Source organism: Sapajus apella, unplaced genomic scaffold (genome assembly GCF_009761245.1).
Source record: "Sapajus apella isolate SASKATOON/1434 unplaced genomic scaffold, GSC_monkey_1.0 scaffold14, whole genome shotgun sequence".
Lineage (NCBI taxonomy): Eukaryota > Metazoa > Chordata > Mammalia > Primates > Cebidae > Sapajus > Sapajus apella.
The window spans coordinates 18288406-18357807 of record NW_022436954.1 but is presented as its reverse complement, the minus strand read 5'-3'; the positions used below and the strand labels follow the sequence as shown (position 1 = coordinate 18357807).

Sequence of the window (69402 nt, the reverse complement as noted above, 5' to 3'; positions counted from 1 at the left end):
AGGAGGCGGAGGTTGAGTGAGCTATCATTCCACTGCACTTCAGCCTGGGTGACAAAGTGAGACTCCATCTCATAAAAAGAGAAGTCTTTGGAACAGCCAAGCAGAGGTTCCCAGTGGGCAGTTGGATGTATGGGGTGGAGCTGGAGGGGGGCGGTGCTGGAGATACACATGTGGGAAGCATTGCATGTGAGTGACCATCATGGTGGCAGCCGGGCCTGGCTGCCCCTTGTCAGATTCGGTGGGGGGTAACTGTGGGTGGCAGCTGGGGGCAGGGGATGTGCCCACCTGGCAGAGAGGGAGGGCGGTGCTGGCAACAGCCCACATGGTTGGAGGACTGATAGTCTGTGGTGCCAGGCTGGGGAGAGAGGCTCCTCGCCATGTGTCTCACCCGGTGGTGGCGGGAAAGCATCGTGGTGGGGAGATGATGACAGTGAGGTGATCTCCAGGTGTGTAGATGTAAGCTCAGGCTCCAGCCAACGGCCTGGCCCATAGGAGGGAGAACCCAGCTGCTCATGACAGCCCCCTTCCCTTTAGAACAGAGGAAAGGGTGGGAACTTGGAATCCGCCTTCTTCCCTTGGCTTCCCCTCCTCATATGTGATCTTGAGCTAGTTAGCCACTGCTCCTCACTCCCTTTTCTCATGGGTAAAAAGCAGGTAAGACCCCTCCTCCCTGAGGGGCTGTAATGAGGATCAAGTGAGAAAGAGCCCATGAGGCCCTAGCAAAGTTCTCAAGAGAATGGACACTTGCTCAGCTCGGGTGGTGTCGTCCCGTCCACGCCCCAACTCCCCAAGGATGTCTGTGTTCCTGGGAAGCTTCCCTTGGCCAACCTGGGCTGCTTGGTTGAGTCCAGGGGCCTGAAGGGTCATTGGTGCCAAAGCCTGATTGGGGAAGATGAAATGTCAAGGCCCAGGTGCCACGCAGCAGGGCTTGGCTTCCCTCTGCTGGACAAGGCCCCCAGCTTCTTGCCAACTTCCCCAGGTGAGGCATGTCAAAGTCAATTTCATGCTGCTTCTCTTGTCCCGTGTGTGTGTGTGTGTGTGTGTGTGTGTGTGTGTGTGTGACTGTCTTGCAATGACACCCAACTCCATGCTCAGACACTTTCCACCACTCAGGATGTGCTTAGAGAGCGGCACAGAGTTGCGGCCGGTACTCCTTGGTAATCCTAATGGGTTGAGATTGAGAGCTTGCTACCTGCCATTACTCTTCCTAGCGCCTTACCTGCATTACCTCATTTTATCCTCACAGCAGTCCCATGAGGTAATTAATCTTCCTGGCCCCACTGTATGGATGGGGCAACTGAGGCATAGAGAGAGGAAGTAAATAGCCCAAGGTCGCACAGCAAGCAAGTGGCAGGGCCGGCTGGAACCCCAGGCAGCCGGCCCCAGGGCCCACCTGTAACCATTGCCAGACCCCAGTCTCCTGGGCCATTGCTGCTTCCTGTCCCGGCAACCCCTGGAAAAGCTTCACAAGCCCAGGGGTGTGCTGGGGCTGCAGGAGGTGGGATGATGCGCCTGTGGCTGGCAGGCATGCGGAACACGGAGGGGATGATGGGAGGCCGGAGGCGGCCCCTCCCAGGGCTGATCCCAAAACCAAGCAACTCTGCAGCTCATCTCTCTTTCCTTCCCTGCAGAGCAGGTTAGCTTTTTTGTTGTTATAGTTCTGCATTTTAGGGTTCCGATGCTTCAAAATCACTTAACAAAAGATTTGAGACTCCAACATGGGTTTGCTGGCAGATCCAGGATGGCCCCTGGGCCTCATGGAGTGGATGTGCCAGCCCTGCAGGGAACCCCAGCCACACTGATGTCCTGACCTGGCCTGGGGTAGGGACCCCTGAGCCACCCTTAGGGCTCTGTCCCAGTCACACAGCCCTTAACTGGACTCCCAGTGCCACAGCAGAGACAAGGCTGGAATATTCAATGAAGACCTTTTCTCCTGGTTGGCATCTCTGGGCCTGAGGTCTTTCAAACCCTGGCCACAGCCTGGTCACTAGAAATTACCTTAGGCGTCGTCCCACAATGCTGATTCCTGGGCTCCAGGCCAGACTCACTGATCCAGTGTTGTGGAGCGAGGCCTTGGTATCTGCATTGCTGACCAGTTCTCAGCTTATTCCAAGCACACTCAGCCCTGAGAGGGTTGTGGACCCAGATCATTGTGCTGGTGGGGACTGTTTCCATCTGGGTATATCCTGTTTGCCCCATGGGGCTCCAGGACGGGCTTTTGGGGGCCTTCCCCGCTCAGCTTCTGGTCAACTTCCAGGCAGGTACTAGGATACCACCAGGCCACTCATCCCAGATCAGGCCCCGCAGTCCACCTGCCTGGGCACAGCCTCAGAGCAACTTTTGGCCAAAGGGACCAAGCTTCTGCGTGATGGACAACGGAAGTGAGCACCCAAGAATCCCTGGTCTCAACAAATAGCAACCGCCACCCAACAAGGGCTGGGCGTGATCAATCCACCCCCACCTGGGGACTTGTTCCCTTGCACGTTCCTATAAAGAAAGGAAAGTTCTCCCACTTTGAGAATATGTGTCATTCAAAGCAAGTACCACGCACCAGTGTCTGCGGTCAGCATAGGAGAGGGGAGAGTGATGAACATGAAGATGACAGAGCTGTGAGGTGCTCAGGGTCAGATGGGGCAGCAGCCATGGACTGGCAGCTCCTGGCTCGGCACTGGCTTGCTTTTTCTCCGTCTCCCCAGTCCCCACGCCACTCTGTTTATCTCGATCTCTGTCTCTGTCTCTGTCTCAGTTTATGTATCTTCAGGACTGCCTAAGAAAGCACTAAGAGAATGGGAATTAGGTCCAGGGCCTGTGGGCTGGGCTGGTCCCAGAAAGCTGCCCAAAGGAGGTAGCACACAAGCAGGGTTTTGAAGGCTGGGTTGTGTTTCCTTGGGGAAGTGGCTGAAAACTGGAACTCCTTCTGCAGCCAGGAACAGTAGAGGGGGTGGAGGTGGGACAACAGGGAATGAGGGTGTTAGACCCCCAGGGAGCACCTACTGCATCCAAAGGCAGCAGCTGCTGATATGCTGATGTGAAAAGGATGGTCCCCTTGCTGATTCTTCTGATTTCCCCAGAGCAGCAGGAAATCCAGATATTTATGGGAAATTTCCCAATCTTCCAATCACTGTAGTAGCGACATAAGGCAACCTACACCCTGGCAGGTCTCTGCCCCCCTTAGGGGCCGGGTGGCAAGGAGAGTCTTTGGTACAGTGCTGCCAAGTTGCTATTTCTGGGTCTCCTGCCCTGCACCCCCTCCCCACTGTTCGGTCCCAGCAGCCATGTGATAGGGTAAGAGCTCTGGGGCCACCTGCCAGGAACCCTATCCACATGCTGGACTCTGGCAGCAGGACTCTCCCCACTGGCCACAGCCTCACCTCCTGTCCCTCCCTCCCAGGGCTGTTATACGGTGATCCTCAACACCTTCGAAACGTACGTCTACCTGGCCGGAGCGCTTGCCATCGGGGTACTGGCCATCGAGGTAAGTAAAGGCACCACTTCTGCCGCTCCCCAGGACAAAGCCTGACGTGGAGCCCAGGCAGATCCCCATGGCCTGCGCCCCCAGCACCCACCTCTCCATTTCCTTCACCTGAGACCCAAGGGGTCCCCCCACTCCATGGGCACTATGGGGTGGTAAGCCCAGCTGTGTCTCTGCTGCCTGAGAGTCATTCTTGAACTCTGGAGATGAAACCTGGAGCCAGTGTCCCAGAAGTGGGGATGGGCAGGCCCTGAGGGTCATCCCCACTCCTTCCCACTCCCCACCCCTGACCCCACCTCCACCCCAGCTCCATGGTCCAGAGAAATTCCACGCTTGCAGAGGGATCTGCACAGCTGCCTTGAAGGACAGGCCGCAGCCTGCGGTTCAAGATCGGGCCTTTTCTCTGTGGGGTGTTCAGGGCCTATGGGGTTTTATTCATCCACAACGGTGGTCTTAGTCTCCTTTACCTGAGGGCGCCAGAGTCCCCTCGAAAGCTGAGCTCCTGCAGACCCTTTGCAACCACCACTAGGTGGCGCCTCAGCCAAAGAGAGGAGCAGCCGCCTCGGATCTCCAACCTCCGGGATCTCCTCCTTCGGGATCTCCGACCTGCGGCTCCAGGGGGCTGTAGAGAGCGCGTCCCAACCTGACCAACCCCAGGAAGAGGCACCCTGGGGCCTCAGCCAGCCCTCGGCCTGCGGGGGAAGGAAGTCAGGCAGTCCAATCCTCAGCTTCCCCCTCCAGCAGCCTGGGCACCTGGCATCATGAACTTGGCCTTGCCCACTTTCCCACTGTGCCTGCAGCCCCACCGACCGCAGCTTCGGAGAGGCTATTGGCAATGGCAGAGAGGGGGGTCATTTATTATTCATTCATGTATCAACAAGCATGCATGGAGCCCTACTCTGTGCCAGCACTGTCACAGGTGAACAAGTCCCCTCATGGGAGGCAACAATGAACGAGATAAATGTGCACCAAGCCCCAGGGAACTCTCAGGAATGTGTCCCACGCAGGAAGAGCACAGGCCCTAGAGTCCAGCTCCCAGCTCTGTGGCGGAATATCTGAGCCACAGTTTCTTCATCTGCAAAATGGGCTGGTCACCCTGCTCCCAGGGTGCAGAGGGATTACAGATGGCAGGGACAGCATACCGCTGGGGCTCGGGAAGCAGCATTCATATACTTGATCCACTGCCTCACTCACAGCCCAGCCCACGAGCCCAGCTGGCCAGCCCCATGGGAGGCAGAATCTGATTCAAGACAGAGACCTTTACGTGGTCCCATCCCGGCCGTCCCTCCTCACCCCAGTGAGCCTCCTGGTGATGTGGCCATGACCTCAGCTACTTGCAAAAAGAGCTCGGGCTGTGGGGGCATCCTTCTCACCAGCCCCTACCTGGCTTCCTTTATGTGGTGGAGTCATGGTCAGAGCAAATTTGGTCAGAGTCCCTGAGCTAAGGTCTCCCTTTCCCACCACTCCAGGACCCTCAGACAGGCGTTCAGGGATGAAGCACATAACTCCAGGAAGGGCTGCAGCTGCCTGCCTATTCATAGCAGCTCTGGTAACCTTTTACTGAGCATCTACTACATAACAGGCACGTTACGTCATTAAGCAATTGCATGACACTTAACTCTCACCACCTTCCTGTGAGCTGGAGGGGAGCCTGCAGGGGCTGTGAACACGGGCTCTGGGGTCAGATGCCTGGACTCAAACCCCAGCTCCCTTGCTGGTGTCTGTGTGACCTCAGGTAGATTATGTACCTCCCAAGAAACCACTTAAAACCGTGCCTGGGACATGGCCAACTCTGGATACATACTCGGGCCCAGAGAAGGGAAGTGCTTTTTCTAAGGTCACCCCTGTAAGCCAGGGAGCTGGATTTGAACTCAAGACTCAGTTTCTAAAGTCCTCCTGGTCCACGACTCCACCACATAAAGGAAGCCAGGTAGGGGCTGGTGAGAAGGACTGGCCCCAGGGGAATTCTTAGGGGAGTATGCTAAGAGTGACAGGCATTCACTCTGTCCCTGAGGCAGATGGCCCCCTTCCCCTGGAGTGGGCCTGGCCACCCACAAAGGGCCCAGCCTGATAAGCCAGTTCCTGCTTTTTTTTTTTTTTTTTTTTTGCAGCTTTTTGCCATGATCTTCGCCATGTGCCTCTTCCGGGGCATCCAGTAGAGGGTGTGGCCTGAAGCTTGAAGACTCACCCTGCCCACCACTGCCCAGCACCCGATGCCCTCCCCTGCCCCTCTCTGCTGTCTTCTTGGCCCCAGAGGAGAAGATGAGGCCATCATAGATGGTCAGGAGAAGGGGCCAGGGGAATAAAGCTATTTTTTTAACAAAACAAAATGAATACAAAAATATGGACTGAGGTATCCTCACCTGGAGTCGGGGCAGATGCTGTGGACTCTCCGCAGAGACCCCAGCGCCTGGCCCAGGATGGAGGCTGCTCTAGAGACCAAAGGAACACCAGGCCCCGTGCCCTCCTTGGTCCAGCCGGACCCTGGCCCCTCCCTCCTCACTGCTCCAGGACCTGATGCCAAGGAAGTGAGGATTTAGGCAACAAGGAAGGAGGCAAAAGCCAATCTCCGAGAGGTCATCAAAGCCCAGGGGGCCCCACGGAGACTCAGCTGCCATGGATTGTCCCCGCTTCAGGTCAAGGCCAAGAGTAAGCTGCTGACACAACATTCAAGAATGGCCCAGCTGGCAGGATGTCTGCTTTCCCCTCTGTTGGACTAAAAAATCTCAAAGGCCCAGAGAGGGGCAGTGACCCATCCACAGACACAGCACAGGCGTGTGACGGTTCTGAAAAGCAGCTGAGATGTCTCCAGGCTGCTGTCACGGCATCCAGGACTGTCAGTTCTGCTGTACACATGCATGCCTGGCCTCAGCATCCCGGTTCCCCCAGACAAGAGAGGGCAAGCTGGCCAGAACTGCCTCCTCCCTTCTCTACAGCTAAGAAAACTCCGCTCCTTGACGTCCCACTGCACCCTGCCTCCCACCTCCCCACAGCTCTAAATCCCCAGGAACACACACAAGGGTGCACATCACACCCCCTTGTCCACACTGCCCACCTCTCCCCACAGGGAAGGCCACCCCCTTCCCTGCCCTTCCCCAACTCCCCAGCTCCCAGAGTGGAAGAAATTCCCAAGGCCATCTGGGTCTCCCTCTCCCCATCCAGAAATGAGGCTTGGAGATCCTTCTTCAAGGTCCTGGCCAAGACTTCTTCACCCCCTCGCATACCTCTAGGACAGAGCTTCCTACCTCCCAAGGCAGCCTCCTGCCTTTGGACTACTCTGACTTGAGCATCAACTTAATATACAGAAGAGATTTCTGTTTTTGTGTGCTCCATCCACGGCATCCCACTTGCCTGCTCTCCTTCCTGGAGTGTTAAGGTCACACGTTGACTCCCCTGAGCCCTCTTCTCTCCAGGCTAAAGGCATCGAGGCCATTTCTGCTGCAACAGGCTTCCTGTCTCCTCACTGTCCACACAATTCTTAGTATTCCCTCCAGGCCTGGGCAGGGAGGCTCACAGATGCACACCCACAAGTATTCAGGCCTCAAATTCTAGACAAGTGTTGGCACCTGGATTGCAAGATGCCCCTATCCTGATAGATCAGGGGTGGCTGCTGGAGGCTGTCCTGGTATCCGAGGCTTGGTCTGGGCTCAGTGGGAGACCGTGGTACAATCCTGATGAGTGATATCTGCCAGGCACGGCAAGTTTGATTAGTGATGTCTGCCACGGGCAGGGATAGAAGGAGCAGTGTGAGGTCTGCTCTCTTCTCTCCCCTCTGTCCCTCTTCAGGAAGAGCTCATTCTGTCTCACAAGCCACCAGCACCCTGTACCAGTTTCCAGCCTCCCCTTGGGCTTTCCAGCCACCAGGGACACACGGAGCCACAGCCTAGAGTCCAGTGTTCCCCAGCCTGTACCACCTGGCCCCTTTTGAGATGCAGCCAGAAGCTCTGTGCCTGCTGCAGATTCAGGCGGACCGTCCTCCCATCTCCTCCTGCTATGCCCACCAGTGCCAGCCCACCCACCAGTGCCAGCCCGCCCACCAGTGCCAGCCCTCCCACAAGGTCTCTGAGCTCAGTCTTCCCAAATCGTCCCTTTAACAGCTTGCTCTGGCAACCCCATAAACAATACCTGAGCTCCATAGAAGCTAAGCTCCCAAGACCCAGGGGGACCTGCCAGTGGTACTGCGGGCCAACCTGGGAAGGGCCTGGCGCCTGCTTCTCCTGAACACCCACACGCTTAGCCCCAGCTTCCTGGAAAAGGCAAATGGCTGGTCTGAGAATGACAAACCAACCCAGGCTGGGCAGGACTGAGGCAAATGGCACAACTTTATGGCTCTAACCCAGGGGCACCCCAGGCTTCTGGGGCCCATACAAGCCAGAGGGAGGACCCAGGAGAACGGGCCAGTCACGGAGGGAAATCTGGCTAAGATGGGTTCATGGGCAGATACAAGACTGCTCCTCGACAGCTTCCCACGAATGTGCCAAGGAACCCTCCATCAGCCCGGATTCAGCTCCCAGCCAGCCGCTGGCCACCCTCAGCCTGGAAAGGGAAGACAGGCAGTTTCTGCTCCTGTTGGCATCGCTCGGACTGGTAGCTATTTGCAAGGCTGCCTGAGGCCGTTTCTTTGAGGCAAGGCAAAGAAAGCTCAGCGCAAATCAGGCTTGAGCCTCCCTCCAGAGCATGGGGAGGCAGAGGGTTCAGCTGGCTTGGTCCAGATACAACCCACAGCAGGTTCTGGTGGTGGCTGGGGGTGGGGGAAGAGTAGCAGGGATGCCTCTTCGTCTCTTTTCACCCCAGAATACGACGGCACACAATAGAGACTTCCTCGGACCTCACTAACAGAGCAAGGAACAAGACATACCACTCATCACACACGCTGGCCTGTATTGAAAGCCACTTTCCTGCTCCGAAGCTACTGGCTCTTGGAGAAAGGGAATATCTCTTTCCCTTTTGGAGAAAGGGCTGGGGGTGAGGGCCCCTCCCCAGGGTCCCTGTTAATTTCTAGTCTTGGTGCTCAGGCCTTTCCTCAGCCTCCCTTGTCCATCTGTCTATCTGTGAGTAAGGGGCCCAGACAAGATTCCCCAAACCAGCTGAGGCCCCAGCACCCCCATCTCCCCAGAAGCCCCCTCCTCCCTTCCCCCATGGGTCATATGTTGAAAGTCTATTTTAAAAGCTATGTTCCTTGCGGTAGATTGCAGAGCTAATTTATCGTGTTTCTCTCCTGTGAGCCCCCTTTTATATGATCTATCCAGAGGAAGTTTTGTAATATAAAACAGGACGCCCACACAGATGGTTTTGCACTGGTTTTTGTGACTGTTTCTTACAAAAAGAAAAAGGAACAAAGAATAAATAGTGACCGTGAAAGGTGGTCTTGATTTGGGGGTGGGGGTAGACTGGGGCAAGGCAGAAGCTTGGCCAGAGGCTGCTGATGGCCGGAGGGAGCTGGGAGAAGAGGCATTCCAGGTCACCCCGAACGGAGCAGAGCGCGGGGCCCACACCGGGCCTTCCTCGCTGGACTTCAGGGCCCTCCGTCCCTCGCCCTCCGCCATCGCCTCCTTCCCGACTGCAAATCCTCCTTGCCTTAGAGCCCCCTGCCCGGCAGGCTGTATGTCTGTCTTCCAGGTCTCATCCCAGCTGCAGCCCCCTCCCTCGCCCCGCCCCCAGGCCCCACTACAGTTAGGTTTAACCAAGCCTCTCGGTATTTTGTGAGCACAGCTCTGTGCAGAACCTGGCCAGCCCCGTGGGGTAAGGCCACCCACCTCCCATCCCACCGTTGAGTATGGAAGACTGGATGTCTCGGAGTCGCAGGTGTGGAATCCACCTGCGGTTATGGGAGGACAAACCAACCGTAGCTATGAGAGGATCAGCTGGACCTCAAAAGGCCTGGCTCGGATGGGGGATTGAGGCTTCGGCCTGAGGGCACTGCCCGCGGGTGCCACAGCCTGTGGGAGGCAGCAGTGGCTCGTGGCCAAACCAGGGCTCAGCAGCAGGGAGGCAGCTCCTTAGGGAGAGGCACAGGCTTAGGCAGCAAGAGACAGATGCCAGGAGAGGGGCCCTTCCCCAGCGTCCAGCTTCCTACTCGGCTCGGCCATGTTTACCAAGCAGCCTCAGGGCATCCACTGTAACCATGGTGGTGCCACTGCTCTGCTGGGTACAGGCCATCTGGGTGCAGGGACAGCCAGGCAGGGGGTGGACAGGGTGAGGGCCCCAGGCAGGGGCCCACCTGGCAGCACCCAGAGCTGCCTGCACCTGTGGACACGTTCTAGCCATCCCCACTCTGTGCCAAGACGGGAAGTGAGGCGGGGGCCATGGCTGCCTCTCTCCCACACCTGTCCCCAGGGCTTGGGCTCGCCACTTCCGGTGTGTGCCCACGTGCTGGCAGGCAGGAGAGGCTGGGATAGGGACTAACGGGGGGTATACAGCACAGGCTGGGGGGCCCACGGGCAGAGGCAGGGCAGGGGGGTGTTCAGCTCCAAGACAGCCAGTTGTCAGCCTTCACTAGGGCATTGGACAGGGCTGTGGAGGTGAGGGAAGGCGGCCTGCTGAAATGTTTCCACTTATTTCCCGTGCCGAATTTGGGGGCCACTCAGTCCCACTCAGCCAGACCTTGGGGGCAGCCTGGGCTGCAGGTGCAGAAGGCAGCTTCCGGGAAGCAGGGAGGAGTGAGGGACAGGCTGAGCCCAGTGGCCATCGGGCTTTGGGGGATGAGGGAGCGCTGTAACTTTCCTTCTGCTCCTCCTCCTCCAGCCCCGCCACTTACAATGGCCTCCATTGGGGCCTGTATGTCCCTTTGTCCATGGGGCCTGTGGGTGTGGCTGCTGGTTGCCTCTGAACTCAGGCTGGTTGCAGGGAGGGGGCTCCCAGGGGATTCCGCAGTCCTGGGGTATAGGTGGAGTGCCCCAGAGCCGGGTCCCAGGAGAGTGGGGACAGGGCTTCTGGCTGTGTGTGGCCCATCCTTGAAGAACAGCTGAAAGGGAGGTGCCCTCTCAGACAGCACACCCTGCCTGTGCGCCCTCAGTTGGGCTGTGCAGACGAGCGTGTGTGCGTGTGCGTGTTGTGTGTGTGCTTGCTCACATCATGGGTGTATATGTGTGTCTGTGTGTGTTCCGGGTGTGCATGTGGAGAGGGCCAGACTGAGGAGGAGGGTAAGTTCTCAGGTTTTCTAGGATTACAGGGAAGCAAGTCCAGCCGTTTGGGCACTAGGCTGGCTGGGGGTGGAGGGAGAAGGATGGGGTGTGGCCACAGCCTCTCTCAAAAGCAAGAAGGGCTTCCTGGCAGAGGAGGCTGGGCCTTGACTTAGCCCGCTACCCTCATGACTCCAGCTTGACGTTAGTGTCTAGTGAGGGGATCTGGAGGCCTCCAAGGAAAGCAGGTGTCACTGTGAGGGTGAATAGGGCCGGCAGAGCCCGTCTCTCCCCAAGCCAGCATGTCAAGCCTGAAAGCCCAGGAGATCACAGCATATGGGGAGCCCAGGAGGAAAGGAAGGCCCCCCACCCCCTGCCTCACTGGGGCAGGGCTGGAGCAGGGCAGGGGACCCTCCTGCCTTCCAGGAGCCAAAGGGAAGCTGAGGCCCCAGCGCCACACTGCTCCGGGCATGGGCAGGGCCCTAGGCCCAGCGGACGGCTAAGCCTTCTTGGGTCTTCGGCCAACTTGGTAATAGTAGTAAATGCTGATGGCGACAAAAAGGAGGCGGCTGACCAGGAGCAGCAGGATCCCCAGAGACATGAGGCCCGTCTCGGCTAGCGTGGCAGTGACCACTGTGGGAGAGAGGCCGGCGAGGCAGCAGGGTCAGAGGAGGGGATGTGTCCTGGTGCCGCCCCCCAGCTCAGAGCCTTGGTGTGGCCATCTCTCTGACTTTGAGCCCAGGGTCCTCCCAGGTGGGAAGCACAGGACCTGCCCCCTGTCCCTGCCAACCCCACAGATGTTTCTGATCTGATGTCTCCCATATGGCAGGAACTGGAGCACAACAGGTGGGGAGGATGGAGCGCATATTATTACACAGGAGCTGGATACAGTGGGCAGCATGTGGGGGGGCTGCAGGTGGACATGTGTGCAAGGCCACAGATACAGGTGTGTAGATTTGGGAAGCCACAGACACGTGTGTTAGTTGTGCGTGCACAGGTGTGCAGGCACACAGGTAAGCACGGCCAGGTGAGCCCTTATCCCTCTGTCCTCTCCCCAGCCCTCACAGACAGGTTTTCACCTCCCACACACCCGAGTGGCTACAGCAGGCAGGTCAGGGGCGAAGCTGCTCATCAGCCTCAAAAAGTAGGATGCCTCCCTCACTGCCCACCTCAGGACTCACCCAAGAACTGGACCCCGAAGTAGCAGGCTTCGGTGAGCAGGGTCCATCGAATGATGACCTTCTCAGCCGTGTAGAGAGCGTTCCACATGATCAGGGAGATGCCTGGGCGGGGACGAGAAGAGGGGGCTGTGGGTGGGACAGCCGACTCCCTCCCAGCAGAGCAGGGGGCCTGCTCCTCCCTCCTTTAGCCACCGCTGCAAGACAGCCGGGATCCTGGACGCCGTGTGCCCGCCTCTACTCACACTCCTCAAATCAAAGCTGTCTGTCCCCCATCCTGTCCCCTCCAGACTCAATGCTGCTGCTTCGGCCTGCTCCTGTCATTCCAAGGCCCTGTGCAACACTGGGCAAGTCACTTCCCCACGCGGAGATGTGATCTCTTTATCCAGTGGGAACACTGAGCTCCTGGTCCCTGCCCACGTCGGGGTCTGTCAGGAGGATGCTGTGTTGACGGAATCTGTGAGCTAACGGGTTACCTGGTCCTATGGCCGGGTCTTCTTTCCACATAGCCATAGAATGTTTTGTAGAAAGGGAGGCATATTACCTATGCTGAGCTTTACAAACTGTAGTTTGAAATCCTAACATACGCATCTCGGGTTAGAGAGGAAACAGAAGCGGTTCAAACAGAAGTGGGGATAAAATGGGGTGGGTGCGAGGGGTTCTGCAGACACTGAATTGATCTGCCTCTCCTCTAGGCTCTGAAATCCTAGGGGGCTGCGCCTGGGCCTCCTTCGTCTCGGGACCACAATGCCCAGGGCAGTGCACACATTTATGAGCGCTCCCTGAAGACAAGCTCCACCCCGCTGGGTGTATTCCACTAATGGTCACAAGATGGCAGCACACCCCAGCAGAGAGATTCACCAAAGGCCGGGGTATGGGTTGCAGCATCCCGCCACACAAAGGAAGGGGTACCCCGGCACGGATCCCCGTGCTCTCCTCAGCCCCACTGGGTCTCCCAGCTGCCAGTCACCCCCACCCCAGGGCACACCCCAGCAGTACTCACTGAGGAGGGCACCCCCATAGAGGCGTATAGGGGTCTTGCTGGTCACCTGGGCTCCATCAAAGACAGCATCATAGAGCTGGTCAGGGAAGGCAAGTGCCTGCAGGCAGCGAGAGGGGCTCAGAGATCCCGCTTGGGAGAGGGTGGGGAGTGACAGCTGATGCTTCCCATGGATGCCCTCTTTCCCCCAGGAGCAGGATCAGTGTCCCAGGGGGCAGTCCAGGGTCAGGACCTGATTGTCCCCACCCACCCCCATGCCAGTTCAGAAAACTCCAGGGTTCCCGGGACAAGGAGTCAGGACACAAACCATGGGATCTAGTTTGCTCCTGGACAGGGCACAGGTGTGGCAGTGTCAGGAGTCAGGCTGAGAGCCTGACAGACAGGCCCCTGCACCTTCACGAGGGGCCAGGCTGGAGGAGGAACCCCCGGTGAGCCAGAGAAGAGCTGGGGGAGCCACAGGGGGCCAGATTCCGGGGGCTGGGGCTGGGGGTGGGGGCTCACCATGACCGCAATGCCGGAGAACAGCACAGCAGAGACAAACTGCCAGACCCTGAGAGGCACAGAGAGCAGCTCACAGCCCTGCCCCAGGGCACCCTCCCCTCTCCAGCCCGCATGCCCAGGGATGGCAGCTTTGGGGGAGGTCATGAGACAAAATAAAATCCAGGGACCAGGCCAAATCAGGCGGGGTCTTAGGCATTTCACCCCTACTCAAGCTTTCCCCTCCCCAAAAAAGTCAGATAAATGCTCACCTGAGCCCCAGAGGCTCCCGAACAGTAAACTTGATTTCATTGCCCAAGACTTGGCTGATCTGTGGACGGAGGGGTCAGAGGCAATCAGGGTGGGCACAGCTCTCGGCGCCCCCACGTGCTCATCCTCCCAGAGCCCTGCATGCCCCGGGACCCGCCTGGGCACCTCAGCTTGGCCAAAGGGTCCCTCAGGCAGGGAGGGTCACATGAGGCCGCCTCCTCTCCTGGGGCCCCTTAACAGCAGGTTTAGAAGAAGCTGAAAACAGGATGGTGACACATGAACGCCTAGGCCTCTGCCAAATGCAGGCTTGAAGGCTGGTTCTGCCACTTACTGTGTGGCCTTAGGCAAGGTGCTTAACCTCTCTGAGCCTTTCATTTTGTCATCTATAAAATGGGTTAATTATTTTACAGTATCTGCATCTTCTGGTGCAAACGAAAAGATTATAAAATGATTATGCAGCAGCTGCTGCAAAGCCAGACATGTAATCGGCACTGAATTCCAACCATCTTGTTATTCCCCGGACACTGCCGTTACATTTCTAGGAGAATCAGCCAAGTCCTAGAACTCCTGTGACTACATGGGCTTCAACTAATCTTCTCCCCAAACGGTGGGTCAACCTGGCCTGCCTAGCGGGTGCTGGAGGCCCCTGCTCCGTGCCCCACCTTGGAGCGATGCACCTCCCCGTCGTCGTCCTCCCCGCCCACGCCGAGGATCTTGCGGGTCTTCAGGCGGCTCACGAGGTCTGTCTGGCTGTGCTTCTTCATCAGAGGTGGGGGCTGCTTGGCCGCCATGGTCTCCTCCAGCCCGGCCGCTGCAGAAGGGCTGAGGGGAGTCACCTGCCTCAGGCCTGGGTTCCTGCCCAGCTTCCAGACCTTACGGGGAGGGGCATGACGCAGGGGAAGACCACACCCCACGCTGAGGGCTGCCATGAACCCAGGGCAGCAGGGAGAGCACAGCTGGCCTCCACTCCTCATTTGTCAAACGGGTTGAGGAAATGCTCCCCAGCCCCCGTGGCTCCAGGATCCGGTCTGCTCCAGGTGGACAAAGCACACCCCGGCTCACAGGCCACCTGGTGCCTCAGAGATGGCCCTGGGGGAGTAGGGAGGGCCTAGGAGAGGGCATTTGTGCCTGGATGGCGGCCACACCAAGTTTCAAGGGGGGATGGGGAAGAAAGGGGCCTGGACTCATGGGACTTCAAATCTGCCAAGGCTGAAGAAGGGAACGGGGTGCCCTCATACCCAGCAGAGCCAGAGAAGGCTGCCAGGGGTGTTGGCAAGGGCACTGAGGTGGTCTAGGTACCCTGCTCAGGCCTTGCCCCTCCCAGCCACCAGCGCCCCAGCAGCCCCTCCCCGCACCCCAGGTCTGCCCATGATCCTCCCCAGCCCCCAACTCCGCCACCCGCAGCAACGTCTTGGGCCAGTTGGGAGCACCTGCTCTGTGCCAGGCCCTGCGCTGGGCGACAGATGCAGAGAGAAGCCGAATGCCCGTCACGTCCTTGGTCAGTCAAATCTATGCAGAGGAGACAGAAGTGAAAGCGGGGTGAGGTGAAGCCTCAGAGTCTGGCTCCAGGTTGGCCTGGCTTCTGTAATCACGGCTGCCCTGCAAGATGGGTGCTGCCTCCCGCCACGCTGCAAATCAGGAAACCCAGCTCCCGAGGTTTCACAGCCAACCAGGATGAGTAACGGTCCCGCCACTCCCCGGCTCGGGCCGCTTCCAGCATCTCATGCCCATTGCACCTACACTCCAGCAAGGCAGAAAAGCCATCCCCATCTACAGACAGGCTCGGAAGGACCCCACTGTCTTAGTGCCCTGTGGCCCCAGGCAAATCACCAGGTCTGCCGGCGGCAAAGTGTGATGATGTCCCCAGGTCACCTCCCATTTTCAACAGGAGCCCACCAGTGTCTTAAAATAAAGCACCCAAACAAAAGTCAGAATCCAGTACCAAACTGTGGGGTATGTGGATAATGCGGCTGTAGCCTGCATCAGCTAGGGAGGCAGAATACCAGGTCACGTGGGGGACAAGCTGTAAAGTTGAAATAGGCCGTCTTTAGTGACTGTGATGTCATTTCCAGGCCAAACAACCCTCCTACAATCCCGGGCTTTAGTTCCTCCTCTACGGAAGGGGGTGGGTACACCGTTCCCCTCCCCACACACAGGCCCCACAGTGACAGGAGACAGTGGCAGGTGGTAACTAACTGTGACCGGAGTCCCACGCCCGGCACACAGAGCCCCTCAGTTAACGCTGCGGGGCGTGCCAGCCATCACAAAAGGGGGCCGACCCCACCCTGCTAGGGAAGCCAGAGCCTAACCTTTCATCACACGGCTCCTGGAGGGCCCACGGCACTGTCCCCACACCTCAGCTGCTAGCCACCACCTTCTGGCGAACCCAGATAGAAACTGCAATTAGCCACATCCGTCCAGCTGCCAGGCAAGGCTGCCCTGAAAGTCACTGAGCCGCTGGTGAGCAGAGCCCAGAACTGGGGTTCCGTCACCTATTCCTCGGCCAAGGATGCTACTTGACCCATGCCCTTCCCCTTCCAGTCACCCCCTGGACTTTTATCTTTTAATACATACAGCAAAACTGACAGGGTTTAGTTGCACAGTTATTTGAATTTTAGCACACATATAGATTTTTGTAGCCATCAGCTCCAGATCAAGACAACGGGCAGTTCCACCACCTCAAAAACTCCCTGGCGCTGTCCTGACCACACCTACCCCTCACTCCCCCACACTGGCAACCACTGATCTATTCTCTGAAACGATAGCTTTTGTTTTTTCAAATATGCTACGTAGCCAGGCGTGTGGCTCACACCTGCAATCTCAGCACTTTGAGAGGCCAAGGTGGGCGGATCACGAGGTCAGGAGATCGAGATCTCTACTAAAAATACAAAAAATTAGCCGGGCATGGTGGCACATGCCTGTAGTCCCAGCTGCCACTCAGGAGGCAGAGGCAAGAGAATCGTTTGAATCCGGGGGGTGGTGGTTGCAGTGAGCCAAGATCGCGCCACCGCACTCCAGCCTGGGTGACAGAGCGGGATTCCGTCTCACCGTTTCAAAAAAAATGCTACGTAAGTGGAATGATAAAGCATAGCACTTGTTGAGGCTGGCTCCTGTCATAGAGCAGAATGCCTCTGAGATTCCTCCAAGCCACTGAGTGTATCAAGAGTCCACTCCTGGTCATTGAAGAGCAGCATTCCTGGGGTACATGTAGGAGTTTGCTTGTCCATTCGGTCGCCGAAGGCCATTCGGGTTATTTCCGGCTGTACACTATGAATAGAGCAGCTACAAACCCCGGGTTTCTGTGAGGCCGTAAGTTTTCATTTCTCTATGGTAAATACCAGGAGTGGGATTGTTGAGCTGTATGGCACGTCCCTGTCAGACTTTCAGAGAAAGCATCAACCTATTTCCAGAGCTGCCATGCCACTGCGTGTCCCTGGCAATGTGGGGGTGCTCCAGTTCCTCCATATCCCGGTCAACAACAGTCGGTAAGGTCAGTCTCTATTTCAGCCCTTCTGTGAAGTCCTCCTGGCTGTTCACCGTCTCCCAGGCCAGATGTCTTGCCTCCCTCAGTCCTGCTTTACCCCATTTTGCTGTATGGCCTTGTACTCTGAGTCTCGGTTTCCCCATCTGTGAAATGGAGCTGTCATTCCCAGCTCCTAGGGAGCCCAGGGCACAAAGAAAAGCTCAGAACACTCCACACAGCACCTGCACATTTGCATGAGGAAATCACATTTAGTGAGGTCTGCTGTGGGCCAGGGACGTGGGTGATGGGACGGGCCCCCTATCCTGAAAGAGTGCCCAGCCTGGGCAGGGAGGGGACACTGATCTGCTTGTCACTGATTAGAGCAAGTTACTTTTCCTCTCTGAGCTCAGGGGTTCTCATCTATGAAATGAAAACAACCAACCTCACTTTTCCCCCAGAGCTGGTCTCAGGAGAAACAAAATAATGGACGGACAGTGCTTTAGAAAGATCCAGCTCGCTGCTCAAGCCAGAGGCCTAAAGGGTAAGTGCTTAACTGCTGAGGTCGTACCCCGAGTGTTAATCCCACAACCATCACTGCTTGGCTGGGTGGTGGGCTGGTCGGTCACTTAACCGCTACGTGCCTCAGTCTTCCCGTGTGTAGTTGGGAAAATAAGGTGTCCTATCCTATAGAAACGTTGTAAGAATAAAAGACATAATCTCCATGAAGCCCTGGGGAAGTGCCCGGCCCACAGCACGTCCTCAACGAAGACAGGCGATTATTAGGCACAGACACTGCCACCTTCCCCAGCTCTCTCATGTGGCAGAGGCCCCGGGATGGAGGCTGTGGAGGAGTGGGAAATGGGCCTGACTGGCACTTCTTAACTTCTCCGCCCCACTGGGCAAAGTCCCAGACCTCAGTCCCAGCGCACAAGGCTGGCACCCAGCCACTGTCCACCAGGCCCAGGCTGTGTCCACGACCCACCCCACGGGGCAGAAGCTTCCAGACATTGGACACACTGCTTTCCTCTGCCTGCTGACCCCTCTACACCAACACACACACATATGCACACCAGACACACACCACACACACATGCACACACCCCCCACACACACCACACCACACACACATGCACACACGCCACACACACACACCCCACACACCCCACACACACCACACTACACACACATGCACACACACCACACACACACACCCCACACACACCCCACACACCACACTACACACACATGCACACACACCACACACATACCACACCACACACACATGCACACGCACACACACACCACACACCCACATACACCACACATGCACACCACACACACCATACAAGCACACACATGACACACGCACACACACCCCACACACACACCAAACACACACACCACACACACCACACATGCACACACACCACACAAAACCACACACACGTATACCACACACATAATACACACACACTACACACACACGTACACCACACACACCCCCCACACACACCACACACACATACACCACACACACACCACACAAACCCCACACACACACCACACACCACACACACTCCCCACACACACCACACACACATACACCACACACATGTCACTCACACCACACCATCCCCACACACACACCACTCACACCACATCATCCCCACACACACATCACACACACACCAGACACCACACACACCATCCCCACACACCACACACACCACATCACCCCCACACACACCACACACAACCATACACACACCACACACAGTGCGCTACACATACACACACACAAACACACACGCACACACGCAGCATTCCCCTCTGCACCCCAGGCCGGAGCCAACAACAGTTGCTGTGAATCAAAGGCTGTGGGACGTGTCAGTGCCCACCCGCTGGGGCTGGGTACAGAGTGGGCGCTACAGTGTCATGGACAGAATCACTCGTGGGTGGAACAAGCTTCATCCACAGGCACTGCCATCAGACGTCTGGGCTGGTGAGGCCCACTGTGCCCACTCCCCAAATCCACTCTAACAGGGAGGTCATCACTCACAAAGGGCCTCTGTGGCCCCCGCAGAGAAAATGGAACCTTGAACTTTACCTCCAAGGAGGAGGCCCCACACCCGCCTTCCCGTACAGGAAACTGTTCTGAGACCTGAGTTCTGTCCCTGCTTCACCCCCAGGACTGGGCGCTGCACTGATCAGATCCACCCAGCAGCCGCTCAGCCGCCCCACCCGCAGGGCAAGCCGCACGCCCCTCAGGCTCCCCTTGCCCTTCCTCTCCTTCACTGCAGGTGTTGACTTCAGTCCCGGCACCGTTTTAACCTAAGTGAGGACAGAGGACTCCACTGTGCATTATGGCCAAACCCTGGCTTTGGGGTAGGGGGACCTGGGTGTGAGTCTTCGTTCTGCCCGCTTGCCAGCTGTCTGGCTTTGAGCGAGTTGCTACAGCTCTCCTAGCCTCAGTTTCCCCTCTTGTGAGATGGGGGTAAAGTGAACCCCTCACAGAAGTGCTGATGGAGAGAGAAAGAAGGAGTGCAGGCGGGCACCCATGGGGAAAGTGCCCTGCCCAGGGAGGGGTCTGGCCTTCCTTCTTCTTCCCTTTCTCCACTCAGCCATGCACAGTGGAAAAAGCCTGCTATCGGCACCGTGAAGCTTCCTGTCCCACCCCACTGCCTTCTAAAGGGCCCCTGGGGTTTCCCCAGGAGCGAGGCTGCGGGAGGCTGGGGCAGCTGCAGCAAGGAGAGCCGCCCTCCACCCACACCACCTGTCTGGCAAGAAGGGAGGACGTGGCTCCCAGGGTGCAGGCCTGGGATCCCGAACCTTTCCCTTCTGCCCTGCCAGCCACTCTCACCCACATTCCCAATCAGCTAGAAAACCTTCCAACAGTGGTTCTCCCTGCCGACGCTTTACCTAAGTGGGAAGGTCCCCGGACACTCTGTTCCCCGCCATGCTCCTTGTTCCTCTTCCCAGGGGCCCTCCCAGGGCACTGGGTCCTCATCCTCCTCTGGACTCTCACGGGTCTCAGTGTCTGCAGCCACTGGCCAGTGACACCTCTACTCCTGGTCATGTCCTGGCAGTTTGGTCCCCAAGACCAACCATGCTGAAGGTAGGGCTTGTACTGTGCACGTCCGCATATCTCCCCCTGAGGCTGGGGCACACAGTAGGCACTTTGTCAACACAGGTGATAGCAGCTGCCGGGCTAAGCCAACCAGCACACTCAGAAGCCCACAGGTGAGACGTGCTGGGCCGAGGGGAGGCTGTGCCCCAGGCCACAAGGAAGCTGGTGGCGCAGGGCAGGAATGGGCTTTCCAATTAGGCCAAGCTGGGTTCAAAGGTGCACACTTTCTGTTGATCAGGTGGACCAGACAAGCAGTCTTAGCCGTCGGTACAATGGGAATCACGCAACAGCATCTTACTCGCCTTACTCGTGGGCTGCTGAAGGCTCCAGGAGACGGGGTGCAAATGCTTTCGGCAGAGGGCCTGGCAGAGGGGGTCCTGGGCAGCAGTGAAGGTCAGAGGACTGGATGTCCTCGTCCCCACCACCTCAGGAAGCTGTGGATCACTAGCAGGGGAGTGCCCCAGGGCAGGGATTTCTCTGAGTCTTGCTCTCTGAGCCTGGGATAACTCCAGTGAGGAGCTGCTCAACAGCCATTTGCGATTGAATGAATGAGTTGGGAGGAGAGAGCCCCCTCTTTAGCCATGATCTGACTCCCTGCAGTCCCTCCCACCTCCCCATCTGCTGCGGAATCTGAGGTCAGGGAAGAGCACCTCCACAGGGTCCCCAGTGGCAGCAGGACAGAGGGGGAGAGGCGGGAACAGCAAAGCCCCCAAGACTGAACCAACCAGGAAGAGAGAGGCTTGTTGAGGGTACAAGAGTCAGGCAAGGATGACAGACAGGGAGGTGGTTGGCATATTTGTAATGATTGGGAAAACTTGGGCTCAAATCCCTACTCCTGTTCCTTGCTCTGTGATCTCAAGAAAGTTACTTAACCTCTCTGAGCCTCCATGTCCTCATCTGTGAAGCTAGACTACTACTTCTACAAAGCCCACAGGTTTGCGATGTGTGATGGTGAGAAAGTGCAGCTGAGGAGCCTGGCCCCTGGTGTGTGCTCTATAAAGGACAACCATTAATAATATGAGGAAGGCGGCTGCCCAGGCTCTGCCCTGGGTAAATCAGATGGGACTGGGCATCATTCCCATGCTGATCCTGGAGGACTTCCCCAACCCCCTGCATCTTTCCCAGGAAGCCTGGTTTCCATAGAAACAGATGGACTGCGGAGCCGTCCCCAGCATGGAGACTGTGCCCATGAGGGCTGGCTTAGGAAACCTGACTGGCCGGGGGAGGGGGAGAGATGAAGAGGGGAAGAGGAAGGGGCCTAGAACATCCACCAGTGGTCAAGCCTCCCCGGGAGTCAAGGGGGAGTCACCACTGGCTCGTACCCCAGCCAAAGAGCCACTGCCTTTCCAAACAAGAGCCTCTGTTACCGGGGCAGGCAGCACACCTGTTCCTCCACACCTCATGAGGAAGACTGCCCCCAGGGCCACCTATGCCAGGGCTGGAAGGAGGGAGGCACATACTTCAAGACCAGGAATCCCCTGCCATCCCCACCAAAGCCCTGTGAGAATGGCCATATTATCACCCCCATATTACAGATGAGAAAACAAAGGCTCAGGTGACTTATTTGAGTGTCCCTTGGGGTAAGTAGCAGAGGTGGCCTTCAAGCCAAGGTAACTGTGCTTTCACTGGACATCCTGGGAGGAGCTGGTGTGTGCGTGCAATGTGTGCAGTGGCGGGGGTCGGGGGGCGTTTGATGGACTTGACCCATGTAAAGAGCTGAGCTCTAAGCCACCTTCTCCATGGCAACTCCCCCGGAAAGTCCCTGGTGGCCGTCAGCATCTGGACTCCTCTGGGGTCCAGCCTCCCTTGGGTTAAGGCCCTGCAACTCCAGCAGGACTTGGGAAGGGCTGCAGGGAGACCCATTGTTCTGTTATCAAATAGCTGGAAATGGGTTCTGGGACAGGGCAACGCAGAGTTGGGGGCAGGGTGCTAGCAGTGAGAGCCAGAGCCTCAGGGCCTGGCCAGAGAGAAGGCGAGGCAGGAGAAAGTCTCTGCTCCCTGAGGGGCGGGACGGAACAGACGAACCAGAGCCTGCGTCATCGTCATCCGCTCTGGCTTCGGTCCCTCCAATGCCTGCCATTGGCCCCTTATGCAAAATGGGGTCTAGAGACGCCCTAGCCAGGAATCCATCGCCTGGGCCCTCAGGCAGTGAATCTACTTGTCAAGGGCTGTACTGGAGAGGCTTGGGGACTAAGGGACCTGTGTTCAGATCTTGGCTCGGCACTACTAGCCTTGTGCCTTTGGGCAGACAAACCCCTCTTCGAAGGAGCCCCCCTTCCTTCTACTGTAAATGGGGTGGTGGTCCCTGAGTCACGAGGCTGTTGGGAGCCTGAGAGCTCATCTAGAAGTCACGGGACACAAAGGAGGCTTTATGAAAGCAGTCACACTGCTGACATCCTCACAGGGGCCTCGGGGGTGCAGGTTTCATCAGGGGTGTTCTAAGGAGGAAGGCAAGGTGAGGCTGCCCGGTGGCTGGGCCTTGGCTGGCCCCAGCTGGCTTGCTGTCAGGCCATCCCTCGAGAGCATCACTATGCTAGAGGCTGGGGCTGCCTTAGTCAGTCTTGTCTCTCAAGCAGATCCTGAGCCAGGGGAGGGCGGCGCTGCATCATCCGTCTCCCTCATCTCAGCATCACCGCTGCGCTCATGTCCAGGCTGCTGCAAAGAGTAAGGACAGAGCGGAACCGGCCCGGAGAGGCGGGTGCAGGATGGGAATCTCGTGGCAGCGGCAACCCCGTCTCCATGACACAGCTCTGCAGCTGACAGAAAGGTTCCACGCCCCATTTCCAAGAACCTCCAGGAATAGGAGCCCTGGGATCTGGCAGTAAGCCGGTTTGCCCTGGAGCTGGAAGGTGGCGGTGTGTCCTGAGTCGCTGGGCTCGGAGACAGGGCAGCTGAGGTCACAGGCAGATTCTGCCATCACTGGTACACCGGGGCCTGTCTTTGGGGCTCAGTTTCTTTGTCTAAAGAAACGAGTGTGCTCTCTAGAGCCCCTCCCAGCTCTGCCTCACAGCGACCACACTCCAGCTCCCTGCTGGGCGCCAGCTCAAGCTCTCCCACCCCCCAAGTCCTGCCACCCTCAGCCTGGACCGGCACACAGGTCCTATCTTCCTACTCTTTTTTTTTTTGAACGGTTCCAATTTCCAGAAAGGCAGAAGAAAGCCCTAACTTTCATCAGAAACATTTCCAAAGCTTTAAGGACAAATATGAACATTCCTACTTTGCCAAAGAGGGCGAGAGGTGAGGGCAGAGCAGGTGGCAAGGAGACATCCCTGGGGTCCTCCCCCAGGGCTCTGAAAGTGCTGGTGTGGGCAAGGGGGTCAGGCCCTCTGATAGCCTCCATCACCGCTCAGAAGTCAATGGGAGGGTTCTTCCTGTCCCAATGGTCATTCACGCAGCAAAACACAGAGAATTCCTGTCCTTTGCAACCCAAAGAATAGGCCAGCCTGCCCCTTGGCCCAGTGACCATGTCAGGGCCCTTAAGGGCAGCCAGTGTCGTCATCAGGACAGCCTGGCTTCCAGATCCTATGGGGCTAGGGGTCTGGTGAGAATCCGGCAGGCACCGCCCTCTCCTCCCTGCCCACCACTCCCCTCGTGCCCTCCCCCACCCCGTGGCTGCTCAGGAACTTGGAGGGGAGGAGAGGAAGGTGGGGGAGGGGAGGAGAGGAAGGTGGGAGACGAAAGGAGAGGAGCGTCCTCCAAGGGTTGTTCCACCATTTTGAGCCCGTTTCATCAAAAGCAAGTGGTGATTTGTCTGCTGGGTGGGTTGGGGGAGGCAGGTGGAAGCGTCCCTGTCCTTTCCCAGGATAGGAAGGCCGCCACCAGAGTCCAGGACTGAGTGTCTCCCCAATGCTGGGGCACTGGCTTAGTGCTTAAAGGACTCGCTCATGACTTAAAAGGCCTGTGCTTCATCCTGGTTCTGCCACTTATGAGGTGCATGCCCCTCTGCCAGTGACTCCACCTCCCTGAGCCTCAGTTTCCTCATCTGTTAAACGGGTGTAATAATGACACCAACCTCTCACCGGTAAGAAGATGCTCAAACAACATCCAGCACAGTGCCTGTTTTGTAGTTCATGGTCAATAATAATGCTGCTTGTTATTTTTAGACTAGAAGACTCCACTTCCTTGCCTCAGTTTCCCCCTTGACCAAATCTGCCTCAGAGCAGGTTCCCTTCTAGGGATCATGAGCTGGGTCAGAGTGGGGTGCTCAGAAGGGAGTGGTCATAGGAAGGAAGTGAGGTGAGAGAGAGCAAGGGTCACTTTGGGGCGGGAAGACGATGCTTTGCTGGTCCTGGGAGGGGCCCAGCCGGTGTGCCAGGATGAACAGTGAGACACTGGGTGCAGGGGAGGTATTGTGAGCCAGGAGTCAGAACATCAGGCACCCCACCCTGCAGTTGCCACTCCCAGCCTGTGGGTCCTGGGGTGACGGATACACTGTCTCTGGGCCTCAGTTGTCTCACCTGTGAAATGGGAGGAACTCATCCCTTCTCTGTCAGCCCTGCTTCCTATCTCTTCCTCAGCCTGTCATTCCTCCCAGCTGCAGGGCAGGCACATTCCAGCCTCAGGGCCTTTGCAAGGGCTGTCCTCTAGCTGTGTACTCGTTCATTCCCTGAAAGCTTTAGTTCTAAAGTTATCTTCTCAAGGGGGCCTCCCTGACACCCTATTTAAAATGACAGTCTGGTCCCTGGCCTCAATATCCCCAACACCACTTTTCCCCTTCAGCTCTCAGTACGCTATATAATTTGCTTCTTGATTTTATTAGCTATTTCCCGCCCCGCCCCCCACCCACCTCTGCTTTTAAGTGTCAGCTCCATGAGGACAAGAATCTCTGTTTTGTGCACAGCTGTCTCCCAGGGCCTGAAACCGTCCCTAGTACTTCGCTCCATAAGCCATTTTGTGTGTAATGCTTACAAACACTTTGTTCAAGAAGCAAAAGTAGAGGACAGCCCAAAACAGTGTGACAGTGGGGCGCTCGTGTTCATTCCAGCCCCCTCCTCCGCCACGCCTCAAGAGGGGCAGGCCCTTCTTCCCACAGAGGTGGGAATATCAAAAGAACTTGGGGGGCTGGGTATGAACTGGAGAAACCACAGGAGGCCTGGAGGCAGAGCTGTGCAGAAAATAGGTGGGAGTCCTGGAACCGGCAGGTGATGACAGCTGGACATGGGTGAAGGGGCTTTGAGCCTCAGCCCCCCACTGCAAATTTGGAATCGGGGAGGAAGCTGACAACATGTGACTGGAAAAGAAGCGGTCAGGGCAGGGGGCTACCAGGAAGGTGGGGACAGAGGGGGCCTCAGGAACGAGACGACCCATATTACAGATGGGACAGCAGATACCTGGAGAATAGTCTTACATCTTAACCGCCCAAGAAAAATCTTTTCTCTCCTTTACGCCTGGGACTGAGGCTAAGGGGTGGACAGTGCCCCCTCCTGGTTCTGCAACAAAACGACCCCCGCGTCCCTGGGATCTGCGGGCTGCAGGTCCTGGTCCCCTCTCCACAGGCCGCCAAGGGTGGAGGTCCAAGGATCCGCATAGTTGGGGTGGGCAGCCCCGGGACTTCTCCCCGCAGGCCCGCCCCCGTCAAGAAGTTTGTTTGAAAGAAACCAACCAGGAAGTGCGGGTAGTGGGGCGGTGAGGGGGCCCTAGCCAGCTGCTCTGAGCTTTGGAGGAGCCTCGGGGTTCTTGGCCTCCGCCCTGCTCCTGCCCCAGCCTCCATTGCTCGGGCGGAGAAACCCACGCCCCCTCCCCGGCACCAGGAGGTGGCGGAAGCCCCGAAGGAGGTAGAGCGAGAGGACCCAAAGCAAGAGCCCCGCCCTGCGGGGCGCTCCGGGGTGGGCGCGGCGTTCTGGCCCTTCCTCCACACAGCCTCCCCTGGCTAGGTGCGAGTGTTCTGCCACGGCAGGGGCCCCGGCCCACCCAGCGCCCGGCCACTGGCCCCACACTGCCCCCTTCCTGCAGATCGCGCGACTTCGGGTAGAGTGGGGGGCGTCTCTCTCCACCTGTGCGTCCCCTACCCACCCTCTAACTGGGATCGGGTGCGGCCTGGGTTTCTACCCGCCCCTTTCCGGCCTGGGGATGGGGGACTCTCCCGGCCTCGCCCCTCCCCCTCCAATCTGTCCCTGATATCCCCGCTCCCGACACTCACCCACTTTCTGAGACCGGGGCCTGAGAGCCGGTGTCCCCCGGCGGAGAGCTCCCAGCCGTTAGGCGGCCCCTTGTCCTCCGGCCCAGCACCCCTGCCCCCAGTCCCCGCCTCAGAAGGTCGGGGTAGACTTGTAGGCAGCGGGAACTCCGCCACCACCTCCGTCCGCCGCCCTGCGGGGGCAAAGACTGGGGGTAACTCGCAAGTTTGCGCCGCACACTCCTCCGGCCGGGAACAATGGCGGGAGGGGGAGGGGACAGAAAACCGAGCGCGGGGGACAGAGTCAGACCCCAGGGAGGCAGAAACTGCTTTCGCTCCGTTTCTCCCTTGCTCCGAAGCAGAAAGCTCCAGCCCGAGAGGCGGAGGCCGAGGAGGAAATAAGCAGGCTAGGAGGAGCGCGACCGCCAAGCTGGGGGAGAAGGGAAACAGAGTCAGAGGGAGGGGCGGCGAGGGGAGAGCGCGCGGGGGAGACAGAAGGGGCTGCGGGACGGCGTTTTGGGGAGCCGGGAGGCGACCCCTTGGGGTCCCGGCGGGCGCCGCGGGTGCCGCGGTGTCCTGGGGCGCCTGGCTAGAGCGCGCGGCGTCCCGGCCGCCCCCCTGCGGTCCGGGCGGCCGCAGGAGCCCCGTTGGGCTGCGCTGCGCAGGCGGCGGGCGGCGGGCGGCGGGAGAGGAAAGTCCGCGGCTCGGAAGCGGCGACAGGGAGCAGAACTTACGGGCCTCGCGCGTGCCGGTGCCAGGCTGCGCGGAGCTGGTGCCAGGCGGAGGCTCCGGGCTCGGGCGCCTCACATCGCGCCGAACGCGCGGGGACGGGCAATGCAGGGCAGGGCAGGGCAGGGCAGGGCAGGGCCGGCTGGACTGCGCGCGGCGCCCTGCGCGGCCGGGGCTTACCGAGTCTGGCGGCCCGAGCTGGTCCCTCCTCTCCGTTCCGCGCACAAGCCAATGGCGCGCCGTCCCCTCCCACGCGCCGGGCTGCCTCGCCCCCAGGGTGGCCGCCGGGGCGGGCAGGATGGGGGTTGGCGGGGAGACCGGGCTCCCGGCTCCCCCGCAAGGCTCTCCCGGGGACCGCCTGCAGGGGGCGCACGCGCGCCCCGGGAGAAAACCGGGGAGGAAACCGGGCAGGGAGGCCCTGGGGTGGCCCGCGCCGCCCAGGAAGACTTTCCTGGCAAGTTCTGCAGGCAGCGCCCCTTTCTTGGGACGATCAACGTAGATGGGCAAACCACACCATCTTAAACAGCCGTGCGGTGTCTCCCGGGCCAAGGCCGGTGTCTAAAATGGAAGGCACTGCTTTGACTGGTGGTGATACCCAAGTGTGTAATAACACAGTCACGGCAATAGTCACCGTTTGCTGCGCACCCGCTGGTGCCAGGCACCATATGCTACAGAAGGTACAAGTATTAACTCACTTGATTCTCACAGTAGCCCATGAGGGCGCTGTGATTAGTCCCATTTTACAGGCGGTGGCGGTTCATGTTTGAGTTCACTTAGCCTTCAGGCTTCCAGCCTAGGCCCACCCTTCTCTCTCCCTTCTTGGTGTAACTTGACCAAACAACACGACCCCACGGTCACTACCGCCAGCTTCTTCAATACTCCACCCTAAAATCCGTCCTCAGAGATGCTGCTGCTGTCAATTCTGATGTCAGGGGACTAGGATCTTATCTGGGGCTCTGGGACACTTGTTGGGGCCACAGTTGTCAAACCTTTTGTTGCTACACATCCTATGGGGGCCAGAGGTGAGGATGGCAGCTGGGGGTCATGGAGGCTCTCCGGTGGCCTGTCAGCCTAAAATAACCAGGCTCCTACAGGCAAGCCCCACCCTCCAAACTCTGGGCTCCTTCAGCTCCTTACGGTGGGAAAATAATGTACTCTCTCCCACCCCAACCCCCAGTACCCTATGCTCTCCTTAGAGAAATGCCTGGATCTCTTACATCTGCTCCGATGGTCACAGTGGGCCAGGAAACCGGATGGGGGCTGGATGCGGGAAGAGGAAGGCGAGGCTGATGACATGCTCCATTTCGCAAGTAAATGGGACAGAAAGAGGTGAGTGGCTGCCCCAAGCATCTAGCTAGGTGGGCGTTCTGACTCCAGGTCTCAGTTCTCTCTGCATCAGCTCCTTAAGGGTTAATAGAGCAGGCTCTGGAACCAGATCACCTAGGTTCAAATCCTGGCCCTGCCTCTTACTGACTGTGTGGCCTTGGACAAAGTAAGTCACTTAGAACAACCAATAGTAGGAACCGCCTGTAGTTGCGGCTGTAGAGATTTAGAGTTAATAGCGGCTGCTCATGTTTATTGAGCATGGACTGTGTGCCAAGCAGGCTCCCACGGTCCTCACCAGAGCCGGGATTGGGCAGGAGAGGCTGTGCCCTTGGCAAGGAAGTAAACAGAACAGTCCTTGGCTCCTAGTGAGTGCTCAGTGACTGTTAGATGTCTGATTATTAAGGTAGGTAAACTCTGATGCCCCAGTGCCACCGACACTGCCCCCAGCCAAACACCTAGACAGTGAAAACCAATCATGAATGAGTGAATCAATCAATCAAAGTATGTGACTCTAGATTAGGATGATTTTTAAGGTGTGTTGGGTGGGGCCATCTGACTCAAGACTCTGTAGTAATTTCTGCACGTCAGGCTCAGCTCACTGCCTTCACAGAGCTGGGCCAAGCCAGGCTGATGAATCCATGAATCCATTTGTCACTCCCTCTTCTGCCTTTCTCGAACTCAGGGCTCTGGGTGGCTGAAGGGAGGGCCCCCAGCGTCACTCAAGTACAGCGTCCTCCCAGACATGGGGACACCTGCCGGTGCTCTGCTTGGTGTAACCCTAAAGACTAGAAGCAGGGTCTGTGCTTGTATTCCCAGAGAGCCTGATCATACATCAGAGATGATGGTGGGGGGGCGGGCGGGGGGCTTTCTCACAATCACTGCAAGTTCTCCAACATGGAAGAGGCTGCCTTAGTTGTCATGAATGAGTGCCCCGTCACCAGCAGCATGCAAGCAGAATCCAGGCAAGGGTTGATGAGGACACCACAGGAAGAATTCCCGCCTTAGGTGGTATTTGGAGTGGATAACCTTTGCCCTCTGGTAGTCTGTATTCTCTCAGTCTCCCAAGCTTATCAGTGGGGAAGCTGGGGAGGCTGGGGAGGCTGGGAGCTCAGGCTGCCAAGGCTGAGGGCAAGCCTGCCCCGCCATCCTTTGTGAAGGAGGCCATCCGGACTGTGCCTATCCCGTATGCCAGCCAAGGTGCTATGTGCTGGGACCCCAGGGGTGAACAGGACACTGTCCCTCTCCTTGGAGAGTTCACAGCCTCCTGGTAGATGACTGTGCAAATAGTCAATAGCAGCAATAGTAATCACTCAGGATAACAGGCAAAGTGTTTGGAGGGGGGCCAGGGGAGAAGCAGCAGACTCTATCCATAACCCCCTGCCTCCAGTCTCCCTAAAGCGCACATGAGAGGATCTTGCTGTCTTCCTTCCTGCCTACTTTTTTTAAAGTGATGTGTCCAGTTCAGACACATTCCTTAGGCAGCCATTCTGTCCCCAACTCTTCTGAGTTACCTGATCTTTACACTGGGCATCAAAAAACGCACCTCGCTGGGCTGCTGTGAGGATGAACGTTGACATTCACTGAGTGTGCCCCTAACGCCAGGCAGGTGTAGACGCTCGGTGCAGTGCATGGTATTCACAGCGAGGGTGAGATACGTCGGCTGGGACCTTGGCTTTGCTCCTAAGTAGCCACGCGACCCTCTCCTGCTCAGATATAAAAATATCTGCCTTGCAGAACTTGTGAGAGTCAAGTCAGGTGATTCCAGGAGCAAGGTTTGCAAACTGGAAATGCTGATTCCTATTACGATCATTACTAATGTGATTCTTGGTGAAGTGTTCCTCTCAAGGCCCCAGGGGAGTGGGGACCGGAGAAGGGTGGGGATGGAGCCAGGAGGCAGCCAGTGGCTATTGCAGGGGTGGGAGGGTCACTCCCCCTAGACTCCCACAGGAGCCTGGGAGCAGCAGGGGCTCCATCTGTCCTGGTTGCCCTCCACAGGCTGGGACGGCAGCACCTCCTTGGTGAGCAGGCGTGAGTGAGCAGGTGTGCCTGTGTGTCTGTGTTTGTGCCCGTGTAGGCGGGTGCAGGAGGGTGGGGTGGGCACAAGGATTACCAGTGTCTGTAGCCAGAAATCACTTATGGACGAAGAAGAATGAGGATGTAATTGGATTTCAAAGATGCTTGGAGTGAGCTACTGTTAGCACCCGGGACTGCAGGAGCGAGGCCTGCGGAGTGGGGGTTGGACCTCATCTTTGGGCCTGGGGGCGGGGGTGGGGGGATGGGAAGAGGTTTCAGCAGTGATGGGAGCGTTTGACATGGTGTTGTCGGAAGCCTGTTGTGGTTGAGCCCGGGGTGAACAGGACACTGTCCCTGTCCTTGGAGAGGTCACAGCCTCCTGGCAGATGACTCCAGATAGTCAATAGCAGCACAGTAACTGCTCAGGCTAACAGGCAAAGTGCTTGGAGAGGGGCCGGGAGAAAGCAGCAGACTCTATCCATAACCCCCTGCCTCCACTCTCCCTGAAGCAGATCTGGGCTCAAGTCCTGGTTATGGGACCATGAGCCAGTGATTTCACTTCTCCGGGCCTCAGTTTGCTCATCTGTAAAATGGAGCTAATGACAGGGCCTACCTCATGGGAGTTATTGGAAGTTTGGCACAGAGGCTGCACATGAAGCCTCAACACGGGGCAGGCAGGTCTTCAGTCATCAGTTGTTGCTGCTGGTGTTATGATGAGGCAGCCTGGGAGGAGTGGAGGGAGTAGCCTCAGGAGTGCTGGTGTATCTCAACGGGAAAGCAGAGCTCTGGGGTGAGAGCTCTCTAGCCAGGGTTCACGGAGGCTGCCACAGGAGCACCATTTTAGACCAGAGAGGAGGAGCCTCCATCCCGTGTCACAAGGAGGAAAGCAGACAGCTGGGCTTTCACAACTGCTTCTGGTTCCCCTCCTGGTTTCCTCTCATTTCCTCCAAAGCTTCCTTGTCTGTAAACCTGCCTGGGGAGGAGAACTCTGTTACACACAGCGCTGGGGACTGGAAGGAGCAGCTGGGAGCTCAGAAACCCCCAGGCAGGCCTCCCAAACGCTTCTCGCCCCCACCCCTCCAGCTTGAGCACTGACCAGCCCTCCTCCCCCCACCCCATTCTCCTGCCGGCAGCTTCCCTCCTGTGTGACTCATCCCCACCACCTCTGTTGCTGCTCCAGGACCAGGAAATGTCAAGCAATTTCTTATCTGTGGGAGAGACAACTGATCAGGATGGGGGTGGAAGCAATGAGGCTCAGATCTCCCCAAAGAAAGAGTGTGACAGCTAGGGGACCAGAAGACCATGGCCAGCGCTTTCCTGCTTCCTGTCGGGGAGGGCTCAAGGAGGAAGGTGAGAGTGGGATTTAGCAACTAGACCCATCCGGGATTTAGGCTCAAGGTCCTAGTCCTCTTCTAACCAGCTCTGTGGCCTTAGGCAAGTTACTCAGCGTCTCTGAGCTTCGGCGGCGGCGTGTTCCTCTGTCAAATGGAAAGAGGAAAATCATGATACATAGGGTTCTTGGGGTATTAAGTGAGACAGTACATGTACCTGAGCTCAGGGCCTGCAGACAGTCAGCACTCAGTAAATGTTCATTGACTCAGTGAATGAATGGACACATGGAAATGGCAGTGAGCTGGGCGCACATGGCTGTCTGCAAGAAATCCACCCTCCGCTAGCTGGGAGAATTGGGGAGATGTCTGTCGACCTTGCATCCGAAGCCTGGGACACCTGGACATCTGTTGCTCTGTGCTAGTACTGAAGGGACAGCTTCCAAAGCTCAGGGCAGATGGAGTATGGACTACCCCTTATGGGCATAGCCAATATTAGAACCTCAGGCTGGGTCCAGATTCTCTAAGTGCTGAGCCCTGGCCAGGAAAAGATTTGCTATGCAAGGAGGGTAGCAGATTTTGGACCCTCATCTTGGGCGACCCCCAGGACTCCTTCACAATGAGTGCCCAGAGCAGCCGGTCTGTGGTGTGGGATCACAGTCTTGCACCCTAGGCAGCTGGCTAGGGCAATGGCTGCCACTTCACTTGCCTCCTGCCCATGATAAAACCCCAGGGGGCTTTATCATTATTTCAAAAAAAGTATTCTGAGCCTCTACTATGTGCCAGATGCTGGTCTAGTTCCCTACGCGTCATTTATCTTAACAAACCTCATGAGGTTGGTATCATTACTGGCCCCGTTTTACAGATGGCAAAATGGAGGCCGACTGAGTTCCATAACTTACCCAAGATCACACCCTAGAAAGCAGGGAGGTGGGACCAGAACCCTGGCAGTCTAACCCGGAGCTCAGGTGCTTCTAGTTGTGTCACTGGCCAGGACAGGCATTACTGATCCCCTGTAAGGCCTGCTCCTCCTGGCCTACCCCTGCCCCAATGAAGTCACAAAGTTTGGGGATGGTGTCACCCACAGACCCACAGGAACATCTGCCAAATAGATTCTAGTTTATAAATAGCTTTAGAGTGTGAAGTCTCAAAGCCTTCTTGGGGGCAGAAAAATGGTAGAAACCTAAACTCTCAGTTCCACCTCAGACAAGGAAGCTCTGGGGAAGGAAGTCACAAGGGCAGCTATCCGTGGTCCAAAAAGCCCCCCACGTGATTCTGAGACCAGCCGAAGTTTGAGAACCATTGCTTTAGAATTTGCAAAGCAGATTCCTAGATTGTCTCATTTAAATGGGCACTTTGCTATTATTCCACTCATTTTGCAGGTAAGGCTAATGAGTATCCATTTGCCAGATATCACCCACCAGGGAAGTGAAGATGGGCCTGGAACCCACAGTTTTTGGTTCTGGAATATTCTTGTTTGCACTGCTGGGACCAAGCTGCTGAGCAAGGGGGTGGGGGAGGGCCTCTGAGCTGAAGGGAAGGGTGAAAGACCAGAGGGGGGAGGTGGGAAGGGATTCCACCTCCCTCCCTCCTGGGGGAGAGGCGGGCCGCGGGGATAATTCCCTCGGAGGCGCCGCAGCCCAAATCTACGTAAATAAAGCCCGGGCTGGCGTTTTGAGTGATCGGTTTATTAATACTCGCGGGGCCACTGCCGCGGCAGAGGGCGATAACAAAGGCGCACCGGAGGCTTCGTTATGTAATTGCTCCGAGGGGCGCGCCGCGGGTGTTGGGGGCTCGGCCAGGAGGGAGGCTGCGATCCGGGGCTCTGAGGCTCTGGGCGGACGGCAGATGGAGGGAGCACTTGCTGGAGAGTCCTCACCCCGCTTCACCCGGCGCTCTCCTCCTCCCACTCACCGGCCAGCGGCCAGAAGGCGAGTTAACACCGGCACGGCAGGGTCCAGCCCTCCGCCTGGAGAGCGGACTCCCGGAGGCAGATCGGCAGTTCCAGAGGACCCCAAGGCTGAACCAGGGTCTCTCCTCCCCAGCTCACCACCGCTCGTCCTTGCCCCACTCTCGCCCTGGTTTGGGGGAGAGAAAGAGAGAAATGACCAACTTTTTGCGCCAGTCCTGTGTGCATAGCAAACTCATAGCAACCTCTGTGAGCGAGGTCCATTTTTTTAAATGGAGAACTGAAGCCCAGAAAGAGCTGGCTTCATAGACCACGGTTTTGAATCCCCAAATGTGTCAGCTCCAAAGCCCACATTTTTTTTCCCTTGGTTGTCACAAGGTGGTTTTTATAACCACCATGGATCAAGTTTTGCCTCAGTTTCTCCAAATGCTCCAGCGCTTTAACCCTTCTGGCCTTTGCAAAGGCTGAGCCCTCTGCCAGGCATTTCTGAGAAGTCCTTCCCAGTCTCCCCAGACCTGCGCTCCCACCTCCTACACATCCTAGGAAGCCTTGGAGGCAACCTCTCTGGCTCTGGGAGCGGCCATGCCAGCACCTGCCACACTGCTTCATGGGAACCACTGTCATCTGTCTGCCGCCATCAGGCCACGTGCTCTGGGATGGTGACTCCGAGTCTAACACATCTTCTTCACTCAGCCACTCCATCTCACCCCTCAGTGCAAGGCCAGGCACAAAGCACTGGGTGAATTTGAGGTGAAGGTTTGAACCCTCCGGTGGATTTAATGCATAGTGACAGTCTTCAGACCCTGCCTTCAAACTCTACACACTCACCTCTGGCTGTACCAACTCCTAGGCTGTGTGGCCTCTAGCAACTTCTGTAGCCTCCCTGGCCTCTGTTTCTCCATTGTTCAACAGGGCTCACAGCAACCTCGATCTCATGATGCTAGTGAGTGTTTATTGAACATTTACTATATGCTGGGCACTGTGCCAAGCACCTGCAGTGGGTGGCTTCATGGACTCTGCACACCAGCCCTGTGGAGGTAGTTACCATTATTATTTCCATTTTATAGACGAGTAACTCTCCCAAGTCTCCAGCTGATGAGGGACAGAGCCGGGATTCGAACCGTGCTCCTTCTGTCCCCTGGGCTTCTGACTTCCGTTCACAGGGCTATTTTGATAATTAGATGAAAAACAGTTAAGGGCCAGCATACAGCAGGTACTTAATAATGCTTCTGCCCCCCACTGTCCCAGGGTGGCTCTCCATTTCCCCTTCAGTTTTCTTCCCCATTGCCATAGGCCCCACGGCATTCTGGGAGCCCCTTAGGGCTGAGCAGGGGGAGGCAGGAGGACCTGGCAGAGGGAAGTGTTCTGGTTTCTGAGTATAAAGAAATGGTTGTTTTACATCCTTATAGTGAGAGGAGGGCGCAGCGTGCATTTGCCAGTCTAGCGAGTTGAGCTGCAGCTTCCCTGTGCTTCGCCAATTGCTGACATGCGTCTTTAGCCCAAGGCAGTAAACAGAAGCCCACTCCGCCTGGCAGCTCCATGTTCCTGGGGTGAGGAAGGGCGTCTGACCCCGGAGCTCTCAGGTCAGCCATCTAGGCCTACCGAGAAAGTAGGTGTCAGTGGGGGAGTTAGGGAGAGTTCCTGTGGGTCCCCCCAAGGCCATGAGGAGGACTCCTCCCTTTTCTCCGTGTACACAACTGAAAATGAGGATTATATATGCAGACAGGGAGAGAATAATGACTACTTATCAGTGACAATGTAGAGCAAGGCTGCAGGCTGCTACACCTATGGCAGACGGAGTGGTGCAGTGCACAGCCTGGGCAGCAGGTCGTGGCAGCCCAAGGGGACAGTCCATCATAGAGCTACAGTTTCATCCTGCAAGATTCATAATGAGCTTTAAATTATTCCAGCTGAAACAAATGAAGGAACGGATACATGCGTACAGACATAGATACATCCACAAAATGAGTGATGAGTACAACACCAGTTATGAATCAGAGAAGCCCATAATCTAGTGCAAGAGACAGACACCTGAGCAGTTGCTGCTCCCAGCTCCCCTCTTGTGCCTGGCTCTGTCCTGGGCTGGGACCTTGCCTTTGTCCCTGCTGTTCCTTTGGCTTGACCTTTCTCACCCATCACACCCTAGTCTTCATCTCTCAGCTCTGGACCATGCTTCTCTTGTCTCGGCTTAAATGTTTCCCAGCAGGGCGCTGGGGCTCATGCCTGTAATCCCAGCACTTTGGGAGGCCGAAGCAGGAGGATCACTTGAGGTTAGGAGTTTTAGCAGCCTGGCCAACATGGTGAAACCCCATCTCTACTAAAAATACAAAAATTAGCCGGGCATGGTGGCATGTGCCTGTAGTCCCAGCTACTTGGGAGGCTGTGGCACAAGAATCACTTAAGCCCGGGAGGTGGAGGTTGTAGTGAGCTGAGATCATGCCACTGCACTCCAGCCTGGGCGCCAGAGCGAGACTCAAAAAACAAACAAACAGCTTTGGCAACTTTTCTGTACCCACCCTCCCCCATCGCCCCCTTCACCATGCCTCATACCAAAGTTGGCGCAGGCCACATCCCTGGGCCCCAGAAACTCCCCCAAGCTGACCCCAGTAGCTCCCTCCAGGCCCTGTAGTGAATCTGACAGCTCGGTTCCAGGTTCCAGGTGCCCGGGGCTGGCCGTGAGCTACTCGAGGGCAGGACTCTATCTTGTTTCCCGCCATGCCTTTATGCCTAGTTCAGTGCCAAGCATACAGCAGGTGTCTGAACCGTGTGGGAAGAGAAAAGGTGTCGGGGAGAGGGTGAAGGGGAGATTGTCAGAGTGAAGGGGGCTCAGCCGCCCCACCCCAGCCTCACACACAGCACCCTCAGCCCAGGCACTGATCCCAGGAGTCTGAGAAGCTGGTCAGAACTGCCCTGGCTGCAGCTAACCTCTGAATGAGGCCCCACCGCCTGCTGTCACCTCCCTGCCCCCCCTCCTACTTCCCTCTCTGCCACCTCCACAGGGATCCTGGGCAGCCCACTAACTCCCACGGTGAGAAATCTCAAAGACTCCCGGGCCTCTGGCTGCAGCCGGCTGGCCGGCTTTCCCACCTCCTCTTTTTCTCTTCCTTCTGCTTTGCCTCATACCCAATCCCCCCCCCCCGCCCCGGGGGGCGCAAAAGAAAAAAAAAAAAAAAAAAAAGGCCCACACAGCAGCTTTAACAGTGAAAAACAACCGATTTAAGGAGTAATCGCTGCTGTAATGATTGTCTAAGCCCTGAGTCACTGTGGAAAATCAGATTGAGGCTCTGGGACTCCCAGGCTCCCTGAGCGTGTCATATGGGTTTGTTTTTTAATATCCAGGACCTCAGTGTCTCCATCTGTAAAATGGAAGGAATATTATCAGCCCAAAGAAACTGATGGTTAATCTCCTGATTTTCCCTGGGGCTGGAAATCAGAGGTTAAGGTAGTCTACAGATTGGCTTGGGAGTCATCAGGGTTCACATTCTTCCTACCACAGGACCCATGGGAGAAATGTGGTGCCGGGCGGGTGCAGAGAGACTCACAGCTTCTCGGGGCTCTGGGAAAGGTTTCTAGAGATGGTGACGTTTAACCGAGCTGGGACGCGTGAATGGGTGAATGAGAGCTATGGGAAGTGACGGAGTGATGGAAAGTCAGCTCTGGAAGGGACTACAGACCTCATTTGGTCGTACACTCTCATTTTACAGACGAAGAAACTGAGGCCTGAAGGGCTTTGGGAATTGCTCAAAGTCATCAGCTCATTAGTGGCAGAGCCCAAGTTAGAAAGCAGGCGCCTTGACTCCTGCTCCAGTGCTCTCTCTTAGGATGCCAGCCTAGCTCATAGAAAGAATAGATGCAGTGTGTGGCTTGCTCACCTTGAGCCCAGGGCTGTGCTAATGCCTTATGCGCATGTGCAGCATTGTCTTTCATTCCTGGAATAATCCTGTAAGGTAGGATTAGAATATAGGCCCTGTTTTATCTTAGTAAGGCTCAGAGAGGTTCAATGGCTTATTCAGGGACACACAGCAGGGCTTTCTTGGCCTGCAACCCCTCCTGGCTTCTCTATTCTCCAGCAGGGTCTAACATGGAGGGGCCTAAGCCGGAAGCGGGGCTTCTGAGCTGCACCCCTGGGTGGGCTGCCTTTCCCTCGAGCCTCTGTCCTCTCTAAGGAGGGTTAGAGAGGGACCCCTTCCCTAGAGGGGAGGGAGCCTGGGCTTTCCCTGGAAGAAGCTCCCACAGGAAGGGAAGCCAGATCGTCAAGGAGACAGGAGGCATACAGGTAAAATCCCCATCAGTAAGAGGCTGCCTGGCCAGCGCACGTCTTTGAAATGCCAGGCTCTCCTGGTGAATGCATTCCAGCTTCTGCGGCAGAAAACCAGGTAGGATTAAAGGAGGTGGGGAGAGGATAGTGTCCAGGGGTGGGAGGGACCAACCTGCCCCTCACCCTGACCCCACACTGGAATGGGCATGGCAGACAGGGCGCTGTCTCCTAGGAAGCCAGGATACTGCCTTGGTACCACAAAAGCAGGGCAACCCATAAAACAAGAAAAAAATGTTTTCAAACAATTTAATTTTATTACAAAAATGCATTAAAGTACTGTTGTCATCATGGGATTTCCTTACAGTTACAGTTTAGTGTTATTTTTGTTTGGGATTCGTTGGGGATGGGGGGAGAAACCATGATCTTTTCAGACTTAGAGCCTTTCAATATTGCAGCTGTGCAGGGGAGGAAGGGAGGGGCGTGTTGAAGGGCCAGCCCTGATCTCCCCTGGATACTGACGTCCAAAAGTATTACCTAAGGAGCCTGGAGTCTTGGGTCCCACGACTGGCTCTGGTATGAATTTACAGCATCAAATTTACTTTATGAAACTGTACGCATTTTTGGGCCTCGATTTCTTCACCTGTTGAATGGGTATAGTTACTATTACTTCACCTATGTCACAGACCTTTCATTGTCATTCGGGCTAGAAATGAACAGAGACAGCCAGTGGCAGTGCCTGGGAGGACTTCAGGGACTCGCTGCAAAGCGTGTTACACATGCAGATTCACAGGCCCCTCCCCAGACCTCCTGGGTCCAAATCCATGGGGTTGGAGCCGAGAGATCTGCATTTAACCGCTCCCCTCCCCTCTACTCAAGTGATCTCATGTCATCATAGTGAAAACTCACCAAAGCCAGAGATTTGGGTTCTTCTGAGGAGCTGCCACCTCTGCCACGTGGCTGATGCCTCCTGTGTGAAATCAGGGAACGGACCTGGGTGGTATCTGCAGGTGCAGCCTTTGTGGTGTCTCTCTGAATGGCCTGGGCTGGGGCTGGCTGGCCAGCAGGAGGTGGAGAGGGCAACCCAGGACAGAGGCCCTGTGAGGTAGGGCCAGGACTTGAAGTCTGGCACTGACAAATTCTCTAAGAGGGGGGCAGACCCCACCACCCCAGCTTCCGGCTGGGCCCCAAGGTCCGGGAGACTCCATGAAGGGGTGGCAGGTGTGCCATCTGCTCAGGCGTGGGCTGGGGAAGGGGGGCAGACACCAACCGTCCAGTATTGAATGGCCTTTCTGTTGGGACCCAGCCTGAAGAACAGATGGCCTGAGGGCCGCTGGCACTGGTGCATGAGGGGGCGACAGAGGCCGGGCCTCCCCCCTCCCCGCTCACCCCCCAATAAGTCACAGAGTCCTCTCTTCCTGAGTGAGCAGGCCCTCACAAGGCACCCTTGGTGACAGTAGCCAGGAAGAAGCTGGTTTAAGGAGGATTAGCAGGTCCCCACAGCAGGCTGCTGGGGGAAGGCTGGGAAGCCACCCAGCACCTACAGCCTCCACCGGAGCCAGAAGGGGAATGGGATACCCGGTGCGGGAGGGCACCAACTTCCAACCTCTTCCCCCAGGGCTTCTTTTTCTTTTCTTTCTCTCTCTTTCTTTCTTTTTTTTTTTTTTTTAAGTTGGAGTCTCACTCTGTCACCCAGGCTGGAGTGCAGTGGTGTGATCTCGGCTCACTGCAAACTCTACCTCCTGGGTTCAAGTGATTCTCCTGCCTCAGCCTCTTCAGTAGCTGGGATTACGGGTGCCCGCCACCACGCCTGGCTAGTTTTTGTATTTTCAGTAGAGATGGGGTTTCACCATGCTGGCTAAGCTGGACTCAAACTCCTGACCTCAAGTGATCCGCCTGCCTCAGCCCCCGAAAGTGCTGGGATTACAGGTATGAGCCACAGCACCTGGCTTCCCACCAGTTTTTACTGATGGAGAAACTGAGGCCTGGGAAGGCACAGAGCCCTAGCTCCACATCACGCCCGGGTCAGTGGCAGAGCTAGGACTGGAACCGAGACATCCTGATACCGTATTTGAGGCTCCTCCTGCCCCTCTTCCGGCTTCCCTCCTGACAGTCCCCCTTTCCCTCCTCCCTCCCCTCCACTCTGCCTCCTTCTCCTGAGACCTGGCCAGGCCTCTCCACCTCTGTGTCTCTGCCACCCTCGTCCTCTGGTCTGAAACCCTCTCCTGCTTTAGCTGCTGCAGATTCTTCAAAACCCAAGGCAAGTCCCCACCTCCTCCAGGAAGCCTTCCAATCCATCTTCCCAAACTAAGCATCCAGAATGTGAGGCCCATGCACTGTCCACTTGGGATTGTGGAAGCCAATCCCTTCGTGATAAAGAATCAGTAACGGAGACTCAAGCAGGGAAAGACTTTTAGAAATGTTCCCCACTGCTACCTGCCCCCTGCAGCTATTCTCCCGAGCTTCGTTTTTCTTTAAAAATTCAGAGAGGCTGTCAAGGAATCTGGTAAAACAAGGGTCCCTTTGGGTTCTTCTCTTGAAAGGAGGTATTTTTTCTGCTTTCTCTCCAAGGTTTCCCAGAGACTCGGATTTCCTTTTCTTTCAGAGACAGGAGCTGAGCCACGCCTGCAGACACCTGCTCCCCTGCTTTGGAGATAATCACAGGGTCATAAGCTCTGCAAGGGACCTCACAGCTGCTGGGCCGGAGCCAAAGGGGCCTCAGGGAGACACTTTGAGGGGGACATGGGAGGAGGAGAGCAAGGGCATCCCCTTTTGGGGAGAGACCCAGGTGTGAATCCCTGATCCAATATTTACTAGACCTCTTGCCTGGGAAAAGCCTTTGAGCTACCTCTGTGCCCTCCTGGCCAGGCTATGGGGAGGGCTTGGATAAGGTCTGGTTGCCAGAGGGGAGATGTTGGGCCCCAGCCCCTGCCCTCTCAGGGGCCCAGTCCAGGGACAGAATCCACTAATCACAACAACCACTCATGTCTCAAGATTCCCCAGTCCACTAAGCCAAGGGCATCCCCTACTCAGCCCTTCGCCTGCATTGTTAGAAATAGATGTTGGAAATAGATGCTTGGTGCAGCAATGAAAAATCAGCACTGAGACAAAGGATCTTTCAGCAACGTAATTTTTACTTCCTGGGCTGCAGGAAGGGTACACTCACTAGCCATCTTGCCACAAGAATACAAAGAACAAAGGAAAACACACAAATTTATCCCTTATGCATGTGGGGTTGTCCTTATTGCTGTGTCTGATCTCCGTTGGCTGGAGCCAGACCTCACAATCTAAACTAAAACCTGATTGGCTAATAACTTAAAACTTTTCTAAACGGGTAAAAGAGTGTAGAGCTGGGACGTGCCTGTGAGCACATCCAGCACAGATACCTTGGTTAAAGTACAAGGACATGGAATGTACTACATGCCTGTAGGGACGGCACGTCTAACAGCTACATAGGATAGGGCTTAACAAAGTTATTGGCACACTTACTCTTTAACAAGAAGGGAAACTTCAAAAAGGAACTTTTCTGCTTCCCACATGCTTTCTGGGCAGCGCTCGTGCCTTGACTTGCTGTGCATCTTACCCTCCTGATGCTCCAAGTTCTCAGTTCTCCAAGGCAAGAAGTGGACACTTCTTTCTCAGTAGCCTCTTCCACTCCTGGAAAACTACTTCAGGCTTTCTCTGAGTTTCTTGGAGCTGGGCTTCCAGCTGCTCCCTGGTGTGAGGAGGGAGGCTGGGGAGGTCTGAGGCCAGGAAGGTGGGAGATCAGTTTCCCCATAGCTAGCAGCTTCCAGCTGTGAGAAGCCCAGTCCAAGAGAACTGGGCTTTGTAGATCCTCTCAGATCTGATTCATTCATCTCACTAGTTATGCGTTTATTGAGCATCTACAATATCCCAGGGACCATGCTGGTCTCTGGGCATACAGCAATAAAAACAGCAGACATGAATCCTCCCTGATGAACCCCAAGCACATTGCCTAGTTGGGGAGACAGTAGTCAGAGTCCTTGAGCAGATTTACATAGTGACAACATGTAATGGGTGCTTTAAAAGCTATAGAAGTCCTGAGACAGTCATGGGGGGAGAGTGATATTCTTTAGATGAGGTGCCAATCCAGGTCCCTCTCTGAGGGGTGACCTTGGAGCTGGGACCTGCAGGATGAGAATGGGAACCTGCCGTGTGTCATATGGAGGGCCATGAGTGAGGCTGAAGGGGCAGTGGGGGCCAGAGCTGGTAAGAAGTTTTACTTTTCCCCAAGAGACATGGGGAGCAGGTAAAGGGCAGTGATTTGATCAGGTCCACAATTTCCTGAGCTCATGCTTAGGAAATTAGCTCCCACTTTCCTAAGCCAAGCAGTTGGATTGGCTTGGAAGGGAGAGGGACAGTGAAGAGATCTGGAGACACAGGGGTCTCCAAAGTGGGGGGCAGCACAGGCACCGCAGGAGGGGTTTAAGGGACTTCTCCAAGGAGAAAGGAATATTAATTTTTTTATTTCTATTTCTATTTCATCCAAAAAAGAGAAAAGAATTCAGCATTACCAGTATTTATAGATTGACGCTGATGTCCATATTAGGTCTTTATATGAAATGTCACTAGAGGGAAGAATGGGAGCTGGACCACACAGAGAGGCCAGCCACTCTGCCCTCACTCTCGCTGTTGGCATTTGGAAGAATTTTCCTATTCATTTGGGACCAGTTAGACGATTCATAGATTTATCAAATGGATAAATCACTAAGAAAGAAGCCAGACAAAGGAAGAACAAAGAACTCTTGGATGAACAGAAGCATGGCATGGCGTGGACACTTCACTCCTCAGGGTGCGTTTGGGCCCACAGAGGAAGGAAAAACAGTGACAATCCAGTTGGGGCCCACAAGAAGGTAGACCCCACATTTATACTATGAATAAGAAGACAATTTAAAATAAGAATTTGGCCGGGCACGGTGGCTCACACCTGTAATCCCAGCACTTTGGGAGGCCAAAGTGAAGGTCAGCTGAGGTCAGGAGTTCAAGACCAGCCTGGCCAACATGGTGAATCCCCGTCTCTGCTAAAAATACAAAAATTAGCTGGGTGTGGTGGTGCGAACCTGTAATCCCAGTTACTCAGGAAGATGAGGCAGAGAATTGCTTAAACCCAGGAGGTAGAGATTGCAGTGCCTGCACTACAGCCTGGGCAACAAAGCGAGACTCCATCTCAAAAAAAAAAAAAGAAAGAAAGAAAGAAGAATTTATATCTACTATGATTACTAATGAACCTAGCTATACTGTATATTTTTGCTTTGTGAGTAAAGGTGGTTAAAAAAAATCCACAGTAATTAAGGCATTTTAAAATATCATTTTATCTTAGTTTTATTTTTTAAATTTGTATTTTTGTGTATGTGTGACAATGTTCAAGTTAGTATAGTCATGCATGCTTATTATTTATAAACTAATTACTAGATCGAGTATGTGTGATTGACATTTTTTGCTGCTTTAAAAATGTGAGCAAACTAAGTAGAAAGTCCCGAGCTAAGATGTGAGGAGCCCAGGACTGGGGCTGCTGTGGTTCGCACCGACTATACGGGGGTGCCAGACCCTGGGCCCGGCCTGCTGGCAGTAAGGGCTTCCCGCTGGCATCTATGCCGTCTGCCTAGCTCTCTCTTCCCTCAGCCCACACTTTCATCTGGGAAGGCTTTTTTTCCCCTTTTCCAAATGAACAGAAGTTCATTCCCTTAAAGGGTAAACGGCAGATCCTGGCGAGGCTCACAGATTATTTATTTGCTGGCCAGTAATAGAAGAGAACACACATCCTGGCTGGAGGAGGAGGAGGCCATTCTGGCGCCCGCACAGGGTGCTGGAGTCTTGGAGGCCTGGGGCTTGCCCCCTGTGAGGTTTGCCTGCTGGCTTCTTCTACACAAAGGCCCGCTTGTCCAACCTGTCCTTACAGGGCACATCACTCCTGGTTAATTTCTCTTCACAGCATCCCGGAAAGGTGCAAATCATGCCAACTTTGTGTGTATTACAGGCCCCAGGCCCAGCACTGCACACGTGATGGCCAGCTCCCTCCATGGAACCTGCATTGGGCCTGCAGCCCCTCTGGTGGAAGGTCTTGCTCTTTGCTTTGGGGTTTTCAAGGTCCTTTGCAGGTACAGCACTGTTGCCATCAGCTCTGCCCTCGCCAGGCACCCAGGGGCCAGCAGACCCTGGGAGAAAGATGTGTCCAGCTGCCTGCAGTCAGGCCAAGCTGGGTGTCTAGGCTCCATGTGGCTCAGAGTCCCTCTGGCTGAAGGGTCAGGGCCCCAGGCCCCTTCCCTCTCGTTCCACTCAATTCTCCTTTACCCAAAAAGACTTTCGCAAATGACAGAGGTCCTTGCATGCCTCCAGATGTCTGCCAGCGGCCCGCCTCCCTTCTCCCTGTAGATCCCTGTCTGTTTCCTCTATCACCAAAATCCAGCCAGAAATCTCCCCAGAGTATGTTCCGACTCCTGTTCCCAGGAGGCAGTTACCATGTGGTTGGCGTCGGTGCACATTTATTAATAAAGTGAGCAAAATAACCAAATGCTTTGGCAGCTCCTGCAGCTTGCCAGAGGCTCTCCCCATGCCCAGTGGCACCACAGGGTGGAGATGGGCCCTGGGGAGGACGGCTGTGGGGAGCCAGCAGGGGAGACGTCTTCTGACCATCGGTGAGACCTCCCACAATCCACAAGTGCTGATGGATACCCACTGTCTCGGCTCAGGTGGCTTTTGGAAAAGGAACCCATGATGGGGACTTGGTGGCCTGAAAATGGCTGCTTGAGTGACCCTACTCATGAGAGCTCCACCCAGCCCTCCTCCTCAGAGAGTCGGCCAGGCCAGAATCCTCCAGCCCTGGGAAGTGGCAGAGAGCGGGTCAGGGCAGGCCCACCAGGGGCATGCTCTTCATAGTAAATAATGGTGATTCAGGGTCCTACCTGAACATTCAAATCCCACCTCTGTCTCTACTGGCAGTGGGGCCTCTGCCAAATCACCTAACTCAGCAGAGTTCCCCACTTCCAAATCACCGGGAATGCTGCAGGCATGAGAAACCTGCATCATCGGGGCCCCTACCAGGCTCACTCAGAGAACCATCCTCTGCAAGGACCCTGGTTTCTCTCATGCTCTCCATGTCGTTTGTATGCAGTCAGGTCAGCACCTAGGAACCACTGATTTAACCTCTCTGAATTTTTATTTTCTCATGCAAAAAAGTGAAGATTGTTGTGAGGCTCAAATGGATGGATGTCTATATGGAAGACCAACATTTAGCTAGCATTTAGTGAGATCGCTAATGCAGGAGCTCATTTAATTTTCATGACAGCCCTATGAAGTAGACACCATCCCAAAGCCCATTTCACAAGGGAGGAGATGGAGGCTCAGAGACATTAGCATTTGCCTAAGGCTGGCTACCCAGATGGTAGTGGCTGGAATCCATGTAAACGGCTTGGCATAGTGCCTGGAACATAATAAGTGCTCATTAATTTGTGGCTTGTTTAATGTCCAGACCTACTGGCTCATGCCTATAGTGCCAGTGTTTTGGAAGGCTAAGATGGGAGGACTGCTTGAGACCAAGAGTGCAAGACCAGTGGGCGGATCACCTGAGGTCAGGAGTTCAAGACCAGCCTGGCCAACATGGTGAAACCCCATCTCTGCTAAAAATACAAAAATTGGCTTGGTGAGGTGGCTCACGCCTGTAATCTCAGCACTTTGGGAGGCTGAGGAGGGTGGATCACCTGAGGTCAGGAGTTCGCAACCAGCCTGGCCAATGTGGTGAAACCCCGTGTCTACTAATAATACAAAAAAAAAAAAAAAAAATTATCTGGGTGTGGTGGTGTGTGCCTGTAATCCCAGCTACTTGGGAGGCTGAGACAGGAGAATTGTTTGAACCCAGGAGGCGGAGGTTGCAGTGAGCCAAGATTGTGCCACAGCACTCCAGCCTGAGTGACGAAGTGAGACTCTATTAAAAAAAAAAACAAAAACAAAAACAAAGACTCTGTCTCAAAAAAAAAAAAAAAAAAATTAGCTGGGCGTGCTGGTGGGCGCCTGTAATCCCGGCTACACAGGAAGCTGTGGCAGGAGGATCACTTGAACCCGGGAGGCGGAGGTTACAGTGAGCCGAGATTGCACCATTGCACCCCAGCTTGGGCGACAGAGTGAGTCTCCGTCTCAAAAAAAAAAAAAAAAAATGTGGTTTGTTTAAAAAAGACGGAGAGGAGTCTTAAGTCTGTCTCAGTCTTCAGGGGAAGTTGTCCCTGCCCTGCATCCCAGCACATTCTGCTCTACGTCTGGTCAACCCAGCCAAAGGCATCTCCCTGTGAAAGTGCCCCAACTGCCCTGACAGGCGGGTCTGGCTGCCTCTGCCCCGTTAGCTAATGGCCCCCCTGGAGAATCCACCTCCAGGCCCCATGGAGAATCCTGGAACTGGGTCTAGCAGGATCCCTCCAGCACCAAGAACACCCACTCAGCACTCGACCATTTTACCCCAGAGCCCGTGGAGGCTCTCTCACCAGGTGGGAGATGCTTCCTCAGCTCGCGCCTATAAGCGCTCAAGTTCACAAGTGGTGCTTTTCTTAGACTGGCGTGCCATTTATGCTAGAAGCGTAAATTTGACGGGAGGGAGCATCGCAGGGGGAAGGAGTGAACATGTGGGGAGCCAGGTGCTAGGATAGGACTTGGGCACGTTATCTCATTTTATCTTTCCAACAGCTCTGTTCAGGAAGTATCATTACCTCCATTTGGTAGCCAAGAATACTAAGGCTCAGAGGTTAGGTGACTTACAACCATAATAAACAATAGTTAATCTTGATCGAGCATACATTGATGAGCATTTGCTCACTGCAGTGGTGAAATGCATTGATTGACTCCACTAATCCCAAAAAATACTCTGAAACACTGTCATTGTCCTTACAGACAAGATAAATCACTTGCCCGAGTTCACCTAGGAAATGACAAAGGCAGAATTCAGAACCAGGTCCCTGTGGCTCCAAAGCATTTCCTTCTATCTGTAAATAGTGTCTTAACATTGTATGGTTTATTTCGGACCCTGGAAACCTGTCTCCAGGTGTGATGCAAACCCCCTCCTCGTGGGATACCTCCACTTGCAGTAAGGAATACTGAGCCGGAGCCTCCTCTTGCCGTGTGACCTTGGGCAACTTGCTTCAAACCAAATTGTTTGGGCAGTTTGGTGACTTCATCTGGAAATGAGGAATAGTGACCCTGTTCAACATTACTGTCTTGTAAAGGTCTACCCAGAGAGCAACTGCATGTGCAGACACATATGCAAGGCCTCTGGGAGGACTTGATAGTCTTAAATTGCAGCATAAAGCACCTTCGTCCCACTCTGGTCACCTTTACTTGCTATTCCAATTCAGTTCAATTCAACAGATGCTGGGGGCAGCCATATTGCTCTGTAGCCTGCTGGGTTCTGGGGGTGTGGCCGGAAGTGAGGTCACGGGAAACTGGTGCCTGCCCTCTTACCCACCTAACAGTTTGCCATGGCTCTCACACTGCAACCAGCCTGGGCCATCACCCAGCCATTTTCCTACGGGCCTTCCTAAAGACAGATCTGGCTCTCTCCCTTTCTCTCAAATGCTCCCTTCTCTACCTCCCAAGTCTCACTTGTTCTTTGAGGCTGAAGTTTGACAACCTTGCAGGAAACCCACCCTCATTAATTATGCCCTCTCTGAGCTCTCTCCTTTGTGCTCCAACCCTTGCTTTGGGAGAGGCCTCAAGAACGGAGCAGAACCTCCCAGATCAGGCACCTATTGTGTCCCTGCAGCACCCCAGCCAGATCTGAGCACACCGCTTAGGTCGTTAGGAGGATTAAATGAAGAAATATGTGTACAGGGCTTTGCCTCGTACTGGGACTATAGGAAGATCGCAATACATGATAGACGACAACAATGATAATTCTATAGATGAAAATCATATGATTAATTCCATTGGCAGGGCAAAGCTTTAGCTAAAGCCTTACAGAATTTCTCAAGACATAGGGTCAGTTGAACCTTTTTAAAATAGTGTTCTTTGTATGCCTTTGGCCAGAGTGGGGAGAAGAATGTAAGAGGTGGATGCAGAGGTGAAACCCTGTCACGGGCAACTTGGGGAAGGTCTACTCCCCCTGAGCCAAAGACCCCTCTATCTACAGTGACTTTCCCCTCCCCAGCCGCAAGGGAGGATTCCGGATTGCACTGCAGGACCCCATCCTTGCCTTGGGTGATTGAACTCGTGTTGAACACGTGACCCAGTCTGGGCCAATCATGTCTCTCTCCTGAACATTTGGGATTGGGGAGGGAAAGAGAGGGAAGCACACTGCCAGCTGATCTCTCACGTGACTGCGCTAGGGCCAGAGGGGTTGACAGTTGCTCAGGGCAGCCATGGCTTCCGTGGACTGGAAGGCTCTGCTTGGCAAAGGGAGAGAAGACTGAAGCCACGTGGCAGAGACGTACTGAGACAAGGGTGGGACGACCTCCCAGTTCCAGCTTTAGTCTCCCCAGACTTGGCCCTTCCTGCCGAAGACACCCCTGAGACCTCATAAATAAGTCCTTTTTTGCTAAACCCAGCTTGAGTGAATTCCTCTGACTCAAAATTCCAGAGCCCAATCAGCATAGCCGTACCTCCCTCCAGGCTAAAAAATACCCTGATGAGAACCCACCCCTGCAACCCTACAGGGCCCATTTGTCAGAAAGGCTGGGAGAAGGAAAGAGCTGAGCACAGGAGCGTTGGTCTCTCAGGGTTCGGGGGCAGACGTGGGCTCTGTAACCTGGGGAGCCGCCTCTAACTAATTATTATGCAGTGGCTGGAGCTTGTGTTTGCTTTGATTGGAACCATTTCTAAAAACTTGATGGAGCCCTCACTATAGGTGCTTAATCATAACGCAACCATGGTTCACAGTCACTCAGCTTCTGAAATGCACAAATTGCCTTATCACCCGCTCTGGGAAGCTTTGCTGGACCGTCCCACCAGGCCAAATCAATCTTTCTCTCCCCTGCGTCTTGGACACCATTCTGCTGAGGCCGTCACGCTCTCTCAAGATAAGCAGGCTGTATAGCGGGAAGAGCAAGATAAGACTGGGTCAAATCCCTGCCCTATTGCCCATTCCCGTTTGTAAAACGGGGGTGAAAATCTCTCTCGTAGGGTGTTTTTAAGGATCTCGTGATACTGTGTATTGGTAAGTTCAGCACAAAGCCAGGCACTTGGTCACGTCTCAAAGGCAGCTTTACTACGAGTACCATGGCCTGTGTAGATGCTTTTGTCTTCCTCACTGCATGTGGGTGCTTTGAAAAGAGACAAGAGCTGGTTTAAAGCTGGTGTCTCGTGTCTAGCAGTGCCTGGTGTACAGTAAATACCTGTTGAGTCACTGGTACTGCATTTGGGATTCATGAGCTTCCTCAAGCATCCTAACAAGCTGTGAAATCTACAGGGTGGCATCCTGCCTGGACCTGAATGGGAGGAGTCTCCAGGTGTAGCTGAACCCAAGCCCAGATCTGCTCTCCAATTGCCCAGATTGTATTTCTGCTCAAGACTGAATTAATCCCAATCTCACTGGACTTGAGTTAAAACTGCGGGACCTCGTATTCTGCTTGGACAATATCTGTTTATGACGGGGGTTTCTCAGTGGGGGTCTGAGCCAAGCAGGAAATGGGATGGGGATGGGAGGACATGGTAACTTGCCCTAGAGGAGGCCCAACCTTGGCCTAGCCCGATTGGCCAAGGAGTGCTTTGCTGAGTTGTGGGGATTCAGTGCTCAAGATTCCAGAGGAGTCTGAGTCCCCAAGGGTCTCAGACTCATCCACTTATCCCTCACCGAGGTCTCAGCATCTCATTTTCTGCCCAGGAGGGTTCTTGAATTTGGCTGAGATCTGGCCAAGCTTTGCCCTTCTTCTGTTTCACAGACCTGTGACCTTCCTGCCCCCAATTCCGTGCAAAGCCTGATTTTCAGTACAGGGTACCCTTTGGCTGCAGAAGGAGAGTCTCTTAACAGCACCATGGGGGTTTTGCTCTTTACTGCATGGCCTGAGTTGACAGTTGATCAGCCCAAGCCTGCTGTTTTCTTCCTTTAAGGCTTCCAGAGCAGTTAACAGCTGCCAGCCAGTCTCATCATCCCTATCGGGTCCACCGCCCTTGGATTGTTGCGACGCTAGTGCTTTCATCTAACCCCCCACCATCACCTGTACCTCCCCAGCCTACCACAGGGACGATCTTAATCACCATAGTACCAGGAGTGGCCACCATCACACACCCCATGACAACAGGGTCCTCACTGCATCTCACCAAGTGACACAGCTCCAGAATGCTGCCCTGTAGTTGGGTCTTCGCTAAAGATCCCCCCAAAGCAGAACCTGAAGCAAAGACTTGTGTACAGCGCGCTTATTTTGAAAGCAATTCTAGGGAGCAGACATGAGGGATGAACAGGAGTGGGAAGAAAGAAAGCAGGCTGGGCGTGGTGGTTCACGCCTGTAATCCCAGCACTTTGAGAGGCCGAGGCAGGTGGATCATGAAGTCAGGAGATTGAGACTATCCTGGCTAACATGGTGAAAGCCTGTCTCTACCAAAAATTAAAAAAAAATTAGCCGGGCGTGGTAGCACGCCTGTAGTCCCAGCTACTTGGAAGGCTGAGGCAGGAGAATCTCTCGAACCCGGGAGGCAGAGGGTGCAGTGAGTCGAGATCATGCCACTGTACTCCAGCCTGGGTGACAGCAATACTCGCTAAAAAAAAAAAAAAAAAAAGGAAAGAAAGAAAGAGAACGCAGAAGAGCCAACATAACGGTGCATTATTAGGTCACTGCCACGGGTGACTGGGGCTCAGTGCTGCCAGGACATTCGAAGTAGTGCAAGAGGGACTGAATGGGTCAGATGACGGCCTGGCAGAAGCATTCACCCGGTGGTTCCTGTGCACCCTGGGTTGAGGCTGGCTCCGTGGAAGCAACTTCCCTCCATAAATCCTCCCGCTGTACCCGCTCCTGCCAGCCTCATGTTGGGGCGCTGCGGAAGCCCCTGGGCAGAAAATGAAAACCGCCGCCTGCTGACAGGAGGCGAGGTGCTGGTGGTGCACAGGGAGCTGAAGCCCGCCCGGAACTGCTTGCCACAGCGTGGCTGGAAATAGAGTTGTAGCCGTGCACGTGGCAGGCAGCGTTCAGAAGGAATCTGGTGCATTCTCTCATAGTTATGAAAACAGGCTCTGGAGCCAGGCTGTCTTGATTCCAGCCCTTCTGCTGTGCTTCCTTTCCCTCCGCTTACAGAAGGGGGAATACTAAGAGGAAAGTACTTTATAGGGTTGTCATGAAGGAAACGAGAAAATCCATGCAAGATGCTTGTCATAGTCCCTGGCACATCATAAACACTCAATTAAGAGTGGCGTCTAATATCCCCGTTTTACAGTTGAGGAATCTGAGATACATATTTTTTGAGGGATGAGGAGAAAGGGGACAAAGAGAGGAAGGGAAGGATTTCCAGTAGACCCCACTTAAACCTCCAGAGAAGCGGAGGCCATGGCTCTCTCAGCGTTTCTAGGCCCTCTTTGTCTATCACAGGAGGGGCCTAGGGAGAAGGACCAAAGGCTCTGTCTTCCCCAAACAGGCATTTAAGCTTCCTCCACTCCGGGGCTCCTTTGAGATGTCACAGCTGGTTGCTATGGAGACCAGGTTGCTGTGAATGTCAATCCAAGGCCCATTAGGAGCACGTGATCAGCAGCCCAGGTCAGCCCGGGGAGACATGAAAACGAGGCTCCCCGTGAGGTCTAATAAACACCTCTCGCCACACCCCAAATACACAGACACACAATAGAGCCCGCAGGTCCTAAGTGAGTCCCCTGGCCCACCCCACTCAGCTGAGATCTGGAACATATGTCTGGGGACAAACAGCCCCAGCAGGCAAGAGCAGGCCACATCACAGGCAGTCAGCATCAGCCACGGTCCCCTCCCACTCCCCCGGGGGAAAAGGTACTGCTGCCGTCGGCCCGGCATCCGAGCATCCTCATGGCAATGCTGAGGTCAGAACTCACTGCAGTAACCTCATGCCGGGGCCACAGACTCAGGCCAGGCTGGGAGTAAGCTGCCTGCCCATTGCTGGCTGTCACTGTCACCTAGGAAAGAGGAGAAGCTGTGAAGAGTCGCTCTGGAAAACACAAATCTGCTCTTAGGACGATGGGTGTGGGGGAACCCATCCTGGTCCTCTTGGCTGCTGGGCCAGGGCCTGGCTTTTCACAGGGCACTGTTGGAGCCACAAGAAGTGGCTTCCTGCCTATGAAGACAGCAGACAACCGCCCTAGAAAGGGTTCCCGTCACCCCTGCTGTGATCTCCCAATGGGTTGCTTTGAGAGCCTTTCCTTTTACTGTGCCTGGGGAAAATCTTCCAGGAGGATTGGCACAGGTGGGGGAAGTACCCTATGCCCTTCCCTGGATCACAGGGGATCCTCCCTCCATGTCCAGGTGAGGCCCTGCTCACCCCCTTTCCCTGGGCTGAGCCAGACTCCAGGCAGCCTCCAGCCACCCGTGCCTCCGGTTCACCCCTGCCTGCCTGCTGCAGTCCTCAGCCAAGCCCTGCCGCATTCCCCTGCCCCAGGCCCCATTGTACCACCTGCCTACTTGGGACACTTCTGCAGGAGGGACTGTTGCCTTTTTTTTGCTGGACTTCTTTTTTTTTTTTTTTTTCAAGACAGTGTCTTGCTCTGTTGTCCAGGTTGGAGTGCAGTGTCGCAATCTCGGCTCATTGCAAACTCTGCCTCCCGGGTTCAAGTGATTCTCCTGCCTCAGCCTCCGGAGTAACTAGGACTACAGGCACGTGCCACCACGTCTGGCTAAGATTTTTGTTTGCTTTTTCTTTTTTGAGACAGAGTTTCGCTCTTGTCACCCAGGCTGGAGTGCAGTGGTGCAATCTCGGCTCCCTGCAATCTTCGTCTCTCAGGTTCAAGTGATTCTCCTGGGATTACAGGCAGCCACCACCACAGGAGGCTAATTTTTTATTTTTAATAGAGATGGGGTTTCGCCATGTTGGCCAGGCTGGTCTCGAACTCCTGACATCAAGTGATCTGCCCGCCTCAGCCTCCAAAAGTTCTGGGATTATAGGCGTGTGCCACTGTGCCCGGCCTGGACTTTCTTAAGAAACAGTTACTTCTAACCTAGAGCTTGACCTCATAGCTGGGCCCTTCATCCTGCTGATAGGCAGTGTGGGGAGAGAGAAACCACAGAGGCGTCTTGGAGGCAAACCTCATCGCCACCCCTTTCTAGAGATGTGGCCCTGGGCAATTCCCGTCCCCTCTCTGAGAAGCTTGTTTTCATGGGGTCATGTGAGGATTGGATGGCTCCATAAGTGTTCACCCCTTTCTTCCCAATCCTGCATCCGGACCCCTGATGCCACCTCCCACGTCAGAGGCCCTGTGCCCATGCTCTGCCCCTCCGGCTGCCCACACATCTGTTCAGGCCCCTCAAGGCCAGTGGTGTTCCTACATCTTGCTCTTGCTGACTCAGTGGACATGTCTAGCCACCACCAGTCCCGACCCCATTCCATAGGTCCCTTCTGGGAAGGAGAGCTGCCAACAGCCCATGCCCTGCTCTGTGTTAACATCTGTGACAGACACTTCACCCCATGGTTCTGATGAATTCTCACCCCAAGCCCAGCAGAGAGCTACCACTAGTCCCATTTTAGGGATGAAGAAATGGAGACACAAGTAAAATGACCTGCCGGGGTCACAGGGCAACCATAGCTACCATTGACCCAACATTTTCATACTAAAAGTCTTGAGTTTTATGCTAAAAGGCTTCACACCCGTCATTTCATTATAGAATAGGAAGTCACATGCCTGAACTCCTGAGCCAGCCTGCCTGGGTTTGAATCCTGCCTCTGCCCCTTACTAGCTGTGTGACCTTGGGGAAGTTATTTCATCTCTCTGTGCATCAGAGTTCTACTCTGTAAAATGAGATAGCCACAGTGCCTCCCTTATAGGGTTGTCATGAGGATGAAATTAGGGATAAAGTGCTTAATGTAGTGTCCAGCACAAAGTAAATGCTATGAAGTGTTTCTTAAAAAAAAAAAAAAAAAAAAAGACAGGAGAGGGCCAGGCGCGGTGGCTCACACCTGTAATCCCAGCACTTTGGGCAGGTGGATCACAAGGTCAGAAGATTGAGACTATCCTGTCTAACATGGTGAAACTCTGTCTCTACTAAAAATACAGAAAATTAGCTGGGCATGATGGCACGTGCCTGTAGTCCCAGCTACTCAGGAGGCTGAGGCAGGAGAATCGCTTGAACCCGGGAGGCAGAGGTTGCAGTGAGCCAAGATGGCACCACTGCACTCTAGCCTGGGTGACAGAGTGAGACACTGTCCCAAATAAATAAATAAATAAATAAATAAAACACAAAATACAAAAATAAAAGGCAGGAGAAGGGAAGTGAAGAAAGCCCCACAACAGCTCTTAGGGCAGAGTTCTACTGTTAATTTCATCTTAGGGAGTAAACAGGCACAGAGAGGTGAGTTCACATAGCTGAGGTCACACAGCTTGTACATGGCAGGGCTGGGGTTACAGCGCAGGGTTCATTGTATCAGGAGCTGTGCTGGTCCCATCTTGCCAGTCCACCCTGCAGGAGAGGACAGCAGGGGTCCTGCCAGAGGGTAAGGTCCGTGGCAACTAAGAACCAGAAAGGAGTACTGCCCAACTACAGAGCCTGCCTGGGGCTGGGTGGGGGCAGGAGGACTCAGTGGCTGGTGGAGGAGGAAGAGAAAGGAGCAGCCGGCTGAGGCTCGCTGGGACCCTAGCACCCAAAATTCCTGCTCCAGCTGAGAAGGAAGCATGGCTTGGCTGAGCTGCTGCGGAGCTGGGCTCGGGGCCACCCCCAAAGCCCTATGCTTCTTGCCTAGATCGAGCTTGAGTTCATGTGAATCCTTGCGTTTATTGATAGTACATTCCATTTGTGGGGCCATTATTTCCAACTCGGTGACCTTAGGCAAGCAGTTAGACTTTGCTGGACCATGTGGCGTGAGGGTGTTTTGGGGCATGAGTGAGCTCACGGATGGGAATATCAAGTTCCTATCGCAGTCCAGCACAGGGCGGGATTGCTCAGGAGATGGGCATTCCCTTCCCCTCTCTGCTCAATGCGGTTGACCCTCGGTCAGCAGAGCGCACCCAGACGAATGCCCAGGTGGACACTTGTGTCTTTGTGGTTCTCTTAGGGTAGAGAATCAGACGCCTGCCAATGTCTTTGCTGCTTCCACAGGATCTCTGGGAACCAGAAACTGAGCTTTAAGAAATAACTATAGTGCAAAGGCGAGTATAAATATAATCAGGTTTCCATCATGTTCTTCCTGTAAAATTCTCTTGGAAATGACAGCCAACCTCCATTCTATTGCAGGCAACTAAGGGAAAAGGGTTGCCTTAAAGCAGAAGGGACTGTGAGGGTCACAGTGACCTCCTGAGGCCAGCTTGGTGGTAGCAGCCAGAGAGAGCAGGTGAGTGAGACCCCAACGGAGGGACGAGCCAGGCACTGTGTGGTTTCTGTCACCTCCGGATCACACACAGGCACACACAGGCGCAGACATGCCCCTTACACACTCCTGCCCCAAGGTTTCTGCAGGCCTCCTTCCTGGCGCTCCTCCGTTGCTGCCAGTGTCATACCACACCTCAAGGCTTTGAGACTTTCCCTCCAGAGCAAAGGCGACCCTCTGGCCATCTGAGGCTCGGTTTGAAGCAACAACCTCAGAGCACAATCTCAGGCATGCAGGAAGTGCGCCCAGCGCCACGTACATTATCTCACTTAATCTCATTAGCAGGAAATGTCGTTGAAGGCTTGTGTTGGTGCTTAAAAATTCATGAGCAGTTTAGCCCTGGGTAACGCCAGGCTTTTTCAAATTTGAAATGAGATTGAGACAGTCGTAGCCATCGGAATTCCCTTCAGAGACAACACTGAGCTGGGTCTCTTGGCTGCAGGGAGGAGGCTGATGGTGGTGGAGGGGGCAGTAGAGATGGCAGAGAGTGGGGGCATGCCAAGGGGACAGATGAGTGAGGAAAATGATACCAAGTCACTGTCATTATGTGGAGTGAGGGGGAAGAGGGCATGAGGAAAGTGTGTGAGAATGTGTGTGTGTGAGAGAGAATGTGTGTATGAGTGTGTGTGAGTGTATGTGAAAGAATGTGAGTGTGTGTGTAAGAATGTTTGTGTACGTGAGAGAGAATGTGTATGTGAGAATGTGTGCATGTATGTGAAAGAATGTGTGTGTGTATGTGAGAGAATGTGTGTGTAAGAGTGTGTGTGTATGTGAGAAAGAATGTGTATCTGAGAGAATGTGTGTGTGAGAATGAGACAGTGTGTGTGTGAGAATGTGTGTTTTTAAGACCGTGTGAGAAAGTGTGTGTGTGAATGTGTGTGTCTATGTGACTGTGTATGATAGTGTGTGTTAGTGCAAGAGTGTGAGTGTGAGTGCATGTGTGTGCGAGTGTGTGTTCGTGTGTTAGCGTGTGTGTGAGAGGGCATGTGAGTGTGTGTGTGAGTGCAAGTGTGTGTGTTAGTGTGCCTGGGTGCATGTGTGTTAGAGTGTGTGTGAGTGCCTGTGTGTGTTAGTGTGTGAGCATGTGTGTGTGAGTGCATGTGTGTATGTGTTAGTGTGAGAGCGTGTGTGAGAGTGTGTGAAAGTGTGTGTGTGAGTCCTTGTGTGAGTGTGTGTTAGAGCATGTGAGTGTGAGTGTATGTGTGTGTAGGGTCTGCAAGATCGGGCAGAGAGGAGATTGAAATGAGTGAGGCTGGGAGCTGCTTTAAGGAGGAAGCCGGGGATAGAAAGAGAAAGCCTTGCATGTCAGAGGAGGAGCTGGAGAAAACAGTGTCAGCCGCGCTCAGGCAGGGGAAGGGGATGGGCTCCTCTTAGCAGAGGCCTTGAAAATCTTCAGCAGGACTCGGCCTGTGACCCCTGGGCTCTGGGATCCTTGGCAGCACCCTGGACCTCACTGAGTAGTGGAACCCATTGGTCTCTCTTTCCCACTAGGCTGTGGCTGTCTCAGGGGTGGGCAATGTGTGGCTTCCTCCCTGAGCCCCAGGCCTAGCCCAGGGCCGGGACTCATCAGTATTGTTTGAACTGGCTGAGCTCCAAGCAGGTGGGTTTGGAGGTTTTCACTCTTTGTTTGTTTTCTGGGTTGGTCTGATTTAACAAGGCAGGCAGTCTGGAGTCAGACCCAAATTCTTGCCTGCCCAGTTTCAGTCCTGCCTGGAGAATGAGATGGGCCTGACTTCCTCAGGCTGGAGCCCAGATGAGATCCTGGTGCAACGGAGGAGGTCGGAGCCAGTCTTATTGTTGAGTGGGCAGACGGCAGAGGGGACTCCTCTTGGCAGTTGGTCCAGCCCTGGGCTACCCTATCCATCCTGAGCCCTAGGAAAGAAAAAAAAAAAAGGAGCCTTGCAGTGCAGGCCTGTGTGGTCCAGAAAAAGAAAGGTGAAAGCCCCCGTGGATGCTGCTTTCAGGCCAAGAGGCGCCAGGCTGAGATCCCGGGCTGCTTTTCCCCTCTGGGAGGGGTGCACCCACACGAACATACAGAGTGGCAGCTTCTACACATAGGGACAGCTGGAGGGCAGGAGACGTGTTTGTGGGACATCATAGGGAGCCTGCTGTCCGCCTGGAAGGGGCTGCCAAGTCCGACTCTTCTTTGGGGAGAGGAGCCAGGTAGTGCCCCTGTGGGGTGCCAGGGATTGGCCATAGCTCAATGACGGTGGGGCGGGTGCTTTCAGGAGCTCCAGGAAGGAGAGCACACCTGCACAGCATCAGCCCAGCTCCTGTGTGAGTTACCACCAAGTAGCTGATGGCAGGTGCAGAGCAAGAGCAGATACAGGATGGGCCCCAGTGGGGAGAGAAGAGAGCAGAAGAGGCATGCTTGGGGTGAGAGTTGGAGGCGTGAACAGGTGGAGGGACGTGGAGGGCTCGTGCTCCTTCCAACATCAGCTCCAGCCAGCCAGCCTGAGCACGGGGCCCTGGAAGTTTGGGGATGGAAGCCATAGGGCTGTGTGGGAAGGTGGAGGTGACCTCCCTCATTACAGGGGCCAGGACATGCTGACGAATAAACTGCCATTGTTTCCTGAGTCCTTGCTGCATGCCGGGCGCAGAGCCAGGCCTCCATACACATGACAACAATGGCATTTACTATGTGCTGGGCACGTTCTGAGCACGTCACTGCATTCACTCATGTGGCTCTCACAAACCAGGGCGGGGAACAGACCACAGAGAGGTCAAGTGGCTAGTCCGAGGTCACCAGGATCAGGACTCCTGACCCCCCAACTCACTACAGCTTCTCCAGATGTGACTGTGCGGTAGATAGTATTCCCACTTTACAGATGAAGAAACTGAGGCTCGGAGGGATTCACTGAGCAGGGAAGGAGTGCTCTCACTGTGCCAGGCTCTGTGCTAACTGCGTTCCCATCTGTTATTCCCTCCATTCTGGCCACAGCTGTGTGGAGTGGAGATTATGATCCCCAGGTTACAGAAGAGAAAACGGGGGAGTGGGGAAAGGAGGGAGAAGGCATTTGCCACGATTTGACTGAAGAATCACCATCAAGCCTGCACGGTTTTCAGCGATTCTCATGCCCTCAGGGAGCCTCTGCTACAGCACCCCCATTTCAGGTTCCGGTAGTCCCCCCAGGCCTCTCTCAACCCGCAGTCCCATTGCAGGGACCCAGGCTGGGGTGAGATGGGCAGGGTCCCAAAAAGACCCTTCTCTTCCAGAGCCCAGCTCACTGCACCCAGCCACTTCCTCCTGCAGGAAATACAGACCAGGACGATTCCCGGCTCCCCAGGGTCACAGGAGGAGTCCGGGGACAGGGCCATCTGGAAGGCTGAAGAATCCAAGTGCAGGAAGGAAAAGTATCCTCTCCAGGGTCTGGGTTCCGATGCTGGTTTAACTTTTGTGGTCAGAGCTGATCAGAGCCTCAGTTTCCTGTCAGATAAGAATCGTAATCCTCCCCGCCTTGGGGAGGAACTGTGAGGACCAGATAGAAAGCGCCCCTGGTACAGCGCTGCTCTGGCCAGACCCCCGGAGTAAAGTCTGAGATGAGGATTCCTGTACAAGGGATATGTCAAGGGCGTGCTCCTAGGGGAAGCTGGTGAGGGCCAGGGAGGCGCCCAGCCAGGGTCTATGCAGGAGGGTATGAGGGGTGCCCGCAGTGTACATGGTGCCTCTGTTGCTCAGACTCAAAGCAAGGCCCTCTGCCACTGGCTGAGCGTCACACCCTGGCTTCCAGTTCTCTGCACTCAGGGTCAAAGTGGCTCCAGCGGCCTGAAGGCCATTATAGGCCAAAGCACACAGAAGCCGGGGGTGGGGCAGGCACTCAGAATTGGTAAGCTGCACCCAAGGGGATTTAGGTGCAGCATAGATACTGTCACCTGTGCCTGACACACAGAAGGTGCTCATTATACAGGGTCAGTAACTGCTGGCACCCACAGAGCTGGGACAAGGACCCTTGGGCCTGGGGCAAGTCGTGTGGCCACCCAGCCTTGGCAGATGTGTCAGTTTTCTGTTGCTGCTGAAATAAATGACCACTCCCTTGGTGGATTAAACCTGTATCCATGCATTGCATTCTTTTACAGTTCTGGAGGTCAGAAGTCGAAAATCAGGATGGCAGCAGGGCTGAGCTCCTTCTGAAGGCCTCGGGAGAATCTGTTCCCTTGTCTTTTTCAGCTTCTAGGGACTGCCTGCATCCCTTGGCTTGGGGCCCCTTCCCCGCATCCCTCCAGCCTTCACTTGCAGCATTACCTCTCCCACTGGATCTTCTGGTCTTTCCCTTGTGAAAACACTGGGCCTGATTGGACGGCACGGGATACCATCCCCATCTCAAGACCCTTAGCTGAATGGTAGCTGCAAAGGCCCATTCTACCATGTTAGATTCTACCATCTCATCCACAGGTTCTGGGGATGAGGATGAGGATGCCTTTGAACTACAGCAGGAGAACAGGGACCTCAGCCTGCCCCAAGATGGACACAAAGCCCTGCATTTGTCTCAACAGGACCGCTCTCAGCTCTACTCCAGATCTACCTGTGGGATGGGGCGGAGACTAGACTTCAGCTGGACCCACATCTTTGCCTGGCTTCCTTCCTTGCTTCCCTGTTTCCTTTACCCCTGTAGGTTTCACCCCAGAGCACCCAGCTCCAACCAATAAATGACTTGCATGAGACTCTCTGCTTCTGAGAATCTGATCTATGTCACTTTGTAACATTATCCCCATTTCACAGATGGGGAAGCTGAGGTGCAGTGAGAATGACTCTACCTTGTTCAAGGTTACACAGAGAGTCAGTGGCAGAGCTGGGGCTGGGCCCCAGACTCTCCATTCTCAGCTTCGGGCTCCCCATCCCTCCTGTTTGTCTAAGGGTCAGCGAGGGGGTCTGGGGAAGATCAGAGAGCCAGTCCCCACATACAGCTCGCTTTTCTCAGGGCGGTCATGGCGCTGCTTCACCAGCTACCTGCTGGCCAGAGCCTTTTTCTTCCTACGTCTTCTAAGTCCTTTGTTAAGGCACTGATCTTCAAAGAGACTTCTGGCTGTTTTGCTTTGAATTTCCGTGGCAGCTCTTTTCCCCAAATCCTGCCAGCTTGGCATGAGAAGAGACTGTCCATCCAGTGCCCTGGGATGGTGTGGGAAGGGTCTGCTACTCCTGGAGTGGGAGGCCGAGACAGAGGCAGGCCACCCCATGCCCTGAACCCCCTTCAGAAGACCCACGCCACAACACAGCAATAATCCGAGCTAAGACAACTTAAGTCTTGCGCTGCTGATTTTCTGTCTCTCCCCACTCCATCCCCTCCTTCCTCTGCTCCAGGTCCCACTCGTATCTGCGGACCATGGGCTCTCTGCCTTCTGGCCTCTGATGGCTCCAGCCAATGGAAGATCCTGGCAGAAGGAGAGATCGGTGTTTATTCCTCCCCGATCCTTGCCCTTTCAGGCCTAAGGATGGTCACTGTTTCCCAGTAATGCTAAGTCCCTGCCACCTCTCCATCCCTTCCTGCGTGTGATAGATTGTCAGGGCCTTCAGGCTGTCCTAATCCCTGGGCTCTGTGAACCTGCCACCTTATATAGTAAATGAGACTTTACAGACGTGATTAAATTAACCGGGCGCAGTGGCTCATGCCTGTAATACCAGCACTTTGGAAGGCCGAAGTCAGCAGATCACTTGAGGTCAGGAGTTCGACACTAGCCTGGCCCACATGGTGAAACCTCATCTTTACTAAAAAATACAAAAATTAGCTGGTCATGGTGGTGGGCGCCTGTAATCCCAGCTACTCAGGAGGCTGAGGCAGGAGAATCACTTGAACTGGGAGGCGGAGGTTGCAGTGAGTTGAGATCGTGCCGCTACACTCCAGCCTGGGTGACAGAGCAAGATTCCATCTCAAAAAAAGAAAAAAAAAATGTGATTAACTGAATGTTCTTGAGATGGAGAGATTATACTGAATTATCCAAGGGGGGCCAATGATGGAATTAGGGTCCTCATAAGACAGAGGCAGGAGGGTCAAGGGGATCTGATGATGCAAGCAGAGGTGGCAGTGATGTGGCCAGGAGCCAAGGAAAGCCAGGAGAGGCAAGGGCTGGATTCTCCCCTGGGGTCTCCAGAAGGAACCAGCTCTGTTGACACCTTGATGTTAGCACTTTGGACTTCTGATTTCCAGAACTGTAAGGAAATAAGTTTGTGTTGTTTTAAGCCACTAAATGTGTGGTCACTTTTTTACAGCAGGAATAAGACATTAATATGCTGCCCTCCTGTCTGTACCCTCTTCATTAAATTGCCTTTAGTTAAAGCCTCAAATGTGTCTTGTACTTCCTGCCGGAACCTGAGTCATACCGCTACTGATATGTGTCAGAAATGGCTGATTATTTTATTAACCTCTCATCACCCATGTGACTGGTAGGGAAAGTGGGACTTTGGTCACAGTCAATAGAAAGAGGTGGCATCTAACCCTCTGGCTCCAGGACCCGAGTCACAACCCGGCAGGCTGCTGCTCCCTGCTGTTAAAGGAGAAGCCAATGGCAAGGGAAGGAGCCCTCTTGAAAGTGACGAACCACCCCCGCCCCCACCCTGCAGGACTCAGGCCCGGGCTCAAATTGGGTGGGGCGAGGGCCGCCCACGGTTCAGGGGCATGAACACTTCACTTGCTTCTGAGGACTCAAACACACACCCAGGTACTTCTCAAGGTTTTGCAGAACCCAAGGAACTGCATTTGAGTTGATAACGCTCAACCCTCAGTTTCCTCTTCCATTAAATTGGAATTTACACGTCCATCTTGTAGAGTGGCATTGTGAAAACTAAAGTACACGTGAGGAATGATGAGCACATGGTGATTACCCAATAAATGGCGATCATTCTTATTTTAGCATCTGTCATAGATGCTAAAACTCTAGCACAGTTCTAGACACTGCGGATAAATCTCAGAAGAAAATGGACAAAACTCCATCCCTCATGAGATGCTCATTTTGGTGACCTGAAACAGACAAGAAACACATAACTACTTTTTTTTGAGACTATGTTGCCCAGGCTGGAGTGTAGTGGCCTGATCACAGCTCCCTGCAGCCTCAATCTCCCAGACTCAAGTAATTCTCCTTCCTTGGCCTCCCAAGTAGCTGGGACTATAGGCGTGTGCCACCACATCTAGCTAATTTTTGAAAAATTATTTATAGTGGCGAGGTTTCACTATGCTACTCAGGCTCGTCTGGAACTTGTGGGCTCAAGTGATCCTCACACCTCAGCCTCCCAAACTACTGGGGTTAAAGACATGAGCCACCATGCCTGGTCAACTAAATTACTGGTGGGTCAGAGGATGGTAAGAGGCAGGGGGTAGGGCACTGGAGGAGGGGGATGCTGTGATTTTACTTAGATTATTCAGGGGCGACCTCACAGATAAGATGACATTGGTTTTTGAGCATCTCCTTGCTGCTTCATCTATTGATGTGTTGATTTCCTTGTATTGGCTTCAATATAATTGGTGCTGATGTGTGACTGTCTCTTGAACCCTGGGTGGGGTGAGGATGAAGGCCCGGCGTGTCTCGAGTACATGCGAGGATGGGTGGGCTTCCCGGCTTTCCCTTCCCCCACCAGCCGTTTACTGACTTTGTACCTTTGCCCAAACTTTGCCTTCTACCTGGCATGCATCCCTCCCCTTGACAAATGCCCTCCCATCCATCAAGTCCGCAGCACTCCCTCTCTTTTTATCCTTGGTGCCCACCTCCTTCCTTGGGAAGAGCCGATGCCCCTTCCCAGTATGTGCACAGCCCCCCATACCAGTCTCTGTCGCAGCACTTACTGTGCCAGGCTCAGCTGTCTTCATATCTGTGTCCTCACCCGACCCCTCAGCAGAGGACCAGTGGTGTCCCATTCCTCCTCAGTCCAGAGCAGGCTCCCTGCAGTGTGACCTTGGCACAGATACTTAGCCGAGACTCAGTTTCCTCATCTGAAACCTCTTGGGGTGGTAATGGTTCTATGAGCCTCATCATCGTCATGGTAGTTAAGTCATCCGGTGCTCCCTGTGTGCCAGGCACTGTGATAACCACGACATCTTTTTTTAAATTTTTTATTTATTTTTTATTTTTTGACATGGAGTCTCTCTCTTGTTGCCCAGGCTGGAGTGCAATGACGTGATCTTGACTCACTGCAACCTCTGCCTCCCTGGTTCAAGGAATTCTCCTGCCTCAGCCTCCCCAGTAGCTCGATTGCAGGCGTGTGCCTCCGCGCCTGGCTAATTTTTGTATTTTTGGTAGAGACGGGGTTTCTTCATGTTGGTCCGGCTGGTCTGGGACTCCTGACCTTGGGGGATCCACCTGCCTCGGTCTCCCACAGTGCTGGGATTACAGGCATGAGCCACCATGCACAGCCTCATGCATTCTCATAACACACCTTTATTTTTTTACAGATAAGGAAACCGAGGCACAGAGAGGCTAAGGCCATTCATTTGAACCTACAGAGTCTGACCACAGAGTAGAGCTCTAAAAGGGATCTAATTTTGAAAAGTTAATTTGTGCATATGGTACAAAATTCAAAAGATACACCAAGTAATGGAATGAAAAATCAGTCTCTCTCAGGGTGTATCCACCACAGGTATTTTTGTTTGAATGCCCTTCCAGACTTAATCTGTGTGTAAACATACACGTATTTGAAATGTATGTTTTACACAGATGGGCGCCCAGCCCCTTGCCTTTTCCCGCAGGCAGTGGCATCTGTCTTAAGATGGCTCTGTGTCCATGCACGCAGGGTTCCCGCCTCACTGCTGCCCCACGCAGCGCAGGGAGAACTTGGGGCTGGACGGCTGAGCCCATGGTTGAAAGCATGCACACAGCATTGTATAGCCATGCCTAGCCTGCGATCCTGGCTCCCTGAATGCAGAGTGGAACAAAAGGGCCCTGGAAGGTCACCACGACCCCATCGGAACTCAAGGACGGCACTTCCTTTCCTGCCCTCTGTCCCCGGTCAGAAGGCACTGGCTGTTCCAGGATGTGTTTGTCAGAACGGTAGAGGTTAGAGAAGACATACATCTACACGTCTCTCTTTCAAAAGAGAGTCTCCAGGGAGACCATCCCAGGCCCTAGATAACGCCAAGAGAGTTAGTTGAAGAGGCACTTTGGCCGCTATCAGGTTCTCTCTCCGGGATAGGAAGGTAAAATCGATGTCCAGTAAACATTCCCACACTCATGCCTCTGGGTCCTCATTTCTGATCTCTGGGCCTTTGAGGCACAGACCCAGCCCTCACAGTCCTTGATCCTGCTTCAGGAGCAAGTCACTTCTCAGCCGCCTGGACAGCTGCTGGCCGTGTTGCAGAATCATCGCACTGTGAACCCCGAGACAGCCTCCCACCTAGCTGATTTTTAAGACATGGGCCCTGTGCAGTCCAGTTCACGGCTCTGCTAGCTTTTTCCCTTGAATGCCTCCAGTGACGGGGATCTCACATCCTTTCAAAGGCATTTAGGGGAAATTCCTCTCCACCAAATATCGGAACTAGAAGGCATCTTAGGACTCTCTTAGCCAACCCATTTATTTTTTCTAATTATGCTTTTTCCTGCCTCTTACCTTATCCAATACAGACCTAGCTCTTTTCCTCTTCCTCTGGTGGGTTTCTTTATTTTCTTTTTATTTAAAATTTTTTATTGCTACATCATATTTGTACATATTGATGGGGTACATGTGATATTTTGTCACAAGCATAAAGTGTGTGATAACCAAGTCAGCAAATTTGGGGTATCCATCATCTCGGGTGTCTATCACTTCTATGTATTGGTAATATTTCAAGTCCTCCCTTCAAGCCATTTTGGAATATGCAATACGTTGTCACTAGCTGTAGTCACCCTACTTTGCTATTGAAATGGCTTGCTTTGTCATTGCTGTGGTATGGGGAAGGTCCTCTTTCTTGAAGGAAAAGCATCACAGAAGTAAAGACCAATTCTGGTTTACTTCAGGTTTCCAGAACAAAATGCTACCGACTGGGTGGCTTAAACAAAGACTTTTTGTTTCTCCCAGTTGAGGAGTCTCCGAAGGCCAAGATCAAGGTGCCGGTGATTTGGCTTCTGGGTGAGGGCCCTCTTCCTGGTTTGAATGGTTGCTTGCTTCCTGCCTCTTCTTTTTCTTTTTCTTCTTCTTCTTTTTTTTTTTGGAGGCAGAGTCTCACTCTGCCGCCCAAACTGGAGTGCAGTGGCATGATGATCTCGGCTCACTGCAACCTCCGCCTCCTGGGTTCAAATGATTCTCCTGCCTCAGACTCCCAAGTAGCCGGGATTACAGGCTCATGCCACCACGCCAGCCTAATTTTTGTACTTTTGGTGGAGATGGGGTTTTACCATGTTGGTCAGGCTAGTTTGGAACTCCTGACCTCATGATCCACCTGCCTCAGCCTCCCAAAGTACTGGGATTACAGATGTGAGCCACCGTGCCCAGCCTTCTTGCCTCTCCTTCCAGGGTAGATGATTGATCTCTCTCTCTCTTTTCTGTCTTTCTTATAACAGCACTAGTCCTATTCCTGAGGGCTCTACCCTCATGATCTAATCACCTCCCAAATGTCCCACCTCCAATTACCATTGCATTAGGGATGAGGGCTTCAACACAGGAATCTGGGGGGACACAAACATATTTAGCTAATAGCAAATCCCTGCTCCCTACCCTAGCTGTCCTCTCCAACTCCACCCGGCTGGAATGGGAAGTACCTGGCGTGTGTGCTGCTCCCTGGACCTCCACAAGCTTGGCCCCCATTGCTAATCACACTCAGATGCAGCCTGAGTCCTTCTCAACCAGCACCCTAGAAGCTGCTCCAATCACTGGGAAGCAGCAGGGAAGATGACATTCCCACCCTCCTACTCCTTCCACCAAGGCAGCTCTGCAGATGAGAGATTTTCCAGTCCCACTCTCTTGAAGGGTTGATTCTAGTCCAACCAGCCCAAAGGCCTCTCGTGGTCCTTAAGCCTCTGGAGCCCCTGCCCGCAGCTCACTGTGTCTAAGCCCCCTGCTGCTGAAGCCAACTTCCCACACACTTCAGTCTTCACTATGCCTCACTTCCCAAATGCCAAGCTCTACCCCAATCTCCAAAAATCAGTTCAGCCTCTTACCCAAGTCTGGAGCACCCTTCCTGGTCTTTTCTGTGTGTCCAGATCTCCATCCTTGGAGGACCCCTTCACACGCAGCTGAGGTCGAAACACTGCTAGGTGATCCAAGAGAACTTTCCATACACACCCTCAGTTTGTGCCACGGCCAGACCTTCCTGCGAAGTGCTTTTATGGGTTTGTTCATTCCTTGTCCATGCTTAGTAAGGAGTCACGTGCTGATCAGAGTATTTACCAGGGGCCAGGCAGCACACTGAGACTTACTCACCTCATCCCATTAAATCTTCATGACATTCCTATAAAGTAGGTCTTATAAGCCTGGTTTTTGGGAAATGGAGGCTAAAGGCTTGATGGGCTTATCAAATTTGCATAACTGGCCAGCCGCGACCCAAGATTCAAAGCCCAGCCTGACCCCAGAGCTGGCGTGGGTGGCCACTTCTCTGCACAGCCACGCCCTCGTGGGTACAGCTCCCCCTTCTCTTCAGCTATTTTGTCCTATGCACCCTTCAGACCTCAGCCTCTCTGACCTCTACTAAGTCCAAGACAGACTCTCACAAACAGAGCACTTGGCACGGTGGCCATTTTTATTTATTTGTGTCATTATTTGAGTCATGACTGTCTCTTTCTGCCTGCTCCACAGACCCTGAGCTCCATGGAGTCCAGATTACATCTGCTTTTACTGCATTTCTCAGCGTCCTTTAGTACAGTGCCTGGCACATGTTTGTTGGATGGATGGATGCATGATGGACGAGAAAAGAAGGAAAAAAGAAGGAAGAAGGAAAGAAGGGAGGGAGGGAGGGAGGGACGGAGGGAAGGAAGGAGGGAGGGGTGGAGGGAGATTCTAGATACAAATTCCAGCTTCCCACCCAGCCAGCCACAACTATAAAGAGAGAGACCCATTTCCACTTCTCTAAGCAGCAGATATCTCAAGCAAAGGACAGAAGCTACGGAGGCAACTTTGCTTCCTGGCTGTGTGACCTTAGGCAAATGCTCCACTTCTCTGAGCCTCAACTGCAAAATGGAGATGGTAGTACTTGCTTACAGGAAGGTGGTACGGATTAAATTGGAGCAACAGCGGGAGCTCTGTGTAAACAGCAAGAACTCACCCACAGTGATGACGAATTACGATGATGCTTCCAGATTTCCCTGAGCCCGGTGCCTCTCACGGGGCCTCCATCAACAATAGCCTGCTCTCCCCGCTCCCCGCACTGCGTGCCATCAGCCCTGGTAGCGAGGGTAACCTGTGCACACCCAGGGGAGAAGGCATCTAGGACTGGGCTTGTGCGTGGGCTCTCCCCATGGACCCACTCATTGGAAGGTCTCCAAATGGACCTGCCCGAAGGCTGCTACTACATGATGAGAAGATGGTAAAGGAGCAGTGTGAAGCCTGGGTTTGGAGCGCTGTGGTCAGACTGGGAGGTGCAGAGACAAGCTTGTCAAACGCAATGTGTCCTGTAAAGCCCACTCTCCTGCCCCCTTACTGTGAGTACCTGGCTCACCTTCCGCCTGACTGGGCATGGTGCTGATTCTTATCGGCCACCAATCAGTTGTCAGGAGCCCAGGCCTGAGGCCCAGCACTGAGTTACAAAGCAGCCTGGGGACCCGGAGTTTGTTTAGGGGACCTCCTTCAGCCTCAGATCAATGCAGCCATGAAGGATGATGACCTCTAGGGCAGGGGTCCTGAACTTCCTTTCCAGGTACGGACCAGCCCTCCTCACTTCTTCCATCGTCCAAGGACAGGTAACTTTGTTGGTAGATCCTTCCAGGAGCTCTTCTAAGCCTTGGTTTTCTCATCTGTAAAATGGAGATAATAAGACCCAGCACACAGGCTGACCTGTGCGCCACTGAGTTCATCTGGGAAAGAGCATGATAAGCAGGGAAGATGAAGCGCCCTGTACCTGGGCTCTTGCCTTCCATTGGTACCCAGGCAACCCTCAAGCCCACATCCCTGGAGTGGCAGGCCCAGGCAAGGGGCCATTGTCAGCAACCCAGAGCCTCTCCTTTCCTGTGAGGCCCAGCCTTCAGCAAAGGCTGCGAAGCCGGCTACAGCTGCCTTGGGAGCAGCCTGGCGCTGAGGTCAACACTGTCATCTTGCTGGGGTGTGGGAGTCGGTGCGAACAAGGCTCCCCGTCAGCCAGAGAGACGCCCAGCCCGGCATAACTTTCTGTTCTGACTCCCATCACCTCCTGTTGACAGCGTCTGGCTGACATCCTAATCACTCATTGGACAAATTGCCAGGGTGGCGGTAGACAGCTCGCTCAGTCCTCACAGCGGTCCCACGGGGAGGGCGGTTATCACTCCCATTGTACAGCCAGAGAAACAGCGGCACAGATGAGCGGAGTGGCCTTGGGACTGGCACTGAGGCAGCCCTGGCTCTGGGGGTTGGGGTCCTCCACACTGCTATAGATCAGAGGTTTCATCGGATTTGCCTGTCAAAACCTTGGCTGTGGGGCCTACCCCTGTGCTTCAGCTCCCATAGGGCTGGGGCCTCGCTGCTCAGAGGGTGGGAAGCTGCAGCACCCAGTACTGGCTGGAAATGCAGATTCCTAGGCCCTGTCTGGTACGACTCTATTGGAATTCAACCAGAATCCACATTTTAGCAAGATCCCAGGCGATTTGTGAGCCCAAGACAGCTTACAAAGCTGACTCTAAACCACCCAGGGGCAAGGACTGGTTACTCCTGGGGCTTACATACCTGTGTGGGAGGCAGAAACAAACACAGAATGAGATCATCTCAGAGGACAACGTGTTCTAGGGAGGGATAAAAGAGGCAGGGACTCCACAAGGAGGCAGGGACTGGGGGTGGCCTGGGCTGTTTTAGGAAGAGTGGTCAGGGGAAGCCTCTCTGAGCCAGTGCCATGGGAACCAAGGCCTGGACGAAGAGGAGAAGCGGGCACTTCACAATCAGAGCAAGAGCGCTGACAGCCTGGGAGGGGCCTGAGCAGCCACCCCGGAACAAACGAGAGACTCAGGCACCGACGTGGTGCAAGCTGGCACGCGGGGTGCACTGAAGACAGACACAGAGGAAGCGCTGAGGGCCGCAGGAATGTCAGGGCCCCGGGGCCAGGCACCAGAGATTCAGGTGCAGGTAAGACCCGAGCCCCACACCG

At 54.6% G+C, this 69402-nt stretch overlaps 2 protein-coding genes and 1 long non-coding RNA gene across 8 annotated transcripts in view; 1 reads left to right on the top strand and 2 right to left on the bottom strand.

Annotated features, from left to right (window-relative positions):
* Positions 1-7476, top strand: part of TSPAN18 (tetraspanin 18) — a 170592-nt gene extending 163116 nt beyond the window's left edge. Inside the window, exons 6-8 of the mRNA XM_032283716.1 lie at positions 2147-2261; positions 3291-3475; positions 5584-7476. Of these exons, the coding sequence (XP_032139607.1) occupies positions 2147-2261; positions 3291-3475; positions 5584-5631 (348 nt within the window). The 3' untranslated portion in view covers positions 5632-7476. The remainder of the gene's footprint in view (positions 1-2146; positions 2262-3290; positions 3476-5583) is intronic.
* A 1281-nt stretch (positions 7477-8757) lies between these two features.
* Positions 8758-27554, bottom strand: TP53I11 (tumor protein p53 inducible protein 11). Of its 6 annotated transcripts, none has more exons than XM_032283526.1 (9): positions 27133-27554; positions 26248-26417; positions 14949-15027; positions 14181-14340; positions 13521-13579; positions 13273-13321; positions 12775-12871; positions 11775-11876; positions 8758-11226 (listed from the first exon to the last, which is right to left on the bottom strand). In XM_032283526.1, the coding sequence occupies exons 4-9, from the start codon at positions 14307-14309 to the stop codon at positions 11093-11095; spliced, it is 570 nt and encodes a 189-aa protein (XP_032139417.1). In that variant the 5' UTR covers positions 14310-14340; positions 14949-15027; positions 26248-26417; positions 27133-27554; the 3' UTR covers positions 8758-11092. The 6 variants fall into 6 exon arrangements, with proteins under 6 accessions (XP_032139417.1, XP_032139416.1, XP_032139420.1 ...); XM_032283525.1 differs by lacking the exon at positions 27133-27554 and adding an exon at positions 26958-27124; XM_032283529.1 differs by lacking the exon at positions 27133-27554 and adding an exon at positions 26958-27124 and having other exon boundaries at positions 14181-14329.
* Positions 27555-33286: 5732 nt separating this feature from the next.
* On the bottom strand, positions 33287-39036 carry LOC116555084. Its single transcript, XR_004270363.1, has 3 exons — positions 38693-39036; positions 34521-35403; positions 33287-33697 (listed from the first exon to the last, which is right to left on the bottom strand). It is a non-coding gene; the product is annotated as an uncharacterized LOC116555084 (long non-coding RNA).
* Between the last annotated feature and the right edge of the window lie 30366 nt (positions 39037-69402).

What these genes read in the sequence shown, in the direction of transcription:
- TP53I11 (XM_032283526.1), bottom strand. Translation starts at nt 14,309, where the DNA reads ATGGCGGCCAAGCAGCCCCCACCTCTGATGAAGAAGCACAGCCAGACA. An exon ending in GGGAGGTGCATCGCTCCAAG is followed by an intron (nt 13,580 to 14,180) that starts GTGGGGCACGGA and finishes CTCCGTCCACAG; the next exon opens with ATCAGCCAAGTCTTGGGCAA. An exon ending in CTTCGGGGTCCAGTTCTTGG is followed by an intron (nt 11,227 to 11,774) that starts GTGAGTCCTGAG and finishes TCTCTCCCACAG; the next exon opens with TGGTCACTGCCACGCTAGCC.